The following is a 64,842-nucleotide window of genomic DNA, read 5'->3' on the forward strand; positions in this document are numbered from 1 at the left end:
GGTAGTAATTACCCTGGAGATTAATGGGTTTACTTGATTACGGCAAAGTACTGGAGGCCTATCTGCCAGGAAATTAATGAGAAATGAATGAACAAAGGAGGTATCCTTAATAAAGTCCAAAAGAAAATATCGCATGGAAATAAATCTGACGGATGGTATAGCCATCATATTAACGTATTACTCCCTTCTCCTGCCTCAGAAGTAAATTTTGACTGAGGTGTTCTCACAAATGATCTCTTCGGCAGTTGCTGATCAACTGCCTTGCGTAAAGAGGTAATCATTATTGTTTACAGTCAACTATGACAAGAATTATTTTCTCAATATATCCAATTAATTCTCGCATTCATGTACAGATGTTTGCTATACTAGTAAAGCTGGGCAACTGAATGTTCGTGAAATGTATAAATACGTTTACCGCTATTTCAGTATTTTATTCAGTATTAAGTCATTTTATTATTAAAATATGATAATGGTTGCGCAGTTTATTTTTTATGAATCATTAAAAGGTTTCATGGGCTTATATATACTCTATATTCATTTTTTGATACTTTAAAACTGGCTTTGAAACAAGGCTAATTTTTAATGCTTATGTGAATCAGACTTTTGCAGGAAGGCAGCATTAATTATGAGCCATATCTGAAATCGAATTTATTTATTAGATCTTTTATTCTGGTTTATCATTATATACATAAATAATTCATACCAATATTATTAATTAATCAAAATGTTATATATTATTTGTAAAAACTATTCTAATTTACATATGCTTAACATTCAAGAGGAGAATTTCCACCACCACTCAGTGTATTCCCAAAATTCAAGTGACAATTGATAGTCAGTTAAGAATCAATTCATTACTGATAAATCATTTTATAAAAACCAGCTTCATACAGTAAAAAACTAGGAAGCAGTTTTCTCCCACTCTGTCTTTGGGGCTTCACTTAGATTTGCCATGTTCTTCTTTGAATTTAATTACCAGATGTCGGGAATTTAAAGACCAGTTTAAAAATTGAAATAATTCCTAACGCTGTCATTCACTCTAGTTGTCATATACAATGAATGGTGACTGAGAATCTCCTCTCAAATGCAGAGGATTAAATCGAGAAATATAGAATTTCCTTAAACGCAGTTAAAATATTCATATCATACCAATACTTAAATTTAAAATATTAAAATACAGGATCAAATTAAGAGTTCTTCTTCATAGGAGAACTTCCGGAAAGTTCGATATAAGTGTGATACATCCAACTACTCCCCATTACAGCTCCCACAGCCAGCTAAAAAAAGCACTTGTAGATGCAAAAACTGTCATAGTCATAAAGGATCCTAAACTAGGCAATAAGACTGTGTCTTGGCTCCAGTTTGGAAGACGACTTCAGGACATGTGCGTTTTCACTGCCATAGGATCCGTAATTTGTTCATCTGCACTACATGAGAGCATTTCAAGATTTGGCAAACCTCTGGCTGTAGGATGTGTATTGATGAATATTGGATACTGCTACTTTTGGAATTCCCATCCATTACAGAATTACAAGTAAGGAGAAAAGGACTTAATCATTTATATTACAAATAAAATCAAAACGGAATTTTGTTAAATTATTAACAAATAAGGACAAAATTATTAATGATTTTTGCAAATAAAGAGGAAGTTTACACACTTTTGGAACGATTTAGGAGCCGTATAATTAATGTTTCAAATGCAAAGAGTAATTTTTTTAAATGACCCGATGCACTTTTTCTGGATTATAAGTCTGCATCTAATTTCTATAACAGCAGTTTTTTTTTTAAATAAAATTTCCAGTGTTATTAATTTCTATTCCTCTTCCACTTTCCAGAGTCTATTAATCGTAGTGGATTTCCACTTAGAAAGAGCTCTTTTCAAGAAACCAAAGGCACAATAGTCACATAAAATGGCCCGAACTTTCGCAGAATGCGTTGATATGTAATACCCATATCAGTCCTCATTTTCTCAAGGAATGCAGTGGTACTTTTCGAAGTATGAATTGTTCTTTGTCTTGATGAAGTTTCACTCTTAGAAAATCCTTAGGATTAAGAAATGGAAATTCTCCTGTAAATATCGGACACAAAACTTTGCCTTAATAGCATATTCAGTTGTTTTTAACATTTTATTTTCAGTCTTTTTATTTTTCCTTTCCCACTGTAAGGGAATACTGCGAAAATAATAAATAGATTTTTTTTTCTTTTGTGGCAATCATTCTGATAACCCATGTTTCATTAAGAGTCACGATGTATTTCCATTTATCTCCCGCTAAACAGTTTTTATACATACAAAATGTTTAGCGTTGAGTCACATGCCTTGGCGAAAACTGGTGAAATTTGTTTTTTAGCTTTTTTCCATTGAATCTTGGTTTATGTAGTTGTTTCTGCTAATACTCAATTGTCTGACCTAGAGTCAGCCCAAGCCCACGAAATTTCTGGTGGCAAGGAGTATAAGTTTATGCCTGCCGTTGCAACAGCCTTGAGCACCTTACAGGTGACAAGGTGCTATTTAGCTCAGTTTCATCCCCAGTTTTGATGGAGAGCACCCCAATGGGGGCGACGGGTCCGCGGGTTTCTCACTGCTTTTCCCCTACCATCACATTTTCGAGAGGACTTTCTGCTCGCCGGATATTCAGAGTGCCCCCACGCCGCACGGACACTATACATTTACAAACATCTTTACCTTTTCCGTCATTCAAGCCCGGCCCTTCGACACAGTAGTCAGCGACGCTAACCACTATATCGGTTGGGCGGCATTTTGGTTTATTATTTTATTTATTGTTGCTACAGACGTGTTTAAAAACTCTACAATTGATCTCTGCATCATGGATTTTCTCTTGTTACCAACGATTTAACTTTCAGAAACAGTACCTTTTCGAATACTCATTTGGAGTCTTCTTTCCATGTAGATGTAATGACTGGTGGTTTTTCCTTTTCTGATCAATAATGCTGCTTATTTTGCACCTAAAAATTTTAATACCATTCATTTCATCACGGTGTTGAAAGAATAAATTTAAAATAGAGATGACATTTCTAATAATAAGCTGTTGGCAGAAATTTTTATTACAAAACATTTTTGAAATTCTTTATGAAAACCGTTCTAAAATGTGTAAACATCCTCTATACAATGCGTCAAGAGCTAAAATGTTTAAGAATAAACATCAGTATTCAGTGGTTCATTTCTCAATTTAAAAATTTGAAGGAAGCAAATAAAATTATTAAAAACATATTATTTATTACTTTCAAAGCTGACAAAAATTTTATGCTCCAAGTAAATATAAAATTTTAAATCCCCCCAAAAAAATTACGTAATTTTACAGCCAAAAAATTCAATGACCCGAAACACCTACATAAATTCTTGTGTCGCATAAAAATGAACTGAAACTTTAGCTACAAAATTCATGAAATATACAAGCCTAAAAAACTGGCGATATCTCAAAAATTTACAATGGCAAGAGCATATTTTGTGTTTCCTAGAAAGTTCTTAATACAAATTTCAATACCATCTAAACTTTTCGTATTTAAACCAGAGCACTTTTCATTATAGGAAGGTTGGGGCAAAAGTCATGGCAACTATTTTTTTTCTTGTAGATATGTGAACGGATCACAAAATGTACATGTGTCGTGTGGAAGTTCTGCAGTCATAGTGTGCATGCAGAACAACAGATGGCTCTGTGATAGCTGGCTCTGTGGTAGCGAGGGCTCTGAAATCAGTCAGTTGGTAAGTGCCGTGCGAGATGGAAATAACCCGTGTTGAGCAGCGCACTTACATCAAAACAGCCGTTTTCTGAGGGAGAAATGCGATGGAATGTCACAGTGAATTAGTAGAAGCCCTTAGGAATAATGCCCTACCATATGGTACAGTAGCACGGTGGGTAGGAAAGTTTCAGCAAGGACTTGTGTAAACCAGTGATGAGCAACGTTCGAGACGACCGGTGAATGTGTGGAGCGACTTGGCATGTGCCGTCATCGAGCACCTCATGGATGAAGACAGACAATGGACATTAATGGAGTTAGAGATGGCAAGTGGCATCGAGAAACGCACCGTCCACAGGATATTGCGTAATGAGCTAGCGTCAGAATCCTTCCTCAATCAAATTGATGGTGATTGTCGCGTATGACGTCAGGGGTGTCATTGTTTGCCACTTTGTTCCTTATGACAGAACAGTGACCACACAGTACTACAGGGACTTCCTGCTGCGACGTGGCGTTCGGAATAAACGTCCGGATCTTGTGGACAGTGCAATAATTCTGCACGACAAGGCAAGACCACATAAAGCAGAGTGTGTACGGCAGCTACTCCGACGTTGGGAATGGGAAGATTTGGAGCACCCACCTTACTCTCCTGACCTTTCGCCCTGTTACTTTGATCTCATTTGCAAGATTAAAGGATCAATACATAGGGGGTTTGCAACACGAGAGGACATTGCTAATGCTGTGCGGCAACAGATGACCCAATTCACACATGGTGATGCAAATGCTGAGGCTGATGGTATTCAGCGCCTCCCATATCGTTAGCAGCGTGTGGTGACAGTAGCAGGGGACTACATTGAGGGTCTACATGGGGTGTTATCATTCTTTTGCACGGTGAAGGCTATATTGCCGTGTATACTACCATAATAAATTCGTATGTTGCGATATTTCAGTGCTATTCTTTGTCCACATATGTAGTTAAGAGCTTGTCCTTTCATCTGTATACGTCACATTTTTCATTCGGACTGGTATCTTCAAGAAAAAAAATAGTTGCCATGACTTTTGCCCCAAACTACGTATTTAAATAGAATTTTTAAAATTTTCCTGCCTTTAATCTTACAATGAATAAAATCACTAAATTGAAGCTGCTTGAAATGCCATAATTTTTAAATGATCCAACTGAGATTTCTGAAGTAAAAAATGGAAAACAGTAGTATAAAATAAGAAATGGTTTCTTTCATAAAAGCACACATAACACAATGTACTTCAAAATGTATTTGCATATTCTTATTGTAATTGAACATACTGTATTAAAAGGGTCATATAAAATTTAAAGCTGCCACTATATGCTAACTGCTACCAAAAATGCCAATATATAAAAACCTAATTCTTTATGCTACATTACAGTAGCAAAGTCTGCATTATTAAAAAAAAAATTACTTTTTATCTAACTTACATCTGTTTGGATCTAAAAAGATATATATATATATATTTGTACATTTTAGTAATGCAAGTAATACAGTACACAATAATTACAGATAAAATAAAATACTATTAGCCAGTAGCACACATTAGCCATGCAAATAAAAGAACAACTAGAAAATTTCATATAACTATTGTCAAAAAAGTTAAAATACGAAATGTTTAATTTATCAGAAAAATTATTTAAAAAATGTTTCTAAATAAATACTTCCAAGATGCTTTGCTTCATATTTTCTTTACATTTTGGTAAAATAGCCTTAGTAGATATACAAATAGTAGGTGTAGATATACAAATGCAAGATAAAAATTTCAATTTTACGCATGCATGATAATTTAATTTAGAACCTTCATACACTATTTTAATGAGAAAATCTCCTTGTCTATTTTTGCAATGCTCTCTCCTACTTCAGCATATTTTTGAAAGCATTATCTTTAATGAGTGATTTTTTTTTCAATAATCATTTAATGAAGTAATCTGTGAATTAATATTCAGATAAAAAACTGATTTTAATTTCTTCGATTGCCATTTAACATAGAATTTATCCAACCCTAAATATCTCCTATAATACATAGCCACAATCAAATAATTTTTATACTGAACAACATAAAATTTATTTCTTATATTTACAGCTTTATCAACATGAATACATACAAGAAAACATAAACATATATTTCATTATAAAAACATGTTTCAGTATGTTTTTATACTTAAAAATAAATAAAACACAGCCCCCCCCCAAAAAAAAACTACTAGTGTGCAAATTCATTTTTCAACATACTTTCATGAAATTGTTGAAAAGGACGTTTTTTGGATCGGTACAAGAAAAACCAACTCTGCATAAGGTGGTGCATACGCATATCAGAACAGTAACATCAGAAGGTATGCCAAGGCACACAAAATGCGAGAAGACAGCAGGCACAAGGCAACTTAAAGAAGAAAGGAAAGCCCATTTCTAACTAAGTGAAAGTGAGACTGTACATGCTGTATAGCTACAAGAAGGCATCAGGTCCTACCTTTACACATAAATAGAGCGATTGGTAAGCTTCAGGAGAGGTGTAGTGTGTTGTCTGTTGTCCAGACAGACAGAAAGAAGTACAGGGGGCACCAAAACATCGCCATGGGCAAAACTGGTATTGCCCCCATTGCACTAACCATCTATGGAAGTGCACCCTCACAGAGCACGCTAACGCTATGCTCAGGCATTTGTATACATTGCAGCATTCATAATAGTTACCTACTTATGGTGCATAATTTGCATTACAGACAATATTGACATAACATATACTTTACATGGGTACTTTGCAGTTACATGGATAAATACAATAAATAAATACAGTTATGTTATTTACAGATGTACATACATATTTCTTTAGTGTTTCGGTTTGGAGCTTTTTTGGGGAGTGATTATGGTATGTGGGTCGTTGTCTGTTTGGTTTTTTTGTTATACGGTTTGCAGTTTATAAGTTCATTCATAGTACAGTTCATAGTTCAGCACACAGTTTATGAATTCATTTCATGGTACATAATGTTGAGTGCGTAGTACTGGTGTATCTGTACTGCACAGTATGAAGTAGTTCATAGTTTGAGTAGGTATGAGAAAATTCACAGTTGTCTCAATAAATGGAGATATTTAAGTATGTTTTCTAAAAGCACTCCTGCATAGTATGAGTGGATATTCTTGTCTGTCCCCCAAGAGTTTAGAACATATAGAAGTTTCACGAGCTTGGAAATCCTTCTAAATGACAGGTACAGCCGTAAGAAAGGTTGGCGGTGATCAGCCAAAGAAAACAATGGTGACTAATGACCAATATATTGCCTTGCGCATGAAAAGAAACAACAAAACAGTGGTCAACATTACTCAACAGTTGTGCACAGCAACCAGATGACAGGCGACCCAGTTTACTGTGATCACACGCCTTCATAAAGGTGGCTTTTTCACCCGCCTTCCCGAATGCTGAATACCATTAACAGCAGCCCATGGCTGGGAATGTTTACAGTAGTGTTGAGAACAGGAAGACTGGTCACCTCATGAATGTCCACTTTACCAAAGAAAGTTGTTTCAGTCTGACTAACGATTCTTGGTACCAGCTGATATGGAGGTAATGGATGAGAGCTAAGGATATGTTTTCATCCCACTAACATCAAGGAAAGACCACTGAGGTGATTCTAGTGTGCTTGTATGGGAAGGTATTATGATGAACAGATGGATGGAGCCTCATATTTTCAACAGAGGCTCATTTACCAGAGACCATTACACAGATGAAGTTATCCTCCTCCATTTGTGTCTTTTCGAGATTGCCATTCATCTTTATTTTTATGGATGATAATGCACTGCCATAGAGGACTCATGCTATTGAGGAGATCTTGAAAACTGAAGATATCCACAGAACAGATTAGCCAGCATGTTCCCTTAATTTAAATCTCATTAAGCATGTGTGAGATACTTTAGGGAGATACCTGGTGGAACAATCTTACCTTCTGGAGAAAACCAGCAACTGAAGCATATGTTCTTTCCAAGAGGTTCTTTGAAAAATTGTAACTCTTACCCCAAGAACTGTTAAACAATCTGATGCTAAGTATGACAGACAAAGCAATGCAGCAATTGCATTGTCTGCCATACTCAGCATCAGCAAAGACACAACAATGAGCTGTATCTTTACTAAGGCTCTGCGGTATAGTGTGGCAGGCCTCCTCGTAGTGCACCCTGGGTTACGCTAAATCTGCTACAGCTTTACCGCTTGTTGATGGCTCCTAGAGATCCTCCAAACTGTCCTTTTCAGGGCAAACATCGCTTAGTGATTGTCCAATGGAATGCGGGTAGTTTTTCCCAAGAAAAGAAAATACAGCTTATGAATGATAGATGTATTTCTTATTTTTGACAAATAGATGTATTTCTTATTTTTGAGGCAAATTTGTCTAGGGTCGATATGAAATACTATTCGTTTGATAAATACTATCTACAGCTCTTGTCTAAATCAAAAAGAATCGCTAGTGGAATCTTGGTTGGTATTAAAAAGAACTTGATGTCCAAATTCAATATTATCAGTGACGTATCCTCTCATATTGGTGCTGTGGTGGTCTAAATCGACGTTTGGAAACAGAAAACCCATTTCACTATTTATGCTTGTTATAGCCCACCGAACAATAATAAATTAAGTTTCCAGTGTCTTTCCTTCGTTAATAAAACTATCCTTTGTGGAGATTTTAATGCTCATAGCTCCCGTTGGAATTATAACGATTCTAACCATTCCGGGAGGATAATGGAGGACCTAATTAACTCAACCAGACTGGAACTAATCTACCAGAATACGGATATCCCTTCTTATATTCATTAAAATGGAAATGGTACAAATCACGATCTGATTTTAGCTACTGCTGATTTAGCTGGGGATGCAAGAAAGGAAGTCATTTATGATCCTGGTTCTGGACATTGTATAATCACAACCAGTTTTGGATTACAAACCTTTTACCCTTTAGTAAATAAAGTGAGAAACAGGTGGAATTTTAAGAAGGCGAAGTGGGAAAACTTTTGCTGGGAGCTTGAGACTATCTTTTCCCAGCCAACCCTGAGACGAGTATCGACAAGGCATTTTCTCATTTTTCTGAATTAATTTTGACAACCGCGGAGAAGTGGATACCAAGAGGTAAACAACTAAGGTTCAAGGCTTTCTGGAATGATAAATTGACTGAATTAAAGGGTTATAGCCATTGAATTCTGAAATGTTGCTGAACAAACAAAAATCCTAAGGACGTCCAAAGATAGAGAAAGTGTAGCCATCCTTAGAAAAGAAATTATTGTGGCAAAGAAAAAAATGCTTTAATGATTTCATTACTAATATAGATTATAGAAAGAACGGAAAAAAGGTTTATAATTTTGTGAATGGTGAAAAAGGAAGAGAAAAATTTTCTTCTAGCTCTCGGGGACCTTCGGTTTTTAAGAGAGATTTTACTATTTCTGAATTTCGGGGAGCTATTGGAGAAATGAAGTGTAACAAAAGTCCAGGCCCAGACAATATCGCTATTGAATTTTTAAAGAATTTTGGCGAAAACACCCTGAATGTCCTCCTGAAGCTCTATAATAAGAGCTGGAACTCGACAGTTCCTGCTGCCTGGAAAAAGGCCATCTTGATCCCAATTCTTAAAAAGAACATTTGGTGTTAGCAGAAAAATGTTCCTTTGGTTAAAACATTTCTTGACCAAACGTTTTTGTGCTACTCGTTATGGCACCAGCACTTCAAAATATAAACAAGTTCAAACAGGTTTGCCTCAGGACACAGTTATTAGCCCTACGTCAACATTTTTATTAACGACCTACCAGACATTTTAGAATCAGATGGAATCGTGAACATCGCCCTTTTTGCCAATGATCTTGTCATATGGGCCAGAGCTAACAAAAAAGATCAAGATGGTTTAAACCGAATCTTAAACTCTGCACCTCAGAGACTTGAGGAGTGATGTTCTGCTAATAATATGAGAGTTAATCAGGGGAAGACTACTTGTCAGTTTTTCTCTCAACAGACAACACTTTACTTCTAGACTAATGCATGAGAAGTCGGTTTTGCAGCAGACGGATAGTGCCACCTATCTTGGCTGTATTTTTGACAAGCGCCTAACCTGGAGAAAGCATGCAGAGCATGTAGTTGCTAAGGCGGAGCAGAGATTACCTATCCTTAAACGCTTAGCTGGTGTTAAATGAGGTTGTGGTAAAAAGACTCTCAACTCAACGTATAAAATGTATATTCGACCAATACTACATTATTGCTGTGAGATATTGATCTCGGCTACGCGAGATGTGATACAACGTCTGGAGGTCTTCCAAAATCAGGCACTGCGCATTATAACCGGGGCTGTTAAAACGACTCCCATTCTGGCAATGCAGTTGGTATCGGCAAACCAACCAATGACAAACCTGATTCAGAAAAATGCTTTCATCCTTTCCCAGAGACTTATTCGTCTTCCAGGTAACCCTCATTGGAGGAATTATGATTATAATAAACAATGAAATCTAAAGACACAAAATGGCTTTCTGCAGTGTGTCTCTCGCCTAGAACAATACAATCATAAAAGAACACTGAAACCGACACTGCTGTTTTTGCTAAATCTGTTTGATTATAGTTTCCTTGATGTGCAGTTGGACCTAGAAATGAAAGTTGATAAGAAGGAGATGAGTCCAGAGCAAATAAGAACTATAGCTTTGGAAACAATTAAGCAATGTTTTCAGGCTCTTTCAGGAGAGCTGTTGTACTGTCTGATTTGACTTCAGCAATACATGCAATCTCCTCTTACCAAGAGTGTAAGAACATACGCGTTCAACAGTGTCAGGAAGTCATAAAAGAACTTTCCCACAAGATATCATTTCAATGGATACCTTCACACTGCGGTATTTATGGAAATGATATGGCTGATATGCTTGCGAAAAAGGGGGCTACGGTTCTCCAAAAGTCAAAAACGAGTGCAAGCCTCCATTCTATTAAGCTTCTGACATCGCTAACATATCAAGACTTTTACAGATTTTGCCAAGCGGGTAAGCCTTGGAGTGTTCTCTTATCAAACCCAGCTTTTGTTCTTGACCACACGCAAACTGTTACGGTTGCATCTTTTATACTATTGACGGGACATGGCTGTCTACAGATTCATTTATTTTGCATTGCACTAGCTGATTCGCCGTTGTGTGTTTTATGTAATAGTGGACGGCCAATGAGGACAGAACATTTGGACGAGTGCGAAGCACTGACAGATTTTTCTTGTAGATTTGAGCGCTATTGGCAAGCAGGGAGTTTAATCGCCTAATGACCAATGTAACTGGCATTTGGCGAATAAATTACTAAGGCTCTTTGGTTTATTGTTCTTCCTCTTGGCCAGACAGTTTTTTGTGCCAATGTCATTCTGTCAATAAAGCATTTTCTTTCCATACTGTATGCGTACTATTCATTTTTCTGCTACTATGCTTTCCCCATCCTTAAGTACTACATTTTGCCTCCGTAGTATAAATTTTATGCTACCAAGTTGACATTGGTAGCATGAAATTTTTGGATAATTATGGCCAAAATCAGAAATGCCGCTCAGGTTTTGCACACTACTGTAGAATATGTTTAAAGTATAATAAATTTTACATGAAACACGTAAATGAAGAATATATGTTTGACTAATCAATTGTTAAAAATTGCTTTTTCTCATTTACTTTCAGAGTTGCACAAGGTCCAAGTGTAATTTCTGCAATTAGAAATACTAATACTAATTCTACAATATTAGTGAGAAAAGTGGAACCTAGTTCAACTAAACTTCCTGCTTTACTAGCAATTGGTGCACTTATAACAGCTTTCTGGAAAGATCTAATTTCTTTTGACTTTAAAGAAAGTTTTAGAAACTCTGTCTTTAGAGATGAACAATAGAAATAAAAATTTATTGCTTAAATCTCAATTTGTATTGCATAATAAAAAATATTTTTAGACTATGATTTACAAAATTAATTTCATCTTTTATTTTCACACACATACATACTGTAAGGATCTTAAGTTTTACTAACGTTTATTTTTTTATTTTAAATCTTTACTATCACTTCTTATTTTCTACTTCCGGCCAGAATTATAAGCGTTAAGGTTTTTATGCAAAGTTGTCTGGCGAACGCCAAGTATTTAAGTTGTGGCTTTTTGCCAAGCGAGAGAGAGGAAGCAGTTGAGTCAAAGCAGGCCGCTTACCTTAGAAGTTACGCAGTTGCTGTTTGCCTTCCAGGCCAGAGGTTTTAATCCTCTTGATAAATTTTAAAACGTATTGTAGTGTTCACAGTCTCTGTACTACATACGCTTCCTGTTAATATAAGGCCAATCTTCCACGTTTATTAGTTTAAGGTTAAATGAGAGTTTAGTTTTATTTTTATACTTTTACGTTAGACCCCGAGTAGCGGGTCAGTGTATTCCGAAGTACGGAAGTTATTGTATATAGAGAAAAATAAAGGGTTTTGTATACCCTTCATGTGTATCCTGTCTACTTACCACAATTAGTGAACATAGCTTTAGTAAGCTCTCTGTTCCGAGTCAGGTCCTTGTATGTTCCCGAAGAAGGTAAGAAGGAACATTGAACCTGATAGTGGCGCCCAACGAAGAATAATAACCATGGCCGAGTTTCAAGAAGAACCTGTGCTGCCTGCAGAAACGGCTCAGAATCCAGAAATGCCAGCTGCCGCCCTGGAAGGATTTGGTTACATCGTCCAGACCATGCGCGCTTCGATGAAACCAGAATCGACATTTAATGGAAACTCACCGGTAACCAGTTTTTTGGAAAAATTGGATGACCACTTCATGCTCTACCCCGTGCACGAGTTTCAAAAAGTTACCTTAGCTACCAGCGCTTTGAGGGGCCAAGCGCTTAACTGGTTCAAATGTATAGGCAGAAGTCTCTTGGGTCAAGCAGGAAGTCCCACCTATACTTACGAAAATTTCAAGACTGCCCTACTAAAAGCCTTCCCTGTTGTAAGGGATCGTGCGAAATTAGAAACGGAACTTTTCAGTATATATCAACAAAGAATTGAAAACCTCTCGAGCTTTATTTTAAGAAATATTCACGTTTTCAAGCTCTTGTATGGAAACCGTCCGGATCCTGAAATAATTCAAGTGATTTTGCCGAGGTTACTACCCCAAGTGCAAGACTTTATTGAATTGAGAAATCCGACTACACTGGAAAAGTTATTTGAGCTAGCAATCCAGTTTGAAAGTAGAAGAACGGCGGACGTCGAAAGAAGACGCCAATATCAACAGCGAAACCAATTTGGTACGCCAAGACTACAGCAAACTCAAGCACAGGGCTACGGAGAAAAAGCGAATCAGTGGGCAAGGAAACCCGAGCATTCAAAAACAGCCGGCGAACGTCGACAGTTCAATAGCAACCCAGGAAAAAAGTCTCAAGGCCAGTGGAAAAAGAAGGAAAGCACGGAAAGGAAAAATAATTTAAACTAAAACGGATTTCTGCTGACGAGAGGGTGCGGAAGTCCGAAGGCCACGAAAACCCCTGTTCCTACAAGTTAAATACAGTAATGGTGAAAAATTTGACTCTTCCGAAGATTGAAGTCTTGGTGAATAATATCCCAGCCACCGCACTCCTGGATACCGGCGCGCAGTGTTCCTGTGTAGCAGAAGAGTTTTTTAGGAAGTATTTTCGCAAATACCGCATATATAATGCGGATAATACGACAGTGTTAGCGGCGCAAGGAGAAAAATGTAAGTGCGTAGGTAAAGTACCTTTGTATATCCGTATCAAGGACGAACAAGTAAAGGTGATAGTTTTTATAGTAAAGAATCTGCAAGCACATTTAATTTTAGGAATAGATTTTCTTTCAGAAGCACAAGCTACGCTGGATTTTAATGAAGCGTCCCTTAAGCTGACAATGAAACCAGTTCGTACAGAAAACGCTGAACCGCCGATTAAAACTTGACCACCTCCCTAATGACGAGCAAGGAAGAATCCGACAAGTGGTAAGTGAATTTGCTTCGTTATTTAGTGATATTCCAGGATTTACTCAGGTTACTAACCATAGTATTGACACCGGAGATGCAATGCCAGTTCGTCAAAAACCATACCGGTATGATAAGAATAAGGAAAAAATTATAGAATGGCATATTACCGATATGCTACGTAAAAAGATCATAACGCCCATCTCAAGTAGTTATGCTAGCCCGGTGGTTTTATGTAAGAAAAATAATGACTATCATTTGACGCATCCAAAAAGATGGAGATTCGCTATTGATTACCGTAAATTAAACTCCATAACTAAATATCCGGTATATCCGTTACCGATTATAGAAGAAATTCTAAGGAACATAAAATCAACCAAATTTATGACGACTTTAGACTTAACGACTGGTTATTTTCAAATAGGGGTGAGGCCTGAGGACGTGCCTAAGACTGCTTTTATAACCAAGTCTGGCACTTATGCATTTTTGCGTATGCCGTTTGGCCTTTCATGGGCCCCGGCAACATTTCAGCGATGCATGGACATTGTGTTAAGACCTGTTCTTGGAAAGTCCACATTTATCTATTTAGACGATATCATTATTACTAGTGATAATCTCGACCAACATGTACAGGATTTAAGACAGGTGTTTTCTTTATTAAATGAGGCCGGTCTAAAAGTTAATGTCGAAAAGTGCAAATTTGCAGCCCCTGAATTAAAATATTTAGGTTACAAAATATCTCAAAAAGGGATCGAGACAGATGAATCAAAAATAATCGCTGTACAAAAGTATCCGACTCCAAACACGGCAAAGAAGCTCTCTTCTTTTCTAGGACTTTGTTCATATTATAGGTCCTTTATAAAAAATTTTGCAGCTATTGCTGAACCATTGTTAAAATTAAAAAGGAAAAAGGCAAGATTCTCGTGGACGGCCGAAGCCAATAGTGCTTTCGAAAAATTAAAACAAGCATTAACGCAAGCCCCTGTGTTGGAATTTCCTGAAAAGGATGAGAATTTAGAAATTTCAGCGGATGCTTCGGATTATGCGGTAGGAGCGGTACTTTCGCAAAATCAGCAGCCCGTGGCATTTTTTAGCCGAACTTTAAATCAAACACAAAGAAACTATTCCGCGACCGAGAGAGAGGCACTTGCAGTTCTGTTAGCAGTGCAAAAGTTCCGAGTCTATTTTGGAAAGGCGCCGATAACAGTGTACTCTGATCAAAGTATAGGAAACAAATTTTATTATATACAGATGAAAGCCACACTCAAATACTACTTTTCTACATAGTCACCATACAAATTAAGGCATTTATCTTAGCGATGTACGAGCTTGGAAATTCCTTCGTCGAAAAATTCGGCCGCCTGCGCCTTCAACCACTTCGTTACCTCTTCTTGCAACTGTGCGTCGTCATCAAAACGCTGCATAGCCAGCCACTTCTTCATTGCTGGGAATAGGTGGAAGTCGCTCGGTGCCAGGTCGGGACTGTACGGCGGATGAGGAAACAACTCCCACTTAAGATTCAAGAACTTTACGAGTGACATTTGCCGTGTGGGGCCGGGCGTTGTCGTGAATCAACAAGATCTTAGAGCTCAACATTCCTCTGCGCTTGTTTTGAATTGCTCTTCTGAGTTTTTGGAGAGTTTGGCAATACCTTTGAGAGTTTATTGTAGTGCCTCTTTCCAGGAAGTCCACCAAAATTACACCTTTTCTGTCCCAAAAAACAGTCGCCATCATCTTCCTTGCCGACATTGTTTGCATGCATTTCTTGGGTTTTTGGGGAGAACTTGTGTGCCCCCACTGCATTGATTGCAATTTCGTTTCACAGTTCACATGTTTCACCCATGTTTCGTCACCAGTAACGATGCGATCGAGTAAAGAGTCACCATCCTTATGGTAAGCGTCCAAAAAGTTCAACGCTGCAGCCATTCGCTGATTTTTGTGGTCCTCTGTCAAGATTTTTGGAATCCATCTTGCACAAAACTTGTGGTAACCAAGCTTTTCGCTGATGATTTCGTGCAACAAACTTCGCGAAATTTGTGGAAAACTCAAAGAAAGTTCCGTTATTGTGAAATTTCGATTTTCACGGACTTTAGCATCGACTTTTTCGAGAAGTTCGGCGGTCACTATGCTGGGTCTCCCACTTCGATCTTCGTCGTGAACATTGGTTCGGCCATTTTGAAATCTTATGACCCACTGACGCACTCCACCTTCAGTGATAATGTTGTCCCCATACACTTCACGAAGCTGCCGATAGATTTCTATCGGTTTACAGTTTTTTGCAGTCAGAAACCTTATTACTGAGCGCACCTCGCAGCTCGCGGGATTTTCAATTAACGCAGACATTTCAAACCGTCACAGTATCTGAACGGAGCACAGCACGAACCTCTCACTAGCACGGCTAGATGCAGACTGAGCTGCTCTGACCCCAAGATGGCCGCGCTAGCCCCGCCCCTAGCGGACACAGACGGAAACGTAATCTACTTCCTGGATGGCCCTCGTAGATTGTACTCAGGGAAAAATTTATCCCCAAGGTTAATAAGATGGGCACTCAAGCTGCAAGAATATAATCTGGTAATCAAGCATACCCCTGGAAAGGAAAATATCGTAGCAGATGCCCTATCAAGGATTAAAATAGACGAACAAGGCAATACCGTAAAGATGGCAATGTACAATAAATTCCCGAGAAACTGTAATAACCGAACTGGGTAAGGATCCTGAGTTTGGAAACATTTATGAGTATTTGAAGGATCCTGAAAATTTTAGCCACCAAGATATTGTGGCGATAAGAAATAGGGCTGCCCATTACGAACTAATAGATGGTCTATTATTTTATACGAAAACTACGAATTCCAACAACGAATTTCGACCTGTTATCCCAGCTAGTCTTAGATTAAATATCCTGCAGGAGCTCCATGACAGCCCTTTAGCTTCTCATGCTGGTATTCGGAAAACTATCCAACGCGTACGCGAGGCAGTCTACTTTCCTGAACTGCAAAAGTTAACAAGGGCGTATGTCCAGTCTTGCCCAACATGTCAAGCAGTTAATTATATTAATTTCCGCCCGGCCGGGTTTCTAAATAGTATTAAATCCGAATTTCCAAATGAAATAATTGGCATCGATTTACTGGGCCCTTTCCCAAAAAGTCAGTTAAATAAAAGTCGCTATCTCCTTGTTATGGTTGATCATTTTAGTAAATGGACCGAAATTCTTCCCTTAAAACGAGCCTCCGCGAAATTAGTTACTGATTCTATTTTAAATAAATATATTTTAAAATACGGGGCGCCCCTAAAAGTTATATCGGATAATGGTCCTCAATTTGTAAGTAATATATTTGAAGACATGTGCCAAAAACTGGGCATACGTCATTTAAAAATGGTCCCGTATCGGCCGCAATCAAATATAGCGGAACGGGTCAATAGAAATATAGTGAAAATTATCCGTAGTTATGTTAAAAATTTTCATAAAAGCTGGGATAACTATGTCAATGAATTTGCTTTCGCCCTTAGGACCGCAAAACATGATACAACGGGCAAAACTCCTGCTGAGTTATTTTTAGGCAGAAAGATTATAACACCGTTAGATAAATTATTTTATGTGCAACAAAGAGCCCCAGAATTTAAAATGGGTCATATAGAAAAACTAATAAAAGAAGCAAAAAAGAATACGGAAGTAGCACAAAGAAAACAGAAGCTCTATTATGATTTGAAACGACGGGGAGTAACTTATAAAGTAGGGGATGAAGTTTTAAAAATTAAGCATTCACTTCTTCAGCACCAGAAGATAAAACTGCCAAATTTTTTCCACGATTTGAAGGACCATATGTTATAGAAAAAATAACTCACGCTGTAGTAGTGTTAAAAGCCAGAAATGGTGAAACCTGTTCCGCAAACATTGATCAAATCAAGCCCTACTTCGATTGTAATAAAATGCAAATATTTTCAGATCTTTTGCAGGATCCGGCACGGCAGACACCGCAGGCACAAGCTCCAGAGGTGGAAAAACGACAAGTACAAGGGCAAGCCAATAAGAGGCAGGAGCAAGTGAAAAGAAAATTGCCACGCGGAAAAATTGAAGGTAGCAAGAAAAAGAAGCCGTTCCACCGTCCAGAAAAGAGAGTTCACGAACACCCCCAGAATGAAGAAGGGAGAAGGACAACGTATGTGAAGAGAACCAGGAGAAATGACGGCAACTATAACCCGGCTCTAAAACGGAAGATCGACTCATCCGACAGGACTCTCCGCAGTAAATGTAGCCGAACTGCGGAAGGGCCATCAGCGGCGGAGGAAAAGTTACAAGGAAAATTTGAACGGCCAACAACGAGGTCCAAGCAGGAACACGACAGAAGTTTCCCGGTTCCGCCAAGACCAGCTGCCATCAAACGGCCAAGACCACAAGCAGAGGAGAAAAAGAAGGTATTCAAGGGTGACCGAACTGGTGAAAAAAGGAAGCTTCCAGAGGAAGGCACTGAAGGGCGAGCCCGTACAAGAAGGAGGATAAATCACACAACTATCTGCAATACCTTTAAAGACTGGGCCCAGAAAAGGATGTCCGAATATCACAAAGATAAGTAAAATTTTATGTTACTTTGCAAACTTAAGTTAATCTTTCATTCTTACTGCAAGTGGCAGATTTCAAGAAGTTTTACCTCATGCGAGGTCTACCTTTATCGCCAAAAGGGCGAGAAATGAGTTGTTACCGATTTTCGTATTATGTTTTTAAATTACTCGCGCGTAAAACTAAAGTTGATGTATAATAGCGTTGTGTAAAGACTTAAAATATTGAAAAAAAAGTTAGTGTATAAATTTTATTTAAAACATTCTAGCAAGAGAGAAGTTTTAGTCTGAAAGACATTTTGAAATGTAGTATTTCAATGTAGAAAGAATTGGCACTTGCTTTGAAAAGAATAGAAGTTAACAATGTACTACTAATGTATGTTTTCAAATGTGTAAAATTAACGGCATGTTGATATGTTCTTATATACAATGTGAACTGTTATTTTAAATGTTAAGAAATACCGTGATATGGTAAAAGTGAATGTTAAAATTTTTTTATTCGTGTGACTGTAAAAAGACTAAAGCATGGCGAATATGTGTTAAAGGTTGAATGATGTAGTTAGGCTCTCTGACGCTACACTTTAGAGTTAGACACTTTCAGAATAGTACCTCAGGGTTTAGAGTTGAAATTAGAGTGTGTTAAGAGGTCTTGTTATGTTGAATTTTAACACGTTAGTGTTTTGATTGTAGGAGGAAGTGTGGAACACGTAGACAGAAACACATTCGTGTTTGGTGTTCTTTTACAACACATGTCAGAGAGCACGGGGAGAGATAATTAAAAATAGACATGAATAGAATGAAATAAGAATGTTAAGAGAAGTATAATTGTATATGTTACTTGCCATTTCATTGTGTAACATTTCATTAAACTAGTTTTCCTTCCAGATCTCTGGAAGGAACCAGAATTGAATAAAAGCTCCTGTTTAAATGCAGTACAGATGAAAAAAAAATTGTTGTATATCCTGAGAGCTGCTATTGTAAAAAAAAAAAAAAAAAAAAAAAAAAAAAAAAAAAAAAAAAAATTTTCTTTCTTTTAAATTTCTAGTTTCTAGCGAAGTATGTTTGTAAAAGATTGGCCTCGCGTTAGATTCTAGAGCTAAAAGTTTTCAACAAGGTCATTTTAGACCTCAGTTTCAAACTAATTAACTCTGGCGGGAAGTATGTAAGGATCTTAAGTTTTACTAACGCTTATTTTTTATTTTAAATCTTTACTATCACTTCTTATTTTCTACTTCCGGCCAGAATTATAAGCGTTAAGGTTTTTATGCAAAGTTGTCTGGCGAACGCCAAGTATTTAAGTTGTGGCTTTTTGCCAAGCGAGAGAGAGGAAGGAGTTGAGTCAAAGCAGGCCGCTTACCTTAGAAGTTACGCAGTTGCTGTTTGCCTTCCAGGCCAGAGGTTTTAATCCTCTTGATAAATTTTAAAACGTATTGTAGTGTTCACAGTCTCTGTACTACATACGCTTCCTGTTAATATAAGGCCAATCTTCCACGTTTATTAGTTTAAGGTTAAATGAGAGTTTAGTTTTATTTTTATACTTTTACGTTAGACCCCGAGTAGCGGGTCAGTGTATTCCGAAGTACGGAAGTTATTGTATATAGAGAAAAATAAAGGGTTTTGTATACCCTTCATGTGTATCCTGTCTACTTACCACAATTAGTGAACATAGCTTTAGTAAGCTCTCTGTTCCGAGTCAGGTCCTTGTATGTTCCCGAAGAAGGTAAGAAGGAACAAAGACACTGATAATACATACAGATATGTATGTAATAGATTGGACAGGTTTAGCACATAGAATGATGAAAACTGCAGACAAATGCAATCATGCATAAATAATTTATCTCTGGACATCAAATTCCTGACACACATCATCAGAGGACAACGATGCACCCCACAATTTTGAAAGTTTAACTCATCTTCAGACAATGGGTGTACAGAGAAACGGCCAATGATGTGTTGGTTTCAAGCAAGGAAGCAGAAAAGTTCAAAGTACAAGGAAGCAGACACATTCAAATTAGCATGGAAGAGATAAACACGTTTCGGTTTCAACAGAAATTCTATTCAGTGACTGGATAAGGCAATGGTAAATATTATGGCACACAACCTGAACAGATTATTAGCACCAGACACATGATAGTTAAAAAAAAAAAATGTTACATTCAAATCCACACATTAATTCTATGCAATTACAAATTTAAAATAAGAGCAGAATTATTAAATAAAAAGAGATGATAAAAATAATGAAAGTTAAGATGAAGTGACTCAGAGCTTAAACTGCGCCGAAGCCCGGTTCCGGTACTTCTTAGTTTTCTAGCCTAGGCTGCACCAGAGCCCTAAATAAGAAAGCTCCAACACTTCTTTTATGTAACTGAACAGCAATTTCAGTAGAAATTTTATATTTACCCATAAAGTTCTAATAAAAATTGCTTATTAAGTTTTAATTTATCTTTTTACATTTTATTTAATTTTTTAATTACTTTCAACTTCAATTATTTTAATAACTAATAATTAATTGATATTAAATAATGATTAATAAATATTAATTAAATAATTTTAATTAATGATAATAATTAACTACTTAATTTTTAAATTATTAAGGATTTTAATAGTCATTTTACTTATTTATTTACTCTTGTTTCTCTTTCCTGACGGCCTTCCATAGGACTCCACCGCTTTTTATGTACATATTACTACTTTTGTAAATTTATAAAATAAGAAAGTATTTAGATGAACAAAGTATACAAGTATTAAATATGAGGAGAAATATAAACTACTTAACAATAACTGGACAAACCTGTTCTCAAAGAATGAAATTTGTTCAAATTCGAAAAAAGTTTGGAGGCTTACATTTTTGGATATCAAGACATAATTTTGGGAGATTTGCTAAAGTCTGCTATGCAAATGTCATATAGTGCTATTGTCTTATTTAAGATAATACAAAAAATTAGTTTGACAAGCTTAGACACTTTTTTTCTTAAGCCACTACAGAAATCAGTGTTGCTAGCCCTCTAGTGTGCCAATTCCTTCTACCTCTCATACAGCCTCCTCATTACAAAATGTCACCTTTACTTAGTGATGAATCTTCACCGGGTAAGTCAGACGATGACGCAGCCCATCCATGTAAAGATCTACTAGCCTCATCCTCGTCCCATACATACATACCCCACAAAGATAACAGTATAAGATACGTAGTATATAGCACAGTAATTCATTTACTTATTTATAGTGTACTGTATTTAATCAGCCTTATACATTCTTTGCATAAGGCTGCCTTTCTTAACCTCAACAATCATAAATGATCTTGTTTGTTACCTTGTTAAAATAAAGCTATGATACTGAAGTGAAGATTTATAAGTATGGACTCTTTTACAAAAAAGCACAGAGGCATGTATTTTATTCACAAAGCATTACTTTAATTAAAAAAAAAAAAAAAAAAAAAAAAAACTTTCTAAAAAGAAAATTTTGTATGCTGCAATGAAATGAAATTATCATTTCAAACTTTAAGATACCAACACACTAAACAGCAAGTTATACACAGACTACTCAGAATTAGTGTTAAAAATAGCCTGTTTCATAACAAAAGTGATCATCCATCAGGACTACTTATTTTTATTTTACACTAGAACCACTTGAAAATACTAAGCTTTGGCTTTACAATACAATAAATACTAACAGAACGCCTAAAAATCTGTGAAGTGGAGATCTATTCCTTGAACTATAACTTAAATGCAAATTTACATAAGTTTAAAACTATGGACAAACAGAAATATTTATGTCGAAAAATTCTGATCTTAAAGATTCTGATCTAAAGAGAAACATTGACTATATGGATTAAAAATGTAATTCCAAATTCCTTAAGAACATTTTCAGAAAACATATTTGCCTCCTCTTCACATGAAATTATATTTAATGAAAAATTATCAAGGTGTTGCAGAGAAAAATGTAGAATATTCCTTTAAAAAAATTTTTTAGTACTTAAGATAATAATAACTGAGTAATCTTCAAATTAGAAAAAATCATTTCATGACCTTAAAGTTGAAGGTATAATGCTGAATTTGATCCATAGGAATCTTTTAAACATACAGACATTATCTTCTCAAATTGAAAGGTTGAAAATTTTAGATCTAATTAGTGAATTCTGAAAACTATAATGCATTTGGAAAAAAGATATAACTTAAGGATTCAAGTTCCAAACTGCAATCTTCATTCCTTTCCTAAAAATTTTATAGCAAGGAATGATAAGCATGATGAACATTTTCACCAAGATAAATCCACAAACAAATTACATTATAGTAATATGGGAATCTAAAATGCTATTCAACTACTGTTGGACTCTTAAAAAGAAACACAGCAGAACTAAAATATAGCAGATATTTATTTGGAATTTTACACAATATATACATGTAAAATATTTCATGAGAAACATAAAAAGTTTGTTAATCAAAAATAATGTTTTGTGAGAAAATTTATAAACAAATTTAAAATTAGTACAAAAAATGTCATTAAATTTGCTGTTTAAAGTGTCTGTAATAAAATAATTCAATGTTGTAATTCTTTGTTTATCTTTTATTTCTTTCTTGAAACAACTAAAACTGAAAAAAATTTGAGTTTATTAAAAATTTGAATACTGTAGCCAATCCTTTAACATAAACTGTTGGACTAACTGTGACAACAAGGCTGCCCTCTGGTGAGTAGCCAGAGAAGTACTTTAGTAAAAGCCAAGGCTCCCACATGATAGGTTGTACCAGACTGTTGTTCTGTAATTTTTCTTAATGTTAAATGTAATGTCCGTGTGTAACTTAAACCTGTTAACCCCTTAACTGCCGCAGGCGGCTGATGCGTTAATTGCCCCAGGCGTATATATACGGCCTTCCAAAATACTACCATTTGCTTTGTGCTGCTACCTGCAAAATTATTTGCAAAACTTTGGAATGCAACACCACAATGACCTTGACAAAGTATGCGAAGAACGATACTATTTCAGAGAAGTGTGGGGAGAAATTAGAGAGACGGATGTGTCTAAAGAGGTGAAAGTAATGACTGCGCAGTATTGGCTGGTGTTGTTTGAGTAAAATGTATTTTTTTTTATTCTGTGTCCTCCGTTTTCGTTTACTTTTTGTAGTAGGTTGCAGGAATAAGGAAATATATAACGGATGTTTCAAACCCATTTATCTTTTTTGAATTATTTTTTGATGAACTGCTTGTGGTTCATATTGTTAATGAAACTAACCGTTTTGTAGACGAATATATGAGCCAACACCTTGCAAACGGAAAACCAAGAACAAAATCATGGCATTCAAACAGTTCGAAAGAAATATATGTTTTTTAGGCATACTGATTTCACAAGGAATAACACTGAAGCCTGATATTACACTTTACTGGTCTAAAAATGACTTGATCGAAACTTCATTTCAGGGATCTTTTTTATTATAAAAACATCATTTTTATTACACTTACACCTTTTTATTATACTTTTACTCAAAGTATTAAATTTTGTGATTCAATTTTTTTCTTTTATTCTTTATTTTGTGAAAGTAAACAGTTTTTAGAAAGTAAAACTTGCACTTATTTTCTCCTAATACATCGCATAACTACGTGCGCCTGTGTGAAAAACCGTGGCACTGGGAAATGAATCTTGTAAGTTTTCTACGGCAGTTAAGGGTTTAATATATATTTGTTACACTATACCGGACTCTTCTATGACCCTATCTAAAACGACCCCTTTACAAAGTGACGCCCAACGTTAATCTTTAGCTTTGAGAATTTTCCTTGGCTTTTGCTCACTTTCTTTTTCAGAAACAGTACTTGCAGCCACACCCGCTGGATCTAACTCCTAAAACTTTAGGAAAGGAGATACCTCGCCCGTCAGGTACAAGTTTTTTTTTTTTTTTTTTGTGTGTGTGCCACTCTGATGGCCTATCAGCAACAAATAGTTGTCGTTAATCATATGATTTGTTTTTCATTTAAACACTAAGGTTCTATAATGTGTTAATCCTTGATGTTGAAAACGTGAAAATACTTAAATATGAAAATGTAAAAATACTTTACTGTGTTCTTAAAGTATATGTGTATATCTTTTATGAATATTGTATCATTTTGGAAGTGATTAAGAAATTCTTTCATTTTGTTTACACATGAGTGCTCTAGAACTGCATAATCTTTATATTCAGTTTTGTTTCAAAATGGTGAATGTGGTAAAACATAAAAAGGTATAATATATTCAAAGCAAGGCATTTTAAGATTAAAATTCTGTGTTACAAATTGTTGATGCTGAATATATTCAATCTTATAAACGTAGTTTCAATTTGAGCTTAACTTGACAAAACAGTGACTCAATGACATGTTTATTACCCTGTTGCCTCCATAACAGTTTTATTTATTGATATTTTTTTCTTCCATTTCCGCTTACATTGCTGAAAAATGTTTATATTTGATGATTTAACAAAGCTTAAGATTCTTTCTGGTAACATATTTTTTTTTTTTTATTTTTTTTATACTGATTGATATACTTTTCAGATGTGCATAATTCTTTTAGTTTCATAAGTGTATAGCTATTCATGAATGTTTTATTTTGTTCTTTGAGAATAGAAATAATTAACGGAAAAGTATTTTATAGATGTTATTTAAAATGTGCTATTTCTAAACTCTGTAAAATGTTTTATTTTAAGGATGAGAGTCTTTTTTATATATTATTTTGACTGTTACTTTTGATATAACTAACTTTAGTATAGTGCTATTCTATGGTACAATTACTAAAAGTTGTTTCAGGGTAAGGTGACCTCATTACAACCTTCTAGTTAGTGTCACAATAGTTTTTTTTTCATCGAAGAATTTATTTTAAGTGAAACACGTCATCATGTCGTTTTTTGCTAAAGAACATTAACAAGATATGTGTGTTCTAGCAAAAGAATTTGGGGTGAATGTTACAGAACAAATGACAATAGTTGATATTAAGTATGCCATTTTAACGAGTAAGGAATATGATGAAGAGTTCACTAAAGATCTATATTTTAGCATTATTGCAGAACGAAAAGAAGTAGAAGAACATGAATTTAACGAAAGAAAACAGCATGAGGAACGCGAATATAATGAAAGAAAACAGCGCGAGGAGTGCGAATATAATGAAAGGAAAGAGATAGAAGAATGCAAGCACGAGCTTGAGAAATTTAAAATACAAGTAGCTAGTTCAGATGCTAGTCAGGATTCCGTACCTGCTTTGAAACTCACTGATATGGATATCTCTAAGTTACGATTACAAACTTTAATTCCTCACTTTAATCCAAAAAGTGATGACATGAGCCTTTTTCTCACTCTATTTGAAAGGCAACTAACAATTTTGAACATACCTCAAATGGGTAGTGTATCTCTTAGGTTTGTTACCTAATGATGTTGCAAAATTGATTGCAAAGGAATCTGCTGGTGATGCACAAGATTATGACAACATTAAATAAATTCTCTTAAAGCGTTTTAAATTGAGTGCTGAAAAGTTTCGACAGTTATTTTTGCAACATTGCAAAAGTCCGGATAGTACATGGTGAGATTTTTACTTCGATTTGAGAAATTTCTTTGATGGTTGGATTGGCAAATTAAAAGTCGATACTTTTGAGAAGTTAAAGGATTTGATGATATCAGACCAAATTAAAAGACGGTTCCCTTCTGAGTATAAAGAACATTTTGTGGATCATTGGTCCGAGTGGACTAATCCGCTTCAACTGGCTGATAAATTAGATTTATATGAAGAAGCTAAAAAACATCAGGAGTAGAAACGTCAATAATAACACTCCAATGTAGTGGTCCTAAAAATAACTCTCAACTTGTTAAAAACTCAGCGACAAGGAATTCTGGCATGAGAGAAGATCGACCAACTGTTAGTTGTTATGGTTGTGGAAAATCAGGCGTCGTTAAGGCTAAGTGTCCAACCTGCTCTCCTTCTTTAAGTAAAGAATCAGCTGACTTCAAAACAATAAACTTAAATACAGTGTCTGTAGAGACACCTCGCACGACTCTTTTAAGAGTAAAAATCAACGGATTTACGGGAATTGTCTGTGCTGATACTGGCGCTACTCACACTATAGCGGGAGAAACATTATATAATCTCTTGAAAGAACAAGGATCAGAATTTAAGAAAACTACTATGAGGGTCACTCTTGCAGATGGTATTCAAAGGAACGAAGAGGTCCACATGACCCAGGTAGACATTCACATTGAAGGAAGATCATTCCACATAACTTTATTTGCGCTTCCCTCAGCAAAGGGTAATAGGACACTTTTAGGATCGGATTTTCTTAGAAGTGCTGGAATTGTTTTAGATCTACAAAATCATTGGTAGTTTTACCAAGATAATAAGCAACAAAAGTTTAAATTTATTGATGATGATTCTAAACCTAATGATCGAACCGAATGTACGTCAGAAATTGACACTGTACTGTTAAGAGAATGTGAAGGACAACATCTATCAGCTCATCAAAGAACACAATTAAATGAAATATTGAGTCAATATTCAACTATCTTCCAACCAGGGGGAGAAGCAACACCTTTCATAGAACATCGAATTAAAACTGGAAACCATCCCACAGTAGCTGTACCACCATACAGAATGAACTCTGCTAAGAAAGAAATCTTAAAGCAAGAAATTGACAAGCTCTTATCCGAAGGAATAATTGAAGAATGTGAATCCCCTTATGCATCCCCAGTTGTTTTAATACCGAAACCTAATGGAACAGTACACCTCTGCATAGATTACCAGAAATTGAACGAGATTACAGTTCCAGATTCCTACCCACTTCCGAGAATGGATGACCTGTTACATGAGGCAAAACCTACTCCTTTCATGTCGACCTTTGATCTCCGTGCAGGTTATCACCAAGTGAAGGTTCATACTGATGATCAAGACAAGACAGCATTTGTGTGTCCCTTCGGAACATATCGTTTCTTACGAATGCCCCAGCAACATTCCAGAGATTGGTAGACTGTTTTCGCAATGGACTTGAGAACATCCTAACCCTCACCTATCTGGACGACATAATCATGTTGTCAGAATCATTCGAGAAACACCTTTCCAATCTCAAAGTTGTTTTTGAAAGGCTTTTGCTCTTCAAACAGAGAGAAATGCCACTTCGCTTCTTCTCGTGTGAAATATTTGGGGTTTTGGATCACACAAAAAGGAATCGAAGTTGATCCAAAAAAAGTTTCTCCTATCCAGAGAATTCCACCTCCCAAAAATGTCAAGGAACTCCAATCCTTCCTTCAAACGTGTTCTTGGTTTAGACAATATATACAAAACTTCGCAGAAATATTACGACCTCTTAGTGATTTGACGAAGAAGAAAGTGCAATGGGAATGGGGTTTCAACCAGCAAAAAGCATTTGCAACTCTAAAAAACTGCCTCATAAACACCTCCTGTGTTGAAGCAAGCAAATGGAACTCAACCGTATATTTTTCGAACAGATGCAAGCAATTATGCTCTTGGAGAGGTTTTACTTCAAGGGGAAGGGTCTAAAGAGCACCCTATCGAATATGCCAGCTGACTGCTTTCTCCGGCTGAGCGAAACTATTCGACGATTGAACGAGAAGCCCTTAATGTAGTCTGGGCCCTGAAGAAATTTCGTGGTTACGTAGAAGGATCAGAAGTAACTATAGCATCCGATCATCAACCTCTAAAATGGCTTTTGAACCTTAAGTCTCCAACTGGAAGACTTGCTAGATGGGCGCTTGAAATTCAGTCTTTCAACCTGAAAGTACAATACATTCCTGGAAAGGCAAACGTCATTGCTGACATGCTGTCCCGTCCAAGCGCCGAACATGAAGTTTCACCTTGCGAGATTTCATATATATCTCTGGTTGACATGCTCACAAGAAGTCCAAAAGACATGCGTGAATTTCAACTTAAAGATGAAAATTTAAAAAAGATTATAGAAAGTTTCGAATCCACTCAGAGAACTGAAGAATGTGCCAACTGGACTGAATGGGGATTCTTAATGAATCAAGGTGTTCTCTACCAATATGTCCCTGACTCTGATTCAGAAGAGGCCCAGTTAGTAATTCCCACTGCTGAGCGTGAACCCATCATGCGAAAGCATCATGATGACCCAATGGCTGGACATTATGGAGAGGAAGGAACATTCCAAAGAATTACCAGATGCTATTATTGAACTGGTATGAAAAAGTACATATCCGACTATGTGAAAAGCTGCCCTGAATGCAACTGCTACAAGGCTACCAACCAAAAGCCAGCTGGACTGCTAAGAACTCCTGTCTATTCTCAACGTTTTGAGATAATATCTATTGATTTGTTTGGGCCACTGCCAAAAACTGACACTGGAAAACAATGGATCTTCATTGTCGAAGACTGTGCTACGCAATGGATTGAATTATTTCCTCTTGCTCAAGCTACAGCACGCGACTGTGCTATAACCCTCATCGAAGACGTATTCATGCGGCATGGTATACCACGAAGAATCAACTGCGATAACGGCACCCAGTTTATCAGTGCAGTCACGCAACAAGTTTGCTGCACATTAAATATTAATCAAAACTTGATACCAGTTTACTTTCCTCAATTAAATCCTGTAGAACGGAAAAATAGAGACTTCAAACCTCGTCTTGCAATCTTAGTAGGAGATGCACATGACAACTGGCATTCGAAACTCCCAGTCATTTGCTTCACTATGAATACGGCCGTCTGTAACACTACAGGCCATACACCAGCATTCCTAATGTTTGGAAAAGACCTGAGGACTGTCGACGACGTTGTTCACGATTTCAAAGCTGTGGTTGAAAATGATAACTTTCTTCCTGAAATCACCCCTTATCTTAAACGATTCGCAACTATTACAAAGGACATACGAGAGTGTAACGAAATAAAGCAAGATCAACGTAAAAAGCAATATGATAAAAGAAGGCGACAAGTGTTTTATTCACCAGGTGATAAGGTATGGGTCAATTTACATCCCTTTAGCAATGCAAAAAACAAAAAGACTTCAAAGTTCATACTAAAGCGTGACGGTCCATACTTGGTAATGACACAGAAATCACCTACTACCTATGTCCTTTCATGCCTTAATAAACCATCAGAACCCCTAGGAACGTACCATACACCTGCACCAACACTTTTCAAAGACTTGTCCACTTCTCCCATTCTTCCGCTCCAGAAGAGAGGTAGACCACCAAAAATTACTTTGCAATCCCGAAATAATCAAGAACTTGTGGTTCCAAACAGTGCTTTAAAGAGAGGTCCCCTTGCCCAGAAAAGTAAAAAAACTGAGACTAGAGACAATGTTACAAGAGCTGCCAAATCCTCCAGTTCTGTCTCCTTGTCGGGACGTCGGCAGAGCCAGAGGGAGAGTTTGTAACCAATCCTTTAACATAAACTGTTAACAGTTGGACTAACTGTGACAACAAGGCTGCCCTCTGGTGAGTAGCCAGAGAAGTACTTCAGCAAAAGCCAAGGCTCCCACTTGATAGGTTGTACCAGACTGTTGCTCTGTAATTTTTCTTAAAGTTAAATGTAATGTCCGTGTGTAACTTAAACTTGTTAATAAATATTTGTTACACTATACCGGACTCTTCTATGACCCTATCTAAAACGACCCCTTTACAATACCTTATTTTTAAATATGGATATGTATACAATTAAATTTTTGGGAGTGGAAAGAAAATTTTACTTTGTAATATGAAACACTGATTAGAATTATAACTTTCACTTCTTTAAATCAAAACAAATATAATTTTATTTATTTTACATTTAGTTACTCATATAAATAAATATCATTTTATGATATTAGTTTACTCATGTAAATAAATATAATTTTAGTCATAAAACATTGTGGAGCTATATTAAAGAAAAAATGCACACTTAATACAATTAACTTTAGTAAAAACAAATATTTAATTTATTTACACTTAATCTGTACAAAGCATAATTACATACAGTTACTTCTTTTTCTTCTTTCTTTTATCTTCCACTGGAAACAGAATAGATTCAGAGACAGGCTCTTCTGCTTCTGGTTCAAACAGCTGCCTTGCTTGCTGTTTATAGTGGAAGTCAATGATCTGTGAATAAGCACATAGATTAAAAAATGTTTGATTAATAATTTTCCAAATCAATAAAAGTAAATTTAAATGAAAATTACTCTTATTAATATTAAAACACATACAATATATTTAAAATTATATTAATCAGGCTTTATTACATTAATTCAATTGAATATAATTTCTTTAATTAAATAATACTAAATTCAGTTAAAATTATTACAATATTTTTCAGCATGTAAGTAAATGTTTAAAATTAAATTTAAAGCCAAAAATATTTACTTACGTATTGAATATAAAAATTAAGGTCAATTTACATAATTGAGCCTGAGTTGCCTCATTACATTTTTGATAACTTAATGAAAGATAATAAGTGATATATTTGGGTAACCCACAGAAAATTTACAGAATGATTTGGTAAAGGTCATTTAAAAAACACACTATGTTTCAGCCACCAGAGCTCTCTGCCTGTCTGTGAGATATTATTTCGCAATGCGCAGATTGTATGCGTAGTTCGCATTTTGTTCTTGCATTCTTAAAACCGCTAATTGTAACTCTGTCGTTTTACTTTGTGCTATGTTGTGTTCGAAAGTTAAAACCGCCGAATAAAGGTTAAATTTACAGTCCACTCGCATTGATGTATTCTTAGGTTTATTAATTTAAAGTTAAGATACCGCTTCGCTACATTATTTGGTCGTCATACGCCGGAGCTTCGAGTAAAACCCGCGCTTGTGAATAAGAATTCTACGTGTCCGTAATGGAGTTGATAATGCAATTTCGGTTTAGAATTCTCAAGACTTACGGAATGCATACAATGTTCGAGGTGAGTGAAATAGCTAACGCATTTTAATTGCATTTGAGATTTTCTTATTGCTACTATTGTTGTGTTTAAAGTATTAGTAAAATCGAGAATTTAGAATATTTTCAAAATGTCAGATATAGAAAAAAAGCGAAAGAAAATTTTGAAAACGCAGTTAACTAAATTCATTGAGAGAATAAATTATGATAACTTAGATAATGCTGAAGCTGAATTAATCTTAGAAAAATGTAAAATTTTTAAGGAAGATTTTAAATCTCTATTTAGAGAAATTTATACAAATTGTGATGATGAAAAAATAGACACTTTCGTTGAGGAAGAACAGTCGATTTTAGAGAAAATTGAGGAGGTTCACTTAAAAATTATTCGTAAGTTAAAGGTTTACAAGGTCGTAAATGCAAATGGCGACAAACCTGTCGTACCTGAATCAATCTCTGAAAGTTTAAAGTTACCGAAATTATCTTTACCCACATTTAGCGGAAATTTAACTGAATGGATAACATTTAAAGATTTATTTAACACTAGTGTTCGCAACAATCCAAATCTTTCTGGAGCTCAAAAATTACAATATTTAAAGAGTTCTTTGAAAAATGATGCTTATCGCATTATTCAGTCAATTCCCATAGCTGATCAAAATTTCAGTATTGCTTGGAATTTACTAGAAGGGAGATTTTCTAATAAGAGAGAACAGATATTTGCTTTTATTAAAAGAATTCTTAACGTTTCACAAATACAAAAGGAATCTGCATCCTCGATATTAAGTTTAGTAGATAACGTAATCGAAATAACTCGCTCATTGGAAATATTAGATCAAAGGATAGATAATTTTAGTGATACTTTGTTGTTGTATATTATTTTGCAAAAACTTGACGTTTCGACAAAGTTGTGGTGGGAGCGTCAATTAAAAAAAGATGAAATACCAAAGTTGAATGACTTGATAGAATTTTTGAAGAATTACGCTAGAACATTACAGAACAGTAAACCTTTAGTTAGTATAACGCATAAATCAGATAAACCAGTGTATAATAGGGTTACTTCTCTGATTTCTAATTCTACCTGCTTATTTTGTAAAGAAGATCATTTTTTATACAGGTGTTCTAATTTTTTAAATTTACCAGTGCAAAAACGAATAGAGTTTGTTAAGACTAATAAACTTTGTTTTAATTGCTTGTCTAATGTCCATAAAGTTAAAATGTGTAAGAGTGCAAACACCTGCAAGCATTGTTTTAAGCATCATCATAGCATTTTGCATTTAGAAAATAATTTCAAACCAAAAAATGCATCTAGATTCCCTTCACCGGAAGCACAAGTGTTTGTTCCGAAATCGCAAATTAAACCAGAAAACAATTTGAGTGAGGTTTCTCCAACTGTTTGTGCAAACAACTATGAAAATAAACATTTTGGAGCTCATGCTAATGGTAAACGTAGTCATGTACTTTTGTGTACTGCTTTAATTAAGGTTCAAAACTCAAACCAGGAATTCATAAATTGTAGACGTTTACTAGATTCAGGTAGTGAAAAATCATTCATTCGTCGGAAAACAGCTATCAATTTAGGATTGAGCATAAAGGATTCGAAGATATTAGTGTCATGCTTAGGTACTTTCAATACAACTACTACTGGAGAAGTTGACTTGTTGTTTACACCTCATTTTAATACTAATTACAGAATTTCAACATCCGCTTACATAATAGACAAAATTACAGGAAACATTCCAAGTGTAACTTTACCTTTGAATTTATATGAAAATTTCCAAGATTTAACTTTAGCAGATCCTACATTTCATGAATCGGGAGAAATTGATATTTTACTTGGAGTTAATGTATTCCTTACTTTAATAAATGGCGAGGTAATTAAAAGGGGCAAAAATCTTCCATTTGCATGTTGTTCTAAGTTAGGATGGATAATTGCTGGAACTACACATTTTGAATTCCCAAACCGTAAGCAGGTTTCAGTCAATACGCTAAACGTAAACACGGAGGAATTAGTTAAATCATTTTGGGATTTGGAACAAATTCCCACATCGAAACCTTTAACTAAAGAGGAAAGATTGTGTGAAAATCATTTCGTGGAAAATCACGTGCGTAGTGAAAAGGGTCGTTACTGAGTAAAACTGCCATTCAAGCCTAAAAGAAATGAGTTGGGTAATTCCAGACCATCAGCCTTTCGCAAGTTTCTTAGTCTGGAACAAAAATTAATAAAAACTCCTGGAGTATATCAACAGTATAAAGACTTCATGTCCGAATATTTATCACTTGGACACATGGAAGAATTATCCGATGATAATCCAGATAAAGTAAATTTTCATTATTATATACCTCATCATCACGTGCTAAAAGAATCCAGTCTTACCACAAAATTACGCGTCGTTTTCAATGCTAGTGCCAAAACTACATCAGGGATATCGCTTAATGACACGCTAATGAATGGTCCCAAGGTACAAGACGACTTATTTACTATTCTTTTGAGGTTTAGATGCTATCCCATAGCCATTACTAGTGACTTATTGAAAATGTATCGACAAGTTCAAATTCATGATGAAGATCGCGATTACCAAAAAATATTTTGGAGAGATGATCCATCGAAGCCGATTAAAACTTACAGGTTGTGCACAGTTACATACGGCACTACTTCCGCTTCATACCTCGCTACTCGCGTACTCAAACAACTAACAATTGACGAAGGAACTAAATTCCCAAAGGCAGCTGAAATAATATTACACAATTGTTATATTGATGATGTCCTATTTGGTTCAGACACAGTAGAAGACGCAGTAGAGTTAATTTCACAACTGAGTGAACTTTTACAAAAAGGTGGCTTTCAATTGCATAAATGGTGTACTAATGATCGCTCGATTTTGGAAACTGCTTTGAGTGCTCGGAACTCAAATTCTTCATGTACAGTAGTTGATACTAAATCAATAAAATTATTGGGTTTGGAGTGGTATCCAACGCAAGACGAGTTTACTTGCCACTTTGGAAATCTCGAAAACAGAGAGTGTTCTACTAAAAGAATAATTTTATCTTCTATTTCGAAAATCTTTGATCCACTTGGTTGGTTAGCACCTTTTATAGTTGCAGCAAAAATCTTGCTTCAAGACATATGGAAATTACAAATCTCGTGGGATGATCCCTTGCCAGATGAAATCAATCAAAGATGGAAAATCTATTGTGAAGATATCGCAAATCTTGAATGCATTCATATTCCTAGGAGAGTATTATTGCCTAAATCTACAAATGTAGAACTTCATTGTTTCTGTGACGCATCAGAGAAAGCTTACGCCGCAGTGATTTATTTAAAGTCTTCAAATCATTCTTCAATTTCGGTGCAGCTACTAACATCAAAAACTCGCGTAGCTCCCCTGAAAGTAATCTCTATTCCTCGTTTAGAACTCTGCTCTGCAGTTCTATTAATGCATTTGATTCAAGCTGTGCAGAATTCATTGCAAATTCATGTTGACAGTATTTACGCATGGAGTGATTCAATGATAGTTTTGTCCTGGATACAATCAGAACCAACACGCTGGCAAACATTTGTAGCCAACCGCGTTTCAGAAATTCAATCAGTCTTACCTTCATCGCATTGGAATCACATAAAAGGAAAGGAGAATCCAGCTGATTGCGCATCAAGAGGTTTTTTGCCTTCAGAGCTTTCTACTCATGACTTGTGGTGGACAGGTCCTCAGTGGCTTAATTCAAATAATATTCCATTCTCTATCAACTTACCATTTTCAGAAGTCTTTAAGGGAACAACGGAAAAATATTTCTTGTTCAATTGGAACAGTCGCTTCGCAAATTCCAGTCCTTAATGAAGTTTCATCATTTTTGAAACTTAAAAGAATCATCGCATGGTGTTTTCGGTTTGCGAATAATTCAGCTAAATCTACCGCAACAAGACTTAAGGGTTACCTTAAAACCGAAGAATTGCAATACGCTAGAAATGCAATTGTTAGAGTAGTTCAAATGGATGAGTATTTTAATGAATATAATCTTCTGAAAAAGAATCAACCGTTAACCTCAAATAGTAAGATCCTTTCTTTGAACCCATTTATCGATAAGAATGGACTTATACGCGTTGGAGGAAGATTAAGACAATCCAACATCGCGCAGGACAGAAAATATCCTATTTTGTTGCCCAAGAAACATCACATAACACAGATTATAGTGAATCATTTTCATATATTCCATCTTCATGCAGGCCCCCTGCTATTGCTATCAGTAATTAGAAGAGAATATTGGATAATCCACGCTAGGTCAGTTGTAAGACAACAGATTTGGAAATGAGTGAAATGTCATCGTGTACGAGCTAAAACATCTACCCAGATAATGTCTGATTTACCATCGTTTAGAGTCGTTCCGTCAAAGGTTTTCTCCAAAGTTGGAATTGACTACGCCGGGCCATTTCAAGTGAAGCCCAGGCAAGGTCGAGGAGTAAAACCAATGAAATGCTACATTTGTGTATTCGTGTGTTTTACTACAAGAGCTATACATATTGAATTAGTAGGTAATCTTACATCAGAATCATTTATTGCCGCTTTAAAGCGCTTTGTGTCTCGAAGAGGAAAACCAGGAACTTTTTCCTAGCTCAGATAATATTGTGCGTATCGTGAAGATCAAAACCGCTAACGGAGTTTTCAAAAGGCCAATTCACAAACTTAGTGTTTTGCCTATCAATGATTAAGTTTTTTTCCTAAAGCATTATAACTTTGTACTTTGCTTTAGTTATATAAGTTCCTGAATTGTATCAAGGCTTCTGTGCATCTGTTTTGAGAACAATTTAGTTTCATTGCATAATTACATATTATGTTTTCTTGTGAATATTTTAATGATACATTTTTGCATAATTTAATATTGTTATGATAATTTCATTTTGTAAAAGCTATTTAGTTTGAAACGATGTTTCAACGCCGGGCGGAATGTTTCAGCCACCAGAGCTCTCTGCCTGTCTGTGAGATATTATTTCGCAATGCACAGATTGTATGCGTAGTTCGCATTTTGTTCTTGCATTCTTAAAACCGCTAATTGTAACTCTGTCGTTTTACTTTGTGCTATGTTGTGTTCGAAAGTTAAAACCGCCGAATAAAGGTTAAATTTACAGTCCACTCGCATTGATGTATTCTTAGGTTTATTAATTTAAAGTTAAGATACCGCTTCGCTACACACTAAATAGTTCCAAATAAAATATCAAGTAAAAGAACGAAGGCTACTTATGAAAAGGAAGGAAAATCATAAGCTAATTTAATCAGGGAAAAGAATAATATTTATGAAATTTATTATTTTTCCCAAAGGGCTGGAAAAATAGCTAAATTGGATTTACATCAGCATAACTCCTATTTTGTTTGGTCTCTTATATGGAGTTTGAATATATCTAATTTTTACTTTTTGTTTAATGTCACCTAGATAATAATTCCATGCATTTTAAATCTCCATAATGTTATACAAATTTCATTCATTTATCCTTTGAGATTAAATATTTTTACAATGCTTTATCTTAAAAATAAACAAATAATTAACTTTTGTGCCATCTGCCATGCATGTTAGCATTACAGTAAAACCTTCATTTTTCACATCACATCGTTTTCATCAGAACAGTATCAGTACCTATAATTTAGTTTAAAATATCAGGCTGAACAACAATCAAAAACAAAGTCCAACATTAAGAACCAGCATAAATGTTGATTCTTAATGAAATCAGCGTAATCCTTTACACTGATTCTTAATGTTGGATTTTGTTTTTGAATGAGTATCAGTACCTCTTGCATTTACTATGTAGTTTCCAGGCATATCAAATATTACTGGAGGTTCATACATGCTCCTGACATAGTTCAAGTCATAATTATAAATTTATAAGCACTTAAAAGTCATTCAAATCTAATTATTTTAAGACCATCAGATAATTTCTGTGAAAATTTAGTTCTTTGGTGTAAAACAAATCCTTTTGTTTCATAAACCAAATGAGAGTATCTTTAACCCTTTTGAAATGGCATGCCTTTGTTTAAGACGTTTTCTTGGAATGGAGAAGAGCCAAAAGAAATGCTCCCACAAGATGGGGAGTTTTACATCGCAAAGCCTAACTTTAGGAAAAAATTTTCATTAAAAAAGTTCATGTCGTAATGTCATAAATTTTGGGCATCATTTTCAGATTATTACTTAAGCTATCATATATGTTAAATTTAGCATTTAATAGTTTTTTTTCTTTTACTTTACATGAAAATGTATTAAAAAACTGCTTACTTTACAAATAATTTTAGGATGAGCTATTCAAATTTTTCTGAAGTTTTAATTGACAAAACACATTGATAAACTTTAAAATTAATTTTAAATAGTACAAGAAAGATTATTTACAAACAGAGTAAAAAAAACCTTTCATGGAAAGTGGAAGGCAAGCACTCAGCGAGCTCAATCTCTGACAAATGCCTCTACCAGAATTACTAAAAATATCACTTTAGGAAATGAATCATCACTCTTATCCATGCCATTAATTGGCTTATTTACTATGCAAGTATATCCTTCCTCTGATAAATAACACTTAATCATCATAATAAACTGGAGTCAAGGTTTTCCAAAATAAAAATGGAAGGACGCGAAATATATCCAAAAGCAACGCAAAACCTAACAGAACTTCACACAGTAACTTTAAAAGATCCCACAAAGCAGAGAAAAGAAGGAAAAAAAAAAAAAAAAAAAGAGAATTTGCAGGAATATCAGAAATGTCAATGTTTACATCACGTGGCAAGTTAAAAAAAATATCCCTTCTTTGTTTACATTATGCATTTTAATCCCCCTCCCGAGCAAGTCATTTTTCTCTCATTTCGAGACAATATATTCCATGTCATTTTATTGCAAGTATAGCACTTTTAACTGAAGATTGATTTTTATCTAATTCTAAAATTCAAACTGGCATTCAGAGGTTTTGTGAATCTTATATGTCAATAACTCATAGAATTTTTAGTAGCACATGGAATAACACTACAGCATGTTAAATAAAAAATTTGATGTGGCTAATACGTGACTTTCCTGTACACCCATTTTGCTACACTTCATTTAAACTTATTTCATTTGAAAGTGAGATACAATCTTCCAATTCCTTTTGATACTTCTGATTGAAATAAAAAAAGAGAGGTGGATAACTAGATGTTATAGCAGTCCCATGTACAAAATTTCAGCATTCTATAACCAGTCAGTTTTTAGTTACATGAGATACATCAGACTTACATCATGCTGTAATTAGTCAAAAGTCCCAAATACAAAATTTCAGCATTTTACAGCAAACCATTTTTAGTTATGTGACATATGTACACTGCTCAAAAAAAAAATGGGACAGTCCTATATCTCCCGATCTACTGGGCCGATAGACAAAATTCAAATTGCGTTCTTCATGTCTCGAAAGCGCGACATAGGATATATATTAGATTTATATATAGCACTATTCTAACATAGGTATTTTGACATAAAATCGGACTTTTTCTGAAATAACATGCCAATTTTTTTACATATTTGGATTCTACGACTCAAATTACGCCTAAATATGAAATTTTGTAAATTTTGGAGCGAAATTTACGGAGAAATTCACAAATTTATGTTGGCACTTTTTTGTCAGTTTGCGCCAAGAATAGTTCACTTGGCGAACTTCTTAATATATGGCAACCTAGTTTCCTTTCCCGTGAGAGGAAAAAAAGTCACCATCGTTCTTTTTTTCCAAATAATATTCTTTATATTATATTTTTAATTAAAACTTATTATTTTAAGTAATTCTTTCTTTTTCGAATTTCATTTTAATTGTTTAAGTTGCATGGTTTTTTTCGAATAACTGTTTTAAAATTTTCTATTTACCTATTCGAACTGCTTAAATAAAGGTGCAGTGTTTATTTATTTATTTATTTTTTTCAAATACTTTTCTTTATATATATTTTTGTCATAGTTATTATTTTAGGTAATTTTTAAATTCTTATAGTTTTATTTTAATTGTTTGTGTTGCATTGTCTCTTCAGATAATTGCTTCAGACAATTTTCTATTTATTCCTTCGAATTGAGCACTTTTAATATATTTATTAATATAAATTTTCCAGAATGTGATTTTATTTATTTGAATTGCGTTTCTTTCAGAGGAATACTTTGTAACCCACACTATGATGCGTTTGAAAACTGCATATATTAAAAGAGAAAATACAGTAAAGCACAGTTAACATGCCTTTCAATGTTCCGTTCAGAAAAGATATATAAATAACTAAGAGAGACATTTAACTTAGGATTGCGACATTTTAACTTAGGATGACTTGCATACACTGCTTTAAACAGTTTTATCATTGTGCCCATTGTTTTACACAATTTTATCCTACATTTGGCTTCTTAAATGTTATTCATATTTTAGTCAAATATTTTATTTTTGAAATCATAAGAATCAAATATCATAAGATTAAAAGGTTTTAAATTTAAAAAAAAAAATACAAATACTAAATTTTACCCAAAAATTTATTTTTTCTTCTCTTTTTCTTCAGGCATTCTACTTTATTCTTGCTCTTTTTCTTTAGGCATTCCGCAAGTATATTAAAAAGTATCCAAATTTTTGAAATATCTTGATATTTCTGACAATCATTTTAAATAAAGTTATCGCCTTCCATTTCATAAAGGCCCACAAACGGCCGAGCGGTAAAGTCGCTGAAACCTGGTAGTTCGCTCTGGGGTTCGAATCCCGGTAAACGGGCTGGTTGCATGGGCGTTTTCGTGTATTTTCTTATGTGTGCCGTGTATGCAAGCTGGTTTCCCTTAGAAGGTTCTTCACGAAGGCATCCATCCTTTTAAGCAGATAGCCCTGCTTTGGCGTAACTTAATAATCCAATTCAATCCATTTCATCAATATTTGGTCAGAGCCTTTATCACTCTTTAGAGGCTAAACATTTTGAAGGTATGAGATGAAAGGAAAGACTGGTTTCATCAAGAGGTTTTGGTTTATTTAATTATGACAAAGCACACTAGGGCTATCTGCCTAAGGGGAGGGATGCCTTCGTGGAGGACTTTCTAAGGGAAACTGGCTCGCATGCATGTTACACATGGGGAAAACCACGAAAATGCCCATGCAGCCAGGCCGTTCGCGGAATTCGGACCTCGGACAGAATTACCAGCGTTCAATGACTTTACCGCTCGGTCGCTGTTTTATCAGGAGGGAAAAAAAAAACATCTTTAGGTGACATCCACATACATCACTGGATAAACTCCTGAATCTTCAAATAATTCGAATGAGAAAATCATGGGATTCTCCATTTATGATACGATATGATGTTCTATAACATAATTTAAATTTATACAACCATATAGTTTAAGACCAGTCGCTCTTCACTTTAATCTGCAATGATATTGTTTTTGTCTTTTCTGTTAACCACAAGCTCAATTGATGGTATTTGCTGGTGTACACGTCCAAGTGTTTTTTCTTTGAACACATAAATTCTTTGAAATATCCTGAAAGTATATTCAAAAGCGTCCAACTTTTTGAAACATCTTGGTATGTCTGACAGCAAAATTTCCCTGATTTTTGCTTACTTTTCTCTCTAATTTTCTTCTTTCCTTCTACAGTTATTTTCAGTGCACACACAAGAAAATTAAGATTTTTCGATTGCTAGACTTCCATAAATTTTGCATTCTTGTCAATTTTTTAAAATATCAATTACATGAATTGCGTTTCAGCTGAAGACAGCTTTTCATTTTCTAGTCATTTTAACTATAAATAAAGTTTAAAACGAAGTCCAAAGGATAAATATTTTAATTAAAAGATTTTTGCTAAATGACAAAGAAATAAAATAGTCCAGCAGGGTTTATTCTGTACCACCGAGTAACCCGATTCTTATATCGGCTGAAACAATCTAAATCATATTAAAGATAATTTTTTATACAATCTATAACGCGAGAAAAAAATTAGCTTCTTAAAACATTCTTTATAAGAGAATTAATATAAAAGATTATATTTATATATATTTTTTGAAGCTGGGACTTGAACCAAACTGTCAAATTTTTAAAGTTTAATTTACATGGTGGTTATAATTAAAGTTCCAATTTGAAATGGTCATAAAAAGAAAATTACTGTACCAAATGCTATCAAACTTGGGAATCGTGTAAAGGCGGTTATGGGAATTTATTTTCCGCAGGGGAAAAAAAAAAAAAAAAAAAAAAAAGAGTTCAAAAACTCACCACCAGGGGAAAAATGGCGCTGTATGCAAGGTTGATAAATGAAATAAGACAGGAAAGCATCTGTTTAAAATGTGTTTAATATTTTCCAAAAGGTGTTACAAAGCATGTTCAATGTAGCGTCCAGCATTTTCCGAAAGCAAGTTAAATCCTGTTACTGCATTCTCAAGAGCAGCTCTTAGCATATCAGGAGGAATGTTACGGACATGTCAGTGTATCACATTTTTCATTTCTGCCAAACTGTTTAGATTATCACCATAAGCAGTGCTTTTGAGAAAACCCCATAGCTAAAAGTCACAGAGGTTGAGGACTGGTGGGAAGAGGGGAAGTGTTGGCCATTAAGACGTTCATTCGTGAAATGTTGCCTAAGTAACTGTGCGACACACGTGAGGTAAGGCCCAGCCCTGCATAAAAATAGTAGTATCTAAAATGCCATGTTAACTGCAGTTCATGTATCACAAAACATTTTAACATTGACTCTAAGTGAGCTGCAATCAATCAGTGGTCCATCTGTCGACTGCTCTTCAGAGAAAAATGGTTCAGTTATGAAACTAGCTGTCATTCAACACTAAACGGTGTGGAATGACTGCTATGCAATCCAATGCAATAGGAGAATGCAATGGAACTAGATAGATAACATGAGGGATTTCTTTGGCCCAAATCGATTAAAAGCGTTTTGAATCAGTATCTTCATGTTTTAGGGCCGAATTCAGGCTTCAAAAATTACAAATTAACGATCTGTAAGAAAATGATTTCCAGATTGTACGCACTTGTGCGAGTGATTTCGGATCTCACATTTTCTAATTGCTAATTCGTGGTTTTCACGGACGAATTTCTCACTACACTTTTATGACCGTTTCAATGTGGAACTTTAAATATAACCACTCTGTAAATTATTAAATTTTAATTTGAAGCTATGCGTTATATGTATACCATGCGTAAATTTTTCGCTTTTATGGAAAAATAAAGAATCGAAGCAAGTATACTTAGGATAATGGACCAAAACGGAAAAAATTTCCCCTCTCTCCGAAAATAAAGTATTGAAACTTCGACCTTGAATTTATTGGGTTATCGAAATATTTAATTTGACTTACCTTCTAAGTCCTAGTTCCGACAACAATTCCGTCAAAAATTCTGAATTACTTAAGCTGAAGTAAAAGATTTAGTATATATTCACTGTATGTTAGTAAAGTAATCAGAGTGTAATAAAAATAAATTACAGAATTTACACTGATGCAACTTTTTGTCTGACTGCACAACATTTAATGGAAGAGAAGGCTTGTAAAGATCTGTTTTTGACATGCCTCTAAAAGTAGATGTCATACTCGTTTTGTCTCTTCAATATCAAAAAACTTTCCTTTGGGAGGCAACTTTAGTTTTTGTGAAAGAAAAAAAAATCACAAGAAGACAAATTTGAAAAACATGCAGGACAATCGAGTACACATACTTATTTTCGGAACACAAGCGGTTCTCCGACTGGTTATTGAATAATGAAAAGATGCATTATCATGCAATACAAGACATTTGGAATACGTTGCCTGACTGAAAAAGTAAGATTAAAAGTCATCTGCTTAATTCACAGCCATTTACAAGTCAACTGGCAATTGCAGAATCGTTTTGATCCTGAGCTTGTAAGACAAACCTTATATCCCTGGATTTAAACACTTCTTTAATCTTCCAAGAACGTTCCTTCTTTAGCTTATATTCCAAGAATATTAAGTGAATACAATTATTGCAAAAGAAATTGAATATTCATTTGCACTACGGCTTGGTAGTTTACTAACGAGTTAACAAAACTTAAATTCTGCTTTTTGTGTCTAAGTATACAACAATATTTTAAATATTTACAAATAAAATATTAAATTGGAGATTTAATTCGAGCCTCACCAGTTGCCTAGCATTTGAAGATTGTTAAATACTAATTGTTTGTTGCGAAGTCTAACCCAGGGTGCATGGTTGGTTTTCGTAGTTTTCTAGGTTCTCTTTACAAAGTTCTCTATTCTCTATGAAAGCATCTTAACCAAATAGCTCCCATGTTCTTTCTATGTTTAAATAACCAACTAAGTTTAAGCGCGATTTCCAAATGAAGTTACTAACAAAACCCGAATACTCATTAAAAATCATGTAGCTTGCCAATCGGGAGTAACATGAAAGATATGGCGCCAATAATTGAATTGCTGTTACGGTACGCTGTTTCTAAATTTTGATGGTCATTCCTTAATTAAATAGTCCAACAGCAGCCGAGCAGTAAAGACGCTGAGCACTGGTAGTTCGGTCGGAAGTTCCAATCCCGCGAACGGGCTGGCTGCATGGGCGTTTTAGTGGTTTTCCCCATGTGTAACGTGTATACGAGCCAGTTTACCTTAGAAAGTCCTCCACGAAGGCATCCCTCCCTTTAGGCAGATAGCCCTCGTGTGCTTTACCATAATTAAATAATCCAATCCAATCCTTAATTAATATAATTGATTTGTAACTTCTACTAGAGCTGACGGTAAAAATTGAAGTGCAAATAATTAATATCGTGTGCAATCTTGATTAATATAAAATAAAAAATTTTGCATAGAAAAATATTTGCATTCAGACAGAAAGTTTTTTGAAATATTTGCAATTACCTTATAAGAAGGATTTATTAATAACCATAATAATTACTTATTATATTACTGATGATTAGGATTCAGTTCTTGACAATTACATTCTAAATTAGAATTTTAAAAATATAATGAAAATACGCTACGCACAAAAATACATTTTAGGATAAAAAATGAGTTAATTTTTTTATGTGTTAAAACTTCTTAAATTCATTTAATAAACATCGTATCCTCGTTGTTAATCGAATCCAGAATGTTGTGTGTCGTTTATATAATTATTTTTACTTGTCCACAGAAGCTGCTGACTTAATCAGCCATTAAGTAGCTGCATATCATTTCTACATAACCACTGAACTTCCACTAATTCAGTCTCTAGAGGGTTGTATGTTTATATCATAATTTGACTTATATAAATGATTATTCTAAATCTTATGTTTCTATAAAAATATACTGTGCTTTAAAAATATGGATGATAGTATCTGCCGCTCTTTCAGGCACTTCAAAAGCAACAGTTTGTTTAGAAATAAATTATGCATTTTGTTTGCGCCTGAGCATCTGTAATGTAATCCACGCAGGGCATCTGTAATGTGATGATCAAACGAGTTTGAGAATCGCCATCGACGGTGTAAGAGGGCTGGTCACAGCTATGAGTTAATTGTAATTAATTATGAGAATTAATAAAGAATCGAACCAGCGAATTTATTTAGTGTGTGTTATTTGGGACGAGACCCCAACATATCTGGTCCGTCGAGCCGGAGTGTGAGTTTGTGCATGAATAAGTAGTGTTTCGTTTTTGAGAACACAGGAGTGTTTGCGTTTGCCAATATTCCCAGCTTGTTCTTTTCAACGAATATCGCTGATTTAGGATACGGATATTCATCAAAAGTGAATCACTGCAGAGGTAAGTGATTCCTCTCTTGTTAATTCTGTACTTTCTGTGCTTGTTCTGTTATAAACAACAATGTTATTTAAGAGTGCTAAAAAAGAAGATTTAAGGCTTATTGCCTTAGAAATAAATCTAAATGTTGACGAAAAAATGACTATAGCAGATTTGACTGATGTTATTGAGAATAGTGAAATTTTTAAAACTAAACAAGATTTAGTAAAAGAGATAGCAAACTCTATTATCGAAAATAGAAAACAGGAAGAGCAAAAACTTGTCGAGTTAGAAAAATTAAAACTTGAGAGATCAAAGAATGAGTTAGAGTTGGCTAAGCTTAAAGCAGAAACTAAACTTGATGGTGTAAGCGAAACCGAAACAAAATCAGAGTCACTAGATCAATTAATAAAAAGTATTAGAACCTTAACTGTAAAAATTCCTATACGGCCTGAGAGTTGGGGATTTTTCTTTTCGTCATTAGAACGAGCGTTTATTACAAAAAATGTTTCGGAGGACCATAAAGCAGAAATTCTGTTAAATCTGTTAGGAGACAAAGCTTCGAATATAATAACCTATTTATATGATAAGGATATCGCAAATTATGAAAAAGTAAAAGAAGTAGTTCTGAAGGAGTTTCAGCCAACACCATATTCGTGTTTAGAAAACTTCAGAAAAACTGTTAAACAACCACATGAAACTCATGTGCAGTTTGCGTCACGCTTAGTAACTGCCTGGGATTATTATTTAAAATTAAGGAAGGTAACTGACTTCGAGACCCTCAAACAACTAATAGTTTCAGATAGGTTATACCAATCTTTAGATACGGGAACAGCTTCTCACATTGCAGTGAGGCAAGGTGATTCATGGTTTTCACCTAGTGAGTTAGGTAAAGAAATAGATTTATATTTCACGTCACGAGGAAAACCTCTTACTGAGAATTCTCATGTTAATCGTAAGTATAATAGCTCAAAAAGTGTAGCTAAAGTGTTTTTATCAGATGTTAAAACAGAGAACTGTATTTTATGCCACGAGAATCACGGATTGGCAAAATGCCCATCGTATTTAAAATTACCGGTACAAGAAAGAGTACAGGTTGTGAAATCTAATAAATTATGTTTTAACTGTCTACATATGCATTCAGTATCAAATTGCCCATCGAAATATTCTTGTTTTTGTAAAAAATGGCACCACAAAACTATTCACTTTCCGAAAGTAAATAATTTCGTAAAGGAGAAAGAATGTTCTTCATCGGAACAAAATAAAAACAAAACAAATGTATCTGCCTGCAACATTCCCAAACGAGATGACTCACCGACCTTGAATGTTAATGAGCAAGAGTTCGTTCAAAAGGCATTTATTAGCAATTATTCGAATAAACAGAGTACAGTTCTGCTTTCAACAGTCGTTTGATAACGAGGGGAAAAAACACAGAGTGAAGTGTTTGCTGGACTCGAACTTTTTGACACCGAATCTTATTGAACATTTGCAGTTAGAGAAAGAAAAAACAAACATTTCCGTTTTGGGAATAAATGATGCTACTTTAACAATAAAGCATAAAATTAATGCTTCGATATGCAATAAAGAAGGAACTTTTATAAAGAATTTGGACTTTTTAGTAATTCCAAAAATAACTGCTGATTTAACACCTTCGCACAAAATTAAAATTTCAGTGCAAGATCTTCCTAATTTAAAATTAGCAGATGAAGGATTTAATGTTCCAGAAAGGGTAGATATGTTGTTGGGAGCGGGAGTTTTTTTATGAACTTTTGAAACCGAGTCAAATTCGAATGAATAATCCTGATCTTATTTTTCAAGATACAGTTTTTGGTTTTATCGTGTCTGGAAGTATTCCAACAGAAACTGAAAACAGGGTTCATTGTGGGTTGATAAAAGAAGAAGACAACTTAGATAAAAATCTTAGAAAATTTTGGGAATTAGAAAATATTGAAACTGATAAACCCAAAAACAAAGAATTTTTAATTTGTGAGAAACATTTCGTAGAAAATTATACACGAGATAAAACCGGTAGGTACGTTGTTAAAATGCCATTAATGGAGGATCCGGACACTTTAGGAAGTTTTAAACAAATTGCAACGAGTAAATTAAATTCCTTATGGAAACGCTTAGTAAAGAATCCCGAATATTTAGAATTATATTCAGATTTTTTAAAAGAATATCAACAGTTAGGACATATGGTCGAGGTGAGTGAAAGCGAGGAGGAACGAGGTTCATATTACATTCCTCATATTGGAGTATATAGGGGAGAAGAGAAAAGTAAGTCGACTCCCTTGAGGGTAGTATTTAACGCTTCTTCTTTGACAACCAAAGGAAACTCTCTAAATTCTATACAGTATAATGGAGGTGTGATACAAGATGATTTATTCTCAATTATGCTGAGATTCAGGAAATATATTTTTGCTTTCACTGCTGATATACAAAAGATGTATCGAGCTATTTCTATCCATCCAGACCAGTGGAAGTTGCAATGGATTTTATGGAAAGAAGGCATTGATAAGCCAGTTAAAAACTTTGAGCTCACTACTGTAACCTATGGAACTGTGAGTGCACCATTTTTAGCAATGAGAACACTTGTAAAGCTGTCAAAGGACAAAGGAGATAAATTTCTTTTAGCAGCACCTGTACTGAGAGAAGACATGTACATGGACGATATTCTATCTGGAGCTGAGTCGCTAAGTTCTGCGTTAGAACTTCAAAATCAATTAATAGGCATTTTGAAGAGTGGAGGCATGTTACTCCATAAGTGGTGTAGTAATGCTACTGAACTGTGTCAAACAAACGACAAAACATATCCCTTTGGTAAATCAGAAGAATCTAAAGCATTAGGTATTTTATGGAAGTCAAAAGGAGATTGTTTGAGCTTCAACGTTAAAATCGAAGACAACGTAAAAGTTACGAAACGGCAAGTGTTATCCGTCATATCTCGCATCTTTGACCCATTGGGTATAATTTATCCAGTTATAATTGTAGCAAAAATATTTATGCAGAAATTATGGCTGTTAAAATTGAGCTGGAATGATGTTTTGCCAGAAAAGGAGGCTAAATGGAAAGAATTCTCCACTACCTTGCAGCTAATTAACAACATTGAAGTCCCTAGATGTATTTTATTACCAGATAGAATCAAGATTGAATTACATGGTTTCTGTGATGCCTCAGAGGCCGCCTATGGAGCAGTTATCTACTGTAAAGCAACATCAGCAACAAACCGTACATCAGTGAGGTTGGTGTGCAGTAAATCGCGTGTCTCACCCCTAAAGAAGACTACAATCCCAAGACTTGAGCTTTGTGCAGCAGTGCTATTAGCTAAACTAATGCATCAAGTGAAATCATCGTTAAAATTGGAGCTTACTACTATCCACCTTTGGACCAATTCTATGATTGTGCTGTCATGGATAAACAAAGAGCCACACCTGCTCAAGATATTTGTTGCAAACCGGATTTCAAAGATACAGCATCTGACTGAAATAGCACAGTGGCATCATATCGCTTCTGAAGAAAACCCATCAGATCTCATATCTAGAGGTATGTCTGCCAAAAAACTGCAACTAAGTCAACTGTGGTGGAACGGGCCTGACTTCTTAATGAAGGATGAGTACCCTATAAGAGTTATACCTGAAGCAATTACTGAAAAAGACAGTAATGAACTTAAAAACTTTGCTGATTCTGAACTATCTACATGTTTAAATCTGAATGTGAAAAATTTTGTTAATGATTTATTGAATTGCAGTAATAAGTATTTAAAATTAATTCGTATTATAAGTTATTGTTTTAGGTTTTACAAGAATTGTAAGCAAGAACAAAAGCAGGTAGGTAATTTACAAGTGGGAGAATTGAGAGCAGCTGAAGAAACTTTAATAAAATTAGTACAGGGTGAGTATTTTATAAGTGAGATAAATGATCTTAAAAAATCGGGTATTGTTCCAAGAAATATTTCTATTAAAAATCTTAACCCTTTCATTGACAGTAATGGACTGTTGAGAGTTGGAGGTAGATTAAAAAATAGCAATTTAACTTATGAGAAAAAATTTCCTATTATTCTGCCTTCTAAACATAAATTAACAGAGTTAATAGTTAATTACTATCATTTAAAATATTTGCATGTGGGTCCTCAATCTTTGTTATATCATATAAGACAAAAATTTTGGATTGTAAGTGGTAGAAATGTTTGTAGAAAAATTGTAAAAAATTGTATAATATGTTTTAAAGCCAATCCCATTGTAGCTCAGCAAATCATGGGTGATTTACCCAAGGAAAGAATCACAGCTAATCTTACATTCAATTGTACTGGAGTTGACCTCTGTGGCCCATTCTTAATTAAGTACAAAAACCAGAGAAAAGGTACATATCAAAAAGTTTATGTGTGTATATTCATTTGTATGGTTACTAAGGCCATTCATTTAGAGCTGATAACAGACCTAACATCTGAAGCATTAATAGCTACCTTGAAACGTTTCTTTGCACGAAGAGGTAAAAGTTTAACACTATTTAGTGATAACGCTACGAATTTTGTAGGTGCAAATGCAGAATTAAAGAGATTAAACAAAGTTTCAAACAACCATTTACCAAATTATGTGTCTCACGAATACAAAAATGAGTATTGTCTTTATAGTTATTGTACAGTATTGAATATGTTTCACATAAAATGTCATTATGTAACTGAAATGTTATATTGTATTGCTTTGAGTTGTATGCTGATGTATATGGTAAATGTCTAATTATAATAATGATTTTATGTAATAGTACTTATTCAAAATTGTTTATGATATACTTGTTTAATTTTTTATGCTATATCTTAATTACAATAGTTGAATGCTAAGCATTGCAACGCGGGGTGGCATGTTCGCGCCTGCGCATCTGTAATGTAATCCACGCATGCGCATCTGTAATGTGATGATCAAACGAGTTTGAGAATCGCCATCGACGGTGTAAGAGGGCTGGTCACAGCTATGAGTTAATTGTAATTAATTATGAGAATTAATAAAGAATCAAACCAGCGAATTTATTTAGTGTGTGTTATTTGGGACGAGACCCCAACACATTTAATGCCATAAAATATTTTCATAAAATTCAAATAAACATTAAAAGAAAATTCTCAGTTTTAGACAATTCGATTTAAACGAAGTAAAGTAGCAGACGATAAAACGCCGAAGGTAAAAATTTACTCTTAGAAAAATGTACTCTTATTTTTTTTAAAAAAAAGGAAGAAAGAGAGAAATTTAAAAAAATTGTTAAAAATTTGAATAATATCATCTATAATTTCAAAAAATAGATTTTCATATAGTATTAATAAATATTTATTACACCTTATTGTGGGAAAAAATTTCATATAATTAATTCTTCATAAAATTTGACTTGAAATTTAAGGTTAAAAATAGCTGTGGCAATTCAGTGTAACAAAAATCCATAGACCACATTTGGCGTTATTATCGCTCAAAAAAAAGATGCCAAATTTCAAAACGCGAAAATATGTAAATTCCTATATATCTTAGAAAATTTTGAATAAAAAAGTCTAATTTTTTGCAGATATGCTTAAAAATACACCTACTTTATGATGATGGTAAAAATTTTATAGGTTATAATTCAAAATTTTTTTCGAAAAATTTATAAAAATTATTTAAAAATAGAAATTTAAAAAATAAAACACAAAAAATGGGTAAATTTTATTTGGAATGAACCTAAATTTCAAAATGTGAGAGAAAAAATCAAAAAAGTTCAATAAAAAAAGAGATATTAATAAATATTTGCCAAATTCAATTAACATTGAGGAGCTAAAATTTTGAGAGCTAATATTTTAAAAACTACTCGTACGATTTTTACAAAACTTGGAATTCTGGCATAATTTGAACCGTAGAATCGAAATATGGAAAACAATTGGTATGTTATTTCAGAAAAAGTCCGATTTTGTGTCAAAATACCTATGTTAGAATAGAATATATATAGAATATATAGATCTAATATATATCCTAAGTCACGCTTTCGAGACATGAAGAACGCAGTTTGAATTTTGTCAATCGGCCCAGTAGAACGGGAGATATAGCACTGTCCCATTTTTTTTTTTTTTTTTTTTTTTTGAGCAGTGTACATATAAATGTCATGACAGAAATAGTCAAAATGGATATTTCCACTGAAATCTTAAAAACAAAATTTTTGAGATTACAATACTTCCTTTACATCATACAAGGATGTAAAAATAACATTAATATGCATTTTAGATTTCAATACATACACTGATTAAATATAAGACAATTATTATCTAATATACTATACCTTTTGAGCAGCAGATGATTTAGGTTTTAACTGTCTTAACAGTTGCAAAATTTTTACATTTTCTTCAGTCCTGTCCACTAAGAATTTTTCTTTATAATCCTCTACAAAATTAATATCCTATTAATATAATTTATTCATGAAAATAATAGAATAAAAGTGGTTCTTGATATTGATATTAAGTAAAACTCATAAACAGCTTTCATTCTTCCAGAAAAATATATAAATAGTTATCAACAACTATAACTAAAACAATTATTAAGCAAAAGATGTATCAGTGGACTTAATAATTTAATCTTTATATGAAGCAGAAGTATTTATAACTGCAGAAAAAGATAATTTTCTAAGGATTTAAAATGTTTAGATATTAAAAGAAAGTAACAATCAATCAGTGAAACCTAATAATATAACATGGAATTCTGAATCAACTTTACTTCAAGTGGGTAAAAATACATTTACAGGTGCCCCTTGGTGATTTTCAGGTTTTGTGCCAAAAATTGCTGCTATACAAATCCAAAATAACAAATCAAAGAATTACACAAACTCGATATCCATGTACACATCAACCTATTTAAAAAAAAAAAATCAGAATTGCACAAACTAGGCATTGCACACATAGTTTGTCTATGTACACATCAATCATATTCACTTTAAAAGTCAAAGCACCAACCAACGAAAAATATAGGTTAGAGTAGAGAGAAAGGTACCCCTTGTATTATTGCGAAGTTGTTTCATTTACGGCCAAGTTGGTGCTTCAGTTTTTGGTAGTCTGAGTAGTTGAATGTTATGGAAACCCTATTATGACGTAATCGGTTGCATGACTGCAGTAAATTCATAAGGGCTCGTGTGTGTGTTCATTAGGAAGTATATTACTTGTTTTGTGGTTTAGACGAAAATGGCTGAATGTGGTAAGAATAATTTGAAGTTTCTGTATGATTTGGAAAGAGATGGGGGGGAACATTACTTGACTGATGTGTAAATGAAGGTTTACTTAGTAGCCATTATTCAGTGTCCTGTTTGTAGGAAGAAAATGCGTATGGGCAAACATTGGACAATAAACGCAGGATATTTTTTACAATTATTTTGAGAATTAATGCGGCGAAGCCAGTATATAGATTCTAGTTCAGATAATTTTAAGCAGTTTTTAGATGCTATTAAGAAATTTTGTTTGACTGAAGATATATTAATTCATAAATAAGGTGGATATTTCCTTACTGTAGTGCAAAGATGAATTTCCTTTTTTATGTTATTTCATTTTTTGATTTAAAATGCAGTTTATTTAGATTTCATATTTTTTTTTTTTTTTTTTGTTGTTGCCTGCTCCTTTGACTTTTTAAGTGAATATAATTCGGATGTGTACATGGACAAAGTCATGGAAACGCACAATGCCTAGTTTGTGCAATTCTCTGATGTTCTTTTAAGTGAAAACAGGTTGATGTGTACATGGATAAAGTCAAGGGAGTGTGCAATACCAAGTTTGTGCAATTCTCTGATGATTTTTTAAAAATCAAAAATAGGTTGTTGTGACATGGATACCGAGTTTGTGCAATTCTTCGTCTTGTTATTTTGGCTTAGTGTAGCAGTGATTTTTGCGAATGCACAAACTTGGTATCCATGTACCATCAAAAATCGCCAAGGTATACTCGTAAATATATTTTTACCAAAATATATAATCTCAATAAACTACATTTTAAATCAAACAATGAAACAACATAAAAAAGGTACTTCATTAGCATTACACAAAGGAATTATCCACTTAACTTATTTAGAAATTTCCATGTGTTCAGTCAAACAAAATTCCTTAACAGCGGCCAAAAACTTCCTAAAATTATCTCAACTAGAATCTGTATACTGACATCACCACATCAATTCACAAAAATAAGAGTAAAAGATATCTTGTAAGAGTAAAAGAGTAAAAGATCCTCCATAGTGCTGGTCTCCTCCGACATTCGACCATACACATTTGATTCCTACAAACAGGACACTTGTAATGGCTATGAAGTAAATCTTGATTTACAGACCAGGCAATTAATGCTTTTTTCCCTTTCATTGCAAATCACACAGAAACTTCAAATTAATCTTACCACATTCAGCCATTTTACCACTAAATCACAAAATAACAACATACTTCTTATTCCAAATCCGACACATAAACAAGCCTTTCCAAATCTTTTCTCATCATTCAAATTTAGCACAATCATGCAACCAATTACGTCATAATAGGGTTTCCATAGCATTCAATTATACCAGGTTACCATAAATGAAACAACTTAGTGATAATCCAGGAGGCACTGTTAAATCTACTCTAACTAAAAAGTGTAATGGGAAAAAGGAAAATAATCAAGCTTATTATTTAAGATTACTTGCATATACTTATGTATGTGTTTCTACTATATGCTACTTGAAATACATAAATATTTCTCAGTAACAGCATTCACACAGTTTTTAATGTATCTTTGAAAATGATATTTGACCATTTCATCTACATTAAAGTTTCTTAAACTATTTATTGATCATGACCCAAAATGAAATTTTGAAAATGACCCTAAATCAAAACTTTGGGGTCACTAAAATTCAATTCAATAATAGAATTTAAAGAAACTGCATTTGTAAGACTTTTACATAAATTATGTTAATTGCCATTAACGAGATTAGATGTTTAAAGACATTAATTGATAGTAATGAGGTTAATTACCTGTTATACAAAATGCTTAGGAATTTGTAAAGCTATCTAGTGATTCAAACTTAAAACTTGAGTTTTCACAAAAATCCCTGAGGAAGTTGGATCGGAGTTATTACTAGCTTTCTCACTACTTCTGAAATGGCATTAAATATTCTTCTCTAATTCAGCATCATATATTTTTATAAACTACTTTTTTAGCTTTAATGCTAATTAAAACCAAATGTCGTTCAACTTTGAAACATGTTGAAGATGCTTTAAGTGTGGCAGTGTCAAATATTGCATGAACATTTTATTTGTTATACAGCAGAAAACAAGCACGTTTGTCTCATTAGAATTTTTTTAAATTTTTGTCAAATATTGCATCAACATTTTATTTGTTATACAACAGAAAACAAGCCCACTTGTCTCATTAGAATTTTTTTAAATTTTTGTTTGCTTAAAATAAATTTTAAAACTACTTAATATTATATATACACTAAATGAATTTAAGATCATACAACATTATATATATATACATATATATAAGATATAACAAAATATGATAGCTGTTTAAAAAAATAATTGGCGACCTCAAAATTAACATTCTAAATTTGGTGATCTACCCCTAAATTCATCTCTTCTCACAGGTTCCAGATTTTTCTGTCTTACATAACGTTTTAATGTAGAAGCCTCTTGTTCAATCAAATTAATTGTAAACCAAAACTCTGAACTGAAACTTTCCCACTCCCAACCTTCTTCCTCTGAAAGTACTATAACTTTTCCCCTTTTTCGCATAAGCTCTGCTGCTCGCAAGACGCTTTTCATCTATGCTGCTGCTTACTTGCTGAAGATAACGTCGTACTTCAAAATACAAATTCTGTATTCAAATATAATAAGGAAACATCTTGTCTGAAAAAGGGATGATTGGATACACGTAAAAAAAATTAAGATTGTGATTTTTCAAGATACATTGTGCTAAATTGTGTCATCATGCTTTCCACTCTGCCACCTTCAACCCACTACGGTCTTCTTGGTCATCTACGCAGTATCGTAAACTGTTAAAAGTTCCACTGTTTTCATCTACGCATTTTTAAAATCATTACATATTTATATATTGTTTACCAAAGAAGTAAATTATTTACAGGAGGATATTTATTTTTATAGCTTTATTTTACATTTAATATCTGGGGTCGCAAAAAAAATCTCAGTGATAAAAAGTGGGTATGACAAAAAAATTTAAGAAGCCCCGATCTACATTATGCCGAAATAACACTTAAAAATATCTTTTTTGGCTGCTTTCACTTACAGCAAATTTTCAGTTGTCTTTTATGACCTATACTTGTTGTACAGCAGTTATTAGAGTGTAACATAGCCTAGCAGATTACTTGAGCAATGCTATCAAACTACTTTGCATATTTCTTCATCTATAAAATATGACAGATATTACTTTTGTTGTTTTATAACACATTACAACACTCAGTACAACACTGTAATTTTCTTTACATTACAATGTTTTTACTTACATGTGACTGGCTAAAAATGCACAATTTTTGGTATTTTCTGATTATATGAATGCCCATGAAAAGCACTTCATTGGTGACAAATTAATTAACTGCAAACATGTTTTTTTTTTTTTTTGAATAACTTCATGGCTCAAAGGTACTGTTTTTTATTATATATAATAATGAAAAGAACCATTTTAGAAAGGAAAAGAATAATTTAAAAATCAAACAAGAAATGTTATGAAGGGAGGGAGAACCATACAATCAATATTTGCATTTTTACAGCCTGTTTAACAAAATGGTAAAGATATATTTATGGATGCCCCTTGGTGATACTTGGCAATTTTGGGCAGTACATGGACACCAAGTTTGTGCAATTCTTTGACTTGTTATTTTGGCTTTGTGTAGTGGCGATTTTTGCACAAAAAATCACAGCTTCACAGTATTACAAAGCAAAGGCATTTTTTTTTTTTTTTTTTTTTTTTTTTTTTTTTTTTTTACTCAACATATTTTTTCAGCAATCTGCTAGCCAAATTATGCTTATGCTAGAACTTTTATGAAACAAAAGTGCTTAATCATGACAAAGATTAGGTGCGAAATTGGGAGAAAGTGCAGAATCGCAAACTGCTTGCCGCATTTTTAAGAATTGCACATTCTTGGTAACCATGTACACGTTGACTTATTTTCACTTAAAAAAACATCCCAGAATTGCACAAAAATGGCATCGCACACACTCGACTTTATCTGTGTACACTGCTAAAGTCCTAGCTAGTAACCTTTATCGCCTTACCAAAATGTCGCCAAACTACCTGTTACCATATTTCAAAGATTAGCCACACAAATTAGACATTGCACACTCCCTTGACTGTATCCATGAACACATCGATATATTTTTACTTAAAAAGTCAAAGCACCCAATTCTAGGTAAAGGATATTTACGGAACATTCAACTACTCCGGTTACCATAAATGAAACAGCAACTTGGCGATAAATGAAACAAGAACTTCACGATAATACAAGGGATACCCTTTAGTCTACTCTAACTGACTAAATCTCACAAAGAGGATATAAAGTGATCCATGTGCCAGAAAAGTGATGAAGGTTTAATCACTGACCTTCTGAAGTGTATTGAAGCAACTAGTTAGTGGTTGTTTGCTGTATAACTCATGACTGACCTGTGAATAGCAGCATCAAATCACTGTACATGGAAAACATTTGGGGAGTATTGTTATGATCAAACCTACCACCAGGTTCCAGCAGTTCAAGTTGAAGATATGAGCCTTTGTGATGAACATCACAATAGGCAACTATAATTGCATGATGATGCCTTGAAAGCAGCCATAGAGAAAGACAACAGTCAAATGTGTGATGAACTTACCAATAACTTCTGGATTTCCAAGGAAAGAGTCAGACTTCAGCACTATAAAGGGAAGGTAAGCTGAACAAGTGGGTACTTCACACATTGCCAGTATCCAACAAGCAACATCATGTGGCAGCCTGCCTGTCATTGAACACACACATATTTGGTCAAGTTCCCACAAGTGATGAGGAATGGATCCAATACGGCACTTCCAAGTATAACCAAGATGGATTCTTCAAACATGATCACATGCCTTACACCTCAAAACAACCTCTACACCTACACAACATCATGCTCTGTGTCTGATAGAGAAGTCACGAAGTACTGCATTATGAACTACTAACATCAGGCCACACCATCACCAAGTACCTGTACTCACAGCAGTTGCAATGGGTAAAATATGCTCTGCTGCAAAAGGGACACCACTGGCTAATCACAAGGGTACCTACATGACATGTAAAGACCACATGAGGTAAGGACAACTAAGAATACCATTCAATGGATTAGCTATGACAAACTGTTCTCGGTACACCCAAACAAACTGTTCTCGGTACGGGAATGAAACTGGATCCCGTGGATCCGTCCTTTCATTCCCGTGGATGGAAAACTACCTCTATAAGAAATTCTTCAACAAAAAGGCAGACTTATAGCACATGCTTTTTCACATCCAAGATTTCACAGTTTTATTAGCAGCAGGAACATTAAAAAAGTGTTGGGCGCTGAGGGAAGATTAATTAAAGACGTAATGCTAACAGCCATGAATGGTAAGAACTTTCTCGGTTATCCTGTACTATAAATTGCGGTTGATCTTTACAATATGGTAACTGATAGTTTGGCGACATTTTGGAGGCGATAAAGGTTACTACCTGGGACTTTGGTAATAATGTGAGCAGTACTCAGTTCCCATTATGCATTATTTTGCGTGAGGGAAATGAGAGATCATGGGATATGTCATGTGATATTAATGGACGAATTACGGTTCTTTAATCGGAAAAGGGGGGAAATCGGGAAAAAATGTGGAAATTTTGTATTTAGCTTTATTCTGTGTTGTGTGAAACAGTGTTTAATTTTTGGATCCCATGGCCCTAACTAAAGTGAATTCGAAATGGGTATTTAGGCATTGTGATAAAGAGAAGTTTGCTTTTTATTTAGCGGAGGAAGTATGGAGGAAAAATTCGCAGAAAAAATCTTTCAATAATTTTATTGAATGAATTACAAAAGTGTATCCACCACGTAATCAAGATTCTGAAGAAGATTAGGTAAGTTAGTATTTTTAATTATTTGAGGATATTATTTTTATGCATTGTTCTAAATGTAAGGTGGAAAGGAATTTGGTATTATTGGGAAAATTGTTATTAGCAATGATTTAAAGTAATTAGGATTGTAAGGTCATTTTAATTAATTTAATGTATGTGCTCATTTATATTTTAAGTAGTGTTTTTGAATTTAATTATATTTTAATGAAATGATAGTTATTTTGTGAATTTTATGTTTGTAGGAATTTGGTATACGTTTAAGTTGAAATAAACGTGCATGGAAATAATTTAAATATTTGATACTAAGTATTTGTAATGCTTGCGGTATGAATTCGTTGGTGACGTGTATAATGTAATAGATGATTTAGAGGTAAAAGTTTTTGGATATTTTATTTATTTTATATGTGGAAATGTTCATATTTGTAAAGGGTAAATACTTTTTCGCGATCAGGTAATTTCATATATGTTCTTTTTAGCGGGTTTAAAGATTGAGAAAATTGTCATGTATTTTCGTGAAATTTTTCTAATTTATGAGAAAAAAGCAGTGTACACGGATATAGTGAAGAGTGTGCGCAGTGCCATTTTTGTGCAATTCTGGGATGTTTTTTTAAGTAAAAATAAGTCGACGTGTAAATGGTTTAGTGATATTTTAATTAAATGATAGTTATTTTGTGAATTTTATGTTTGTAGGAATTTGGTATATGTTTAAGTTGAAATAAATGTGCATGGAAATAATTTAAATATTTGATACTAAGTATTTGTAATGCTTGCGGTATGAATTCGTTGGTGACGTGTATAATGTAATAGATGATTTAGAGGTAAAAGTTTTTGGATATTTTATTTATTTTATATGTGGAAATGTTCATATTTGTAAAGGGTAAATACTTTTTCGCGATCAGGTAATTTCATATATGTTCTTTTTAGCGGGTTTAAAGATTGAGAAAATTGTCATGTATTTTCGTGAAATTTTTCTAATTTATGAGAAAAAAGCAGTGTACATGGATATAGTGAAGAGAGTGCGCAATGCCATTTTTGTGCAATTCCGGGATGTTTTTTTAAGTAAAAATAAGTCGACGTGTACATGGTTTATGTGTATGTGTTATTTTGAAAAACGCGTAAGGACTATGGTATTGTGCACTTTTTCCCAATTTTGCAGTGAATATTTGTCATGATTAAGCAGTTTTGTTTGATAAAATTTCTAGCATAAGTGTAATTCGGCTAGTAGATTGTTGGAAGAAGTGTTCAGTAGATAAAAAGAAAAGAAACATGTCTTTACTTCGTGAAGACAAAATGGCGGCGGGGAAAAAAAATAGAGGGTTGCTGTAGGAGAGTTGGTTGCCAAACTTTTGCCAAAAAATCGCCAAGTTACCATAATGTAAAGATCTAAATTGCACATAATACTGGCAGCTACAGCCGATATAATGGTTTTTATATGAAATGTGAGTCACCACGTAATAAAAAAACTTGAGAAATATAGGATGAAATCAAATATACAAGATCAGTTAAAATTACCAATTGATGACTTGGTTTTCTGCTCTAAAAGTGTACGATTTTTTCTTTTCTGTTCAGCAAGCTTCTGAAGTTTTTTTTTCTGCTTTTGGATCCCATATTTTTTGGTAGACAAAACAGTTTTATTTTTCACTTTCTTAATTTTGGGATTTTCTGGAACATAAATAAATATGCAATAAATAAAATAAAGTATATATATATATATATATTTTATATATATATATATATATATTATAGTATATATATATATATCGAGTATTTAGTTATATATATATATGGTAAATAAATGACAAAATTAATATAGTATAGATGATACTAAAAATGATCGGCTATCATCACAATCTAAGACTGGGGCATTTTTTAATATATACACTGAACTTCTGCTCAGACTGAAATTTATGGTTATATTTCTAAAATCTGAAGCGCCGGAGCCCCATGGAAGGCCATCAAGAAAAGTGAACATAAATTAATTAATATAAAGAAATGTAATATATATATATATATATATATATATATATAAATAATTGAAATTTACAATAAACAAATGCACAATAAATTAAAATATCGGAACATTATCTCTCTGAAGAAAAACCCAATTTAATTCAAAAACTGAGAAGTATTGGTACAGGGTTCCCATTAAATTTAGGTCTGATAGTGATAATATATGTTATTTAGAAGCAAAACATTAACGATCCCTTTGCTCTTAACTGCATGTTCAGCATACATACCTGTTTTAAGGTCCTCCGAAAGCAAATTTAGAGCTTTAGCCACTAACAACTTCGACATGTTTTATTCGTCTTCGTAAAGTTCGTAAATAAGTAACAATTGATATTCACAGGAAATCTTCATGATAGAAGTTGTAGTGATTGACTGAAGAAATATTAACTAGGAGGACGTTTTCAGATTTGCATTTATTAAGATTTGGACACCGTCGAGATAGAAGAACGGGTCGTTTTTTGCGATCTACTCGACAGAGACCGAGTCTGGTGTTCATTACAGAGAAGGACGCGTCGGAAATTTTTCCGTCAGCTGGACAGCTGCCGTTTAAGTTTCTGACTGTCGTTTTAGAGCTAAACTGAGGACGGCGGAGGTCACGGATTGTTTTTGAAAGTGTACGTAATAGATATTTTAATTTCTTAAGATTTGTGAAAAACTCGAGTATTTAGTTATAGAAATAACGGATTTGATGCTGACGATTCTACATTATTTATTTATTCTGCATTACCAATGCCTTAATTAAATTTTAGTGGAAATAATATATTTGGTGTTTTCCTATTTCACATATAAAGAAGGGGTGCATACTTTTAATTTAAAATTGTAATTTTTAAACTAATATATATATCAATATACTTAATTTCATGTTTTGATGAGTAATTTATAAATTTTGAAATTTTATGATTTAAATTAAAATGTATTTCCCTCTACTTTTATTTGAATTTGTAGTATATAAGAATGTAATACATTAGACATGCATTAAAGACTATGCAGTATATAATTCAAACTATGCACATCCTAAATTCAACATTTACATTAAATTGCTTTGAGTTAAAAAAGTAGTTTTAACTGTACCGATATCAATGTCAATTTCCAATAGTTTCTAGAATCTCCTGTATAAAATAAGTTAAATTCCTGTATAATTTTAGGTTAAATTCTTGTCAATATTATAATGCAAGATTTATAATTAGTTATCAGATTTTTTAATGTGGTCTACTTTTAGATATTACATTAGTTTTGTGTATATTTATTCAGATCTAAAAAGTGCTTAGTTTTGGTTTTATGTAATTACGGCACAGTCTCGAGGGCTATCTGCCTAAAGTGAGGGTTGCCTTCGTGGAGGGCATTCTAAGGAAAACTAGCTAGTATACACGTAACACATGGGGAAAACCACGGAAACATCCATGCAACCAGCCCATTCGCCGGATTCCAACCTTGGACCGAACTTTTAGTGTTCAACAATTTTACCGGCCGCTGGTGGAATCAATTTAAAAAGGGTATAAATATATATGTACTGCAATTTCTTTCACTGCATTTGTTAATATATTTATACAGTTTTATGTATATTTAAAACAGATTTTCTGTGCCTTAAACTTCTATGCTTCTGGAAGTTACCAATGATATATTGGTAATGACGCCCATGCGTCCAGCCCGTTCGCGGGATTCGAACCTCGGACCGCACTACCAGTGTTCGGAGATTTTACCGCTCGGCCACTAGTGGGATCGACTTAAAAAGGGCATAAATAGGAATATGTACTGCAATTTCCTTTCACTGCATATATTAATATATTTATAATACATTTATATATACATACAATTATTTATTTAAAACAGGTTGCGTATGCCTTAATTTTTTATGCTTTTGGAAATTACGAGAAACATATTGGTAATGACAGATATGTTGGTAATGCAACAAGCCCGTTCGCAATATTTGGACCTCGGACTGAACTACCAGTGTTCAGCGATTTTACCACACGGTCACTGGTGGGATCGATTTAAAAAGGGTATAAATAGGAATATGTATTGCAATTTTCTTTCACTGCATATGTTAAAATATATATATGTGTGTGTGTGTGCAAGATAATATGTTTTATGGTTTAACCTATAGTTATTTAATTTTTTTAAATTTTTCTTCTTATTACTTTTGTTAAAAGTTTGTTATATTTTTACTCACTGCTTATTGGTATCTACGATACACAGTATATTTGTAGCTACGTGATAGGTATAATTCCTGAATAAATAAAATTATTTATATAATCATGGGTTGCTAAAAATTAATTTTTTTTATTCAAATTCATTAGGAATATTAAACACGCGTACACGGTGCTATATTTCAATGATTTGACTTATGACGTTGTTGCATAACCTTTTCAGACAAAATAATGTATTTTAATCATAAAATTCCTGTTAACAAATAGTTTGCAAACATGTAACCTTTTAGAAAATTTCCATTTTGCAAAAGATCATACGTAAAATTATGTTTACGTTTCTTCACATGCCTGAAGTTTTGAGCAGGCCATTTCTTTCTGCGTTTAAAATATCCATTAACGTTCCCCATTTCTTTTTTTCCATACTCTTTACTAAATCCAGCAGCGTATTTCTTTGAAAAATTTCACCATTTACTCGAACTCGATTTTTTTTCTACCGCCATCCTCAGAAATAACAGAAACGTGCGAAACAGCCCCTTCTATAATAACAAACTACCCCTTTTCCCTGAGCCTGGAGCAATGTAGAGGTGAGATAGACTGGTTGCTATGCAATAAACGTCACTTCCGCACAGAATTTCCACTTCACTTTCCGCCGACGGAATTTGAAGGGGCCAGACTCGCTCTCCCTTCTGCTGTCGAGTGAAAAGAGAATCCCAACTGGTTTTCCGATATCGATCTCGACCGGTATCCAGACTAGACCCCTTATGTTAGAAAAGACGAAAAGGAAAAAAATGTGTGCGGAAAATGGACTACTCATAGATCAAATTCTTTGCACAAAGAAGTCAAATGTCGTTATTCATCAATGACATCCGCAATCTTGAAATACAGAAACACTGCGAATGGCGGATGTTAAAGATCTGAAAAGCGCTCTAGTGTACGCCATGAAATTTGAGGCAGCCCAGCAAGCAACTCGTAGAGATCGTTACCCAGTGAGAGCTGTGCGAGTCCACGAGCCAGTGGATCAATTGATGGCTCATTTAGATGATTTATTTAGACAACTCAATGCTTTGATAAGGAGTAAGAGTGAGAAGAAACTCTGTCTAAAGTGTTGGAAATGTGGTGTGGAAGCCCACTTACGAAAGAACTGCAGAATACCCCTGGGGACGAAAATAAGACAGACTATTTAACCATACAACTAAATGCCTTGAGATGGAATACCAGTGACAAGAAACCGACCCTAAAGTGCTGGAACCATACATAGTGGTGTTGAAGGCCATATACGAAAGGACTGCAGAACACCCCAGAGCTTTGAAAATAAGACAGACGGTTTGAACAGACAATTAAATGCCATGGGACGAAAAAGGAGTGATAAGAAAACTAAGAGCTGGAACTGTGGAGCTGAAGGCCACGTACGAAGGAACTGCCAGGGTACGGAAAATAAGACCATTTCCCAACAACGACGCAGGAAGCAAATTAATTATCATATCGCGTACCGGAATTTGAACGATAGTGAAAAACCCCGTTTTAAAGCGGTCAAGATTTCTACAGTGAGTGGCAATACTAATGGACTATCCATCAATGAGCATATCGATGGAGTTCCTTGCAATATACATGAGATAATGTTATCCTAATTCGGAAGGATTTAGCTCAACAATTTAGAAATAAATTCATTTGGACGCCATCCTGTGTTACCCTCCAGATTGCGTCTGGCGATGAAATCTCCATAGCTGAGAAGTTAAACGTGAGCATCACCTTCGAAAGTGCCATCTACCACCACATGGTAGGAATCCGTTTTGAGTCGTAATTACTAATAAAAGTGAAATATCTACGAGCATTCGTAATTCTGCGTTTTTAGAAATAACACCCGGTTGTCACTACGGAGGTTGGGAAACATATGAATTAAAATTTAAATCGGCTTTTTACTGCAACTTTCAGTTAAAGTCCCTTTTTATTTCCTTCTACGAAGTAACGGAAGTATTGTAATCACGAAAAATTCCGGGTATCATATTTGAATGAAAATGTTCATTTTGACCGCTATCGAATGCAATTTAACGATGTTTTTTCGTGACATCTCTACGTAAGGACAGAATAAAGGACTCTTTTTCCCAAACGTAAAATTGATTTAAAATGGATTCAGAAGAGGTTTTTTGCATCGTTTGAAACATCGTCAAGCGTCGCGGAAAACTCATTTTTTGTATCACAGATCAGAATTTTTGTAGCTTGAAAAGTAGAATTCACAAAAATGAATCATAGTCTTCCGAAAAGTGGAACTTTAAGGAAAATAAAAAATTCTGCTCTCATGGAGCTGCGAAAAATCTTTTGGAAAGAAAATAAAAGATTATTTTCATGCCTACCAAATGTGCATTAAAACTTTGACATTAATCAACGATACGAGACATTCTTCCTTGGTTTACATTACGCTATTGTTCATGAAATGAAATATTTTGCTGTACTTATTAATACCAACAGCTAAGCAATTCAAATAAAATTTGCTTAATCAAGAAAGCGAATATTGTACCAAATGCAGAAAGTGCCAAAATAGATATATATAACATCTAGATAAATGGAGAAAGGATTTTTACAGGGAAACAAATTCTAAGTTAATGTAAATGTTGATATGAATAAAAGAAATATAGAAGAACGATAATATCAAATTAGCTTGAAAATGTTTGAATTAAGAATATCTACAACAGTTTCGGTATAAATATATACAAATTTCTCGACGTCTCAGAAATATTCACATACTTTCGCTTCATGTGTTTTTTTAGAATAATAATTACAGTGATGAATTTATGAAAAAATACAAGGATTTAATTTTAAATTTCGTAGAATTTTTGTTTAAGCAAAGGAAAGTGTTTTTAAAAGCAACTAAAGCAAGAAATAATTAAAGTGTGCAATTAAAATATTTCTTGCATAATTTTCTTTCATGAAATTAAGGCTAAGAAACGTAGAATGTAAGAAA

The 64,842-nt window shown here is 34.1% G+C and overlaps 2 protein-coding genes across 3 annotated transcripts in view; one reads left to right on the forward strand and one right to left on the reverse strand.

The window, feature by feature from the left end:
- Positions 1 to 11,624, forward strand: part of LOC118201504 (uncharacterized) — a 16,412-nt gene extending 4,788 nt beyond the window's left edge. The window contains exons 2-3 of one of the 2 annotated variants that reach the window (XM_035373621.2): positions 1,208 to 1,534; positions 11,364 to 11,624. In XM_035373621.2, the coding sequence (XP_035229512.1) occupies positions 1,208 to 1,534; positions 11,364 to 11,568 (532 nt within the window). In that variant the 3' untranslated portion in view covers positions 11,569 to 11,624. The remainder of the gene's footprint in view (positions 1 to 1,207; positions 1,535 to 11,363) is intronic. The other variant, XM_035373622.2, reaches the window with a different exon arrangement.
- An 18,413-nt stretch (positions 11,625 to 30,037) lies between these two features.
- Positions 30,038 to 60,244, reverse strand: LOC118203684 (uncharacterized). The gene is made up of 4 exons (XM_035375962.2): positions 59,967 to 60,244; positions 59,242 to 59,391; positions 50,953 to 51,053; positions 30,038 to 30,225 (listed from the first exon to the last, which is right to left on the reverse strand). Exons 1-4 carry the CDS (start codon positions 60,022 to 60,024, stop codon positions 30,106 to 30,108), a joined length of 429 nt encoding a protein of 142 aa, XP_035231853.1. The 5' UTR covers positions 60,025 to 60,244; the 3' UTR covers positions 30,038 to 30,105.
- Positions 60,245 to 64,842: the final 4,598 nt, after the last annotated feature.

The sequence above is a fragment of the Stegodyphus dumicola genome, chromosome 12, assembly GCF_044657685.1.
Source record: "Stegodyphus dumicola isolate Sdum_Otavi_A_Nest chromosome 12, ASM4465768v1".
Lineage (NCBI taxonomy): Eukaryota > Metazoa > Arthropoda > Arachnida > Araneae > Eresidae > Stegodyphus > Stegodyphus dumicola.

Coding starts and splice junctions, on each gene's coding strand:
- LOC118203684 (XM_035375962.2), bottom strand. CDS start 60,024: ATGTCGAAGTTGTTAGTGGCTAAAGCTCTAAATTTGCTTTCGGAGGAC. Junction 59,392..59,966: donor TTCGGAGGACCTTAAAACAG/GTATGTATGCTG, acceptor TTTATGTTCCAG/AAAATCCCAAAATTAAGAAA. Junction 30,226..50,952: donor AATCATCTGCTGCTCAAAAG/GTATAGTATATT, acceptor GCTTATTCACAG/ATCATTGACTTCCACTATAA.